Source organism: Ranitomeya variabilis, chromosome 2, assembly GCF_051348905.1.
Source record: "Ranitomeya variabilis isolate aRanVar5 chromosome 2, aRanVar5.hap1, whole genome shotgun sequence".
Taxonomy (NCBI): Eukaryota; Metazoa; Chordata; class Amphibia; order Anura; family Dendrobatidae; genus Ranitomeya; species Ranitomeya variabilis.
This window is the reverse complement of record NC_135233.1, coordinates 403,696,893-403,768,981: the sequence shown is the minus strand read 5'-3', so window position 1 is coordinate 403,768,981 and position 72,089 is coordinate 403,696,893.

The following is a 72,089-nucleotide window of genomic DNA, read 5'->3' as shown; positions in this document are numbered from 1 at the left end:
GCGCAGTGACACACCGACAGGAACTATGGCTCCTGTCAGTGTGTTGCTGCAGCCGTGGAGAGCAGACATATCTCTGGATGTGTCTGTTCTCCATGGAAAATCTTGATACGTGGCACTTAAATATGTGGCAATTAAATACGTGACACGTGGCACTTATACGTGATACGTGTCACTTAAATACGTGGCACTGAAATACGTGATACGTGGCACTTTGATACGTGGCACGTGTCACTTAAATACGTGGCACGTGGCACTGAAATGTGGCACGTGGCACTTTGATACGTGGCACGTGTCTCTTAAATACGTGGCACGTGGCACTGAAAGATGTGGCACGTGGCACTTTGATACGTGGCACGTGGCACTTTGATACGTGGCACGTGGCACTGAAATATGTGGCACGTGGCACTTTGATACGTGGCATGTGGCACTTTGATACGTGGCACGTGGCACTTTGATACGTGGCACTTTGATACGTGGCACTGAAATATGTGGCACGTGGCACTTTGATACGTGGCACGTGTCACTTAAATACGTGGCACGTGGCACTGAAATATGTGGCACGTGGCACTTTGATACGTGGCACGTGTCTCTTAAATACGTGGCACGTGGCACTGAAAGATGTGGCACGTGGCACTTTGATATGTGGCACGTGGCACTTTGATACGTGGCACGTGGCACTGAAATATGTGGCACGTGGCACTTTGATACGTGGCACGTGGCACTTTGATACGTGGCACGTGGCACTTTGATACGTGGCACGTGGCACTTTGATACGTGGCACTTTGATACGTGGCACTGAAATATGTGGCACGTGGCACTTTGATACGTGGCACGTGTCACTTAAATACGTGGCACGTGGCACTGAAATATGTGGGACACGTCGCACAAAAAAGTTACATGTAGTTTTTTTTGTGTCGACGGTCCGCCGAAGCACGACGCATCCGTCGCACGACGGATGCGACATGTGGCAATCCGTCGCAATGCGTCGCTAATGCAAGCCAATGGAGAAAAAACGCATCCTGCAAGCACTTTTGCACTTTTGCAGGATGCGTTTTTTCTCCAACGACGCATTGCGACGGAAGCCAAAAAACGCTAGTGTGAAAGTAGCCTAACCCTAACCCTAGCCCTAACCCTAACCCTAAATTTAGCCCCAACCCTAACCCTAACTCTAACCCTAACCCTAACTCTAACCCTAACCCTAACCCTAATTTTAGCCCCAACTTGTCTTCTCCTGCCGGCCGGCAGATGGCAGCAGATGGCGGGCGCACTGCGCATGCGCCCGCCATGATGAAAAAGCCGGCTGGCAGGAGAAGACAGAAGAGGACCCAGGGACCCCGGGTGAGTATGATAGGGTCCCCGAATCCCCCTATTTCTCTGTCCTCTGATGTGCGATCACATCAGAGGACAGAGAAATAACTGATCGCTTTTTTTTTTTTTTTTTTTTTTTTTTTTTTGCGGTCGCCGGTAAACTGTTAATTACCGGCGATCGCAAAGCAGGGGTCGGTGCAAATCGACCCCGATCATGTTCTTTGGGGTTTCGGCTACCCCCGGCAGCCGAGACCCCAAAGAACATCCGGGTGCCGGGCGGCGGGCGCACATTTTTTCCCGGAAAAAAGATGGCGGCGCCCATGGGGAGACACGAGGAGCACCGGGGGAGGTAGGTAAGTATTGGGGGGCTATTGAGGGCCATCGGGGACCACATTTCTCTGTCCTCCGATGTGCGATCACATCGGAGGACAGAGAAATTAAACGACAAATCGCGTTTTTTTTTTTTTTGTTGCGACCGCCGGTAAACGGTTAATTACCGGCGATCGCAACTCGGGGGTCGGTAAAAACCCCCCGAATCATGTTCTCTGGGGTCTCGGCTACCCTCGGCAACCGAGACCCCAGAGAAAATCCGACTCTGGGGGGCGCTATTCACTTTTTCCACAGCGCCGTTAATTAACGGCGCTGTGGTTTAAGTACCCTTAGCGGCCGCCGTTAAAAGGCGTATCGGCGGTCGTTAAGGGGTTAAGTCTTCAGTTGGTTTATTATATGGCAGCATAAACCAACTAGATGTGGAAAGTAAACACAGCCCCTCGGGCAAAACAGGAAAGCAACGAAGAAAAGAAAATGCTGTAACACAGTCCAGGCATTACAGGTAACATCCCGGGTTCAGTCTTTCCTCCACAAGACACAAACCACTGGAGATCCTCTCTCCAGCCCTGCTGACCACAGACTGCCTCTAGAGCTCATTTCAACCTCAGACCATGTGACTCTTTAATCACATGACTGACCACATGATCATGACATGATCATGACATCACACAGGTCCTGTCAGCTCTGCAGGTGGAGATCCACCTTCTCTATGGAGGTCCACATGAAACCAGCCCACTACTTCTTTAACTTAACCCCTTAATGACCGCCAATACGTCTTTTAACTGACCCGAGATGTAAGAGAATAGCATCCCCATACAGGGGACAATCCAGCAGCTGTCGGCTGTACACTATAGCTGACAATTTGCTGCATCAGCCACGATCAGTGTTGTCACCGTCCATATCTGTTTAACCCCTTAGGGTACCGTCACACAGTGCCATTTTCATCGCTACGACGGCACGATTCGTGACGTTGCAGCGTCGTATAAGTATCGCTCCAGCGTCGTAGACTGCGATCACACGTTGCAATACACGGCGCTGGAGCGATAATTTCATGACGTATTTGCGATGTAGAAGCCGTTGGTTACTGTGCGCACATCGTATACAACCTGTGTCACACAATGCAATCATGCCGCCACAGCGGGACACTAGACGACGAAAGAAAGTTTCAAACGATCTGCTACGACGTACGATTCTCAGCGGGGATCCGGATCGCAGTAGCGTGTCAGACACAACGATATCGTAAATGCATCGCTGGAACGTCACGAATCGTGCCGTCGTAGCGATCAAAATTGCACTGTGTGACGGTACCCTTAGATGCTGCGGTCAATAATGACTATATCATATAAATGTTTAAAAGAGTGTGGCTTCTCCCTCTTTCTGCCCATCGGCACCCTGAGATCCTGATTGTGTGGTCCTGATGTTTGTCATGGCAATTGACGAGCAAATAGCGGCCTTAGAGTCTGTCGGCTGCACTGACCTGTTAAAAAGTCAGCGACATTTAGGTGGTAAAAATCAACTTTTTCATTCCTATCATGTCACTTTGTATTAATTCCTGAAAAGCACCTGAAGGGTTAATAAACTACCTGACAGCAGTTTTCAATATGTCAGGGGGTGCTGTTTTTAAAATGGTATCACTTTTGAGGGTTTTCTAATATATGGGACCCCTAAAGGCACTTCAAACATGGATAGGACTCTAAAAAAAATAATTTTGTACATTTTCTTGAAAAAATGAAAAATTACTGCTACATTTGTAAACCTCCTAAAATGCTAACAAAATAAAATAACATTTTACAAATGGTGCTGATGTAAAGCCGACATGTGGGAAATGCTATTTATTAATGTTTTGCTGTGGTATGGATTAAAGGGATAATCATTCAAAGTTTGAAAGTTTTGACATTTTTTTTACATTTTTGTCAAATTTCTGATATTTTTTATAAATAAACACAAAACATATCAACCTAAATTTACCATTATCATAAAGTATAATGTGTCACGAAAAAACATTCTCAAAATCACTGCAATTTGTTGAAGCGTTCCAGAGTTATTACCACATAAAGTGACACTGGTCAGATTTTTAAAATTTGGCTCTGTCACTAAGGGGTTAACCCTCACAACACCTAGTGTGCTGGAGGAACCTACTCTGTTTTCATATTACTGACACCATAACGTGCAGTTACACATATCTCCCCTCTATTACCTGACCAGTGACTTTATCACAGTATATACAGTGATATAATGTATACAGGTCCTTCTCAAAAAATTAGCATATAGTGTTAAATTTCATTATTTACCATAATGTAATGATTACAATTAAACTTTCATATATTATAGATTCATTATCCACCAACTGAAATTTGTCAGGTCTTTTATTGTTTTAATACTGATGATTTTGGCATACAACTCCTGATAACCCAAAAAACCTGTCTCAATAAATTAGCATATCAAGAAAAGGTTCTCTAAATGACCTATTACCCTAATCTTCTGAATCAACTAATTAACTCTAAACACATGCAAAAGATACCTGAGGCTTTTAAAAACTCCCTGCCTGGTTCATTACTCAAAACCCCCATCATGGGTAAGACTAGCGACCTGACAGATGTCAAGAAGGCCATCATTGACACCCTCAAGCAAGAGGGTAAGACCCAGAAAGAAATTTCTCAACAAATAGGCTGTTCCCAGAGTGCTGTATCAAGGCACCTCAATGGTAAGTCTGTTGGAAGGAAACAATGTGGCAGAAAACGCTGTACAACGAGAAGAGGTGACCGGACCCTGAGGAAGATTGTGGAGAAGGACCGATTCCAGACCTTGGGGAACCTGAGGAAGCAGTGGACTGAGTCTGGTGTGGAAACATCCAGAGCCACCGTGCACAGGCGTGTGCAGGAAATGGGCTACAGGTGCCGCATTCCCCAGGTAAAGCCACTTTTGAACCATAAACAGCGGCAGAAGCGCCTGACCTGGGCTACAGAGAAGCAGCACTGGACTGTTGCTAAGTGGTCCCAAGTACTTTTTTCTGATGAAAGCAAATTTTGCATGTCATTCGGAAATCAAGGTGCCAGAGTCTGGAGGAAGACTGGGGAGAAGGAAATGCCAAAATGCCTGAAGTCCAGTGTCAAGTACCCACAGTCAGTGATGGTGTGGGGTGCCATGTCAGCTGCTGGTGTTGGTCCACTGTGTTTCATCAAGGGCAGGGTCAATGCAGCTAGCTATCAGGAGATTTTGGAGCACTTCATGCTTCCCTTGGCTGAAATGCTTTATGGAGATGAAGATTTCATTTTTCAGCACGACCTGGCACCTGCTCACAGTGCCAAAACCACTGGTAAATGGTTTACTGACCATGGTATTACTGTGCTCAATTGGCCTGCCAACTCTCCTGACCTGAACCCCATAGAGAATCTGTGGGATATTGTGAAGAGAAAGTTGAGAGACGCAAGACCCAACACTCTGGATGAGCTTAAGGCCGCTATTGAAGCATCCTGGGCCTCCATAACATCTCAGCAGTGTCACAGGATGATTGCCTCCATGCCACGCCGCATTGAAGCAGTCATTTCTGCCAAAGGATTCCCGACCAAGTATTGAGTGCATAACTGAACATTATTATTTGATGGTTTTTTTGTTTGGTATTAAAAAACACTTTTATTTGATTGGTCGGGTGAAATATGCTAATTTATTGAGACAGGTTTTTTGGGTTATCAGGAGTTGTATGCCAAAATCATCAGTATTAAAACAATAAAAGACCTGACAAATTTCAGTTGGTGGATAATGAATCTATAATATATGAAAGTTTAATTGTAATCATTACATTATGGTAAATAATGAAATTTAACACTATATGCTAATTTTTTGAGAAGGACCTGTATATGCAATGACACTTTGTGGACGTGCAGTGATAAACAATGTGCATGTGTGTGATACAGTGTGTATATGCAGTGATACATTGTGTATATGCAGTGATGTGTTGTGATACATTGTGTACACGCAGTGATACATTTTCTACCCTTTGATGCGTTCTGTGTATATTCTGATGCATTGTGGACATACAGTGATAGAATTCATGTGGACGGCCGGGAATAGATCCTTTATAAAATACGGTCAGACAAGTTTGGATTGAATTTAGTGAAAGGGGAAATGAGAAGATTTCTCAGGAGGTGGAAGGTCAGAAGCATCAGGGAGATATGGCGGGGAATAATCCGGGTAAGGGGAGCGAGAATGAGTAACAGACAGAGCCATGAGCCTGCTTAAGTCTTAAAGAGGATATTTGGAAAAGGCCAAAAGAGGTGACTTAGTTTATTGGCGTCGACCATGAAAGTGGAGGAGCTCAGCAGAAATGTCATTATCAAAGTGACAAGTTGGGACAGCGCTCAGCCCTTCCCTTTAGGCGCCTGCCGTTACACAGGGATTAAGTACATTGCATTGCCTCAATATGATCAGATTTCTTTCAATGACATGTCATCGAGACCCAAGGTTTCCATTAACCCCTTCATGTGCCTGGCTCAGGAGACTGATCTGTCGCAGGGCAGTGTGAGCTTACATGACATCCCGCCGTACAGATATACGAGGGTCTACAGGAAACAATGATGATAATAACACTGGATTGTATCTGACGCGTAACAGCGCGATGTGCGGATGTCAGTCGCCGGGACTGTCTACGTCATCATCTATTATCACCGCGCTGATAAGAAGTCATTTCACCTATCAGTGACATTGTAGGAGTCAGAAAACTGGAAGAAGTCAAGAATATATGAACGCCATTCAGATAATGAACTAGTGCAAGGCAATCATAGTGACAGTATGGCAGGCTCGCTCAGCACTGGATACACCGGAGACCAGGTGACCTCTGAACGGTGGTCCGGGCTTCACTATGGGGGGATTTCCAGGTTGTGGGTCTCAGGATATAACTGTACAGATGATATCACAGGGCGTAGGAGGGGATCAGATGGCGAGAACCACTGAAGAAAGCCAGAGACTGGTGGAAGGGAGATCCTGGACCTGAGTAACCATAACTATTCAGAACTAGCCTCAACTAGCCATAACTAGCCATCACTAGCGTTAACTAGCCATAGCTATCGACAACTAGCCATAACTAGCCACAACTAGCCACAACTAGCCTCAAGTAGCCACAACTAGCCACAGAAAGCCATAAATAGCCACAACTAGCTACAGCTAGCCATAACTAGCTACAACTAGCCTCAAGTAGCCACAGCTAGCCACAACTAGCCTCAAGTAGACACAACTAGCTATAACTAGCTACTAGACCCCTTCCATGTACAGATCCCAGACCAGACCTCTTTTGTACACAGACCTAGACCAGACCCCTTCTATAAACAGAACCCAGACCAGACCCCTTCGATATACAGACACCAGACCAGATCCCTTCTATATACAGACCACAAACCATACCCCTTCTATATACAATCCCCAGGCAAGATCTTTTCTATATACAGACCCCAGACCAGATCTTTTCTGTATACAGACCAAGATTAGACTCCTTCTATATACAAACTCTAGACCAGACCCCTTAAATACACAGAACCCAGACCAGACACCTTCTATAAACAGATTCTAGACCAGACTCCTTCTATATACAGAACCCAGACCAGACCTCTTCTATATACAGATTCTAGACCAGACACCTTCTATATTCAGAACCCAGACCAGACCCCTTCTATATACAGATTCTAGACCAGACACCTTCTATATACAGAACCCAGACCAGACCCCTTCTATTTACAGACTCTAGACCAGACCCTTTCTATTATCAGACCCTAGACCAGACCCTTTCTATATACAGACCCTAGACCAGACTCCTTCTATATACAGACCCTAGACCAGACTCCTTCTATATACAGACCCTAGACCAGACCCCTCCTATATACAGACCCCAGACCAGACTCCTATATACAGACCCCAGACCAAACTCCTCCTATATACAGACCCTAGACCAGACTCCTCCTATATACAGACCCTAGACCAGACCCCTGCTACATACAAACCCTAGACCAGACCCTTTTTATATACAGACTACAGGCCAGACCCCTCCTATATGCAGACCCCAGACCAGACCCCTCCTAAATACAGAACCCAGAGCCACCCCACTTTATGTAGAGACTCAGGCCCAGGGCGCAGGAATAACCAGGGGCATAGATTTTGGTGGCCTTTGTGGAGCCCAGACATGTACCACTTCCTACTGCAGCTCCTCTCTATACTCCTGGGTGCCAGCGCAGAGATGAGCGACTTCATTATAGCGGCACAATGCTGCACGGATGGACGTCCTCGTGGACTTCTATGGGAAGGCTGTGACCAAGCAGAGCCATGCAGGTGTCAGCGTGAAGCTCCATCGCTCATCTGCATCATCCGCGCTGAATCTGTAATGATTGTTCCGAATTATTATTCATCAGCAATTAGTTCTGTGAGAAAAGCGCATTACGCCTCAGAATCGCGAATACGGCGGTGTGATTATTAATCCTAAGTCTGCGTTACGGAGCTTTGTGTCGGCGCTGGCAGCCTTTGTTCCCCCACACTTTCTTTGGTTAGTGGTCCTTCTCTACAGATCCACCATGATCACATATGATCCGCTCGTCCCCCCAGAGCGAGGTAAACAGGCGCAGTCGCTGCAAGTTAAATATTCCTCCAAAAGGTCAGTGATTACATTAAAAGACAATAAAACCCTGCGAGTGTGCAGTTTACCGAGTGTATTCATTAATGGGACGCCATCGCCATATGGAGCACGACGCAGCGCCGCCATTAGCATGCATCCGATTATAAAGAGGCGGAATAACGGAAAGGTTTGTTGCCTGGAAGCATAAAATGCAGAAAGGTTAAAGATACTATTTAAAAGCTGGAAAGAAAGAAGATCCATTAACAGCAAACTAAGTGGAAGGATTAACCCCTCCCTTCCCGGACAGCTTTCACGTTTGCCCGTCTTCCATAACTTTGTATTTTTCCGTCCCCGTTTCCGTGTGATTCTTGCGGGATGAGTTGTAGTTCTGAATGACGCCACTCATTTTACCATATGGAAAAAGGATTCCAAGCTGTGTGAAATGGGGAAGGATACAATTGCGCCATTCTTTGGGATTTGTTGTTTAGAAATTTGTAAGTAAAAAATGTTACTTCTAAAAGTCATATATTTTTTTTTATTTCTCTGTTGACGGCGCTGTCTGAGGACATGTGATGTTTTAAACACTTTTTACTGCTCTTTGGGGATAGATGTGGTGACCAATATGGCAATTTTGGAATTTTGATTTTTTTTTTATTTTACAGCATTTTATAAAATTAGTTATATAACTGTATATCTGATCAGAAATTGATACTGGATATGTCTATTTTTTTATTCTTTTAATGCCTTTACTTTTAAATGGGGACAGCCCCCAAAATCGATGATTGTGTAGAGGGGTATGGTGTTTTAAATGGTGGATCCTGTGTTGTCTATATACAGGCGTTATCTTGTGTTGTTGTTAATGGTGGATCATATGTCGTCTATATACAGGCTTTATCCCACATTGTTTTTAATGGTTGGTCTTGTGTCGTCTGTATACAGGCGATATACAGTGTCAGGGGTCATTTCTCAAGTGCTGAGAGCTTGCCTAATTTATGGGTGTCTCCAGAAGCTCAGGATGGGCATAACGTACTGGTGACTGCAGCATACTAGACACTACAGCGTAGTGGTCACTATAACGTACTGGTCACTATAACGTACTGGTCACTATAACGTACTGGTCACTATAACGTACTGGTCACTATAACGTACTGGTCACTATAACGTACTGGTCACAACAATGTACTGGTCACTATAACGTACTGGTCACTATAATGTACTGGTCACAACAACGTTTGCAATTTTCACTCAGCAAAATTCATTGCTGCTTGCTTCTGGAAAATACCCAAGGAGTCAAAATCATCACTACACTGGTAGATAAATTCCCAAAGAGGTATAATTTCCAAAATGGGGTCATTTGAGGGGGGGATTCTGCTCTTCTAGCAATTAAGAAATCTCTATATGGAGGCCGGGAAAGGTTCTAGGAAAATCTGTGCTCCAGGAGGCAAATATCTCTCCGTTCCTCCCGAGTCTCCCCGTATGGCCAAGTAGCACTGTACAGCCACATATGGGGTACTGCAACGTTCAGTAGAAATTGTGGGGCAAATTTTGGTGCCATTTTTACTCAATTATTATGTGAAAATGTAAAATCTCTGGCTCAAACTAAACATTTTTTCCTTCACTGCCCAATGGTATAAAATTCTGTGACACACCTGTGATGTGAATATGATCACTGCACCCCTAGATGAATTCACTGGTTTAGTTTGTAAAATGGTGTCACTTATGGCTTTAAATGTGAGGTGGTCCCTAAATACCGTAACTGATTTTGTAAATTTTGTTGGAAAAATGAAAAATCACTGGTCAAATTTTAACCCTTATAACATCCTAAGAAAAAAAACAATTGGTCCCAAAATTGTGCTGATGTAAAGTAGACATGTGGGAAATGTTATTTATTAACTATTTTGTGTGACATATTTCTGTGATTTAAGGGCATGAAAATTAAAAGTTGGAAAATTGCGAAATTTCCTTTTTTTCTCAAATAAACACAAATCATAAATGTTACCACTATCCTGAAGTGTAATGTATCACGAAAAAACAACTGAGATCCATGGAAGCCTTCCAGTTATAACCACATAAAATGACGGTGATCAGAATTGTAAAAATTGGCCCGGTCATTAACGTGCAATCCACCTTCAGGGGGTAATTATGTAGGAATCATACATTGCTTATGTTTTTTATTGTTACATTCTGTCTCTCACAGATGAAGTGTAGAACCATAAAATGACAGACCTCTTCATTCTTTGTAGGAGGGAAAACTTGCAGAATTGTCAGTGTATCTAATACTTCTTTTCCTACTATTCTCCTATATGCGTTCAGATCAGGAGACCCTCGGCCAGTCCCTGCATCTGGGCCTGTACTCAGACTTCATGTGGCCTTAGGCTGGGCTCGCGTTATAAAGCTAGAAGTGTCCAGTGCAGTACTAGGGGACCTCAGAGTGTTGCACACATCTACGTCTTTTCTGGGTATTTGGAGGCTTTGTCGTACATGGGATTTGCTATGAATAAATTCACTACGAATTAAAACTTGGGGAAAATTAGATGAAGTAAAAGGTTTGCTGATCTGTCGCATTAATAGAAGGCTTTGTCCGGCAGCCGTAGAGGTCAGGCCTGATTACATCACATTGTGTTCTCCTGTTACCGGCGACCTTCCATACACAGAACGTCACCTCAATCATTGCATATAAAATATCTTCCGCCGGAGTCGCAGCCATAATCCGCATATTAAGAGATAGAGCTCTGACCATTCCTTATCTCTGCTCGCTACAATGTAACCACTTGTAAGATCATTTCCATCATGAATCCCGCAGAGGAGAATATTCTTCACATCGTCCCATGAGAACAGACTATTCTGCTAGAAACTGATGTAAAAATGGATAATAACAGGAAGCTGTGCTGGGATGGCGCCCTGGCTCTGCACGCGCCTCATCCATTGTTCTCCTGAGCTGCAGGTGAATATATTCCTGGTGACAGGTCCATAAGTGGCGCCAATAGCAGCGCCCATAAAATAGAAGCGCGGCTCGGTGTAACCGCCGGCGAGGAGGAAATCATGGGAAGGCGACAAGTGCGGCATCTTAAGATCGGCTCAATGTCAATCGATTCCCACACAACATGCAATTTACTTTCCTGGACGCGCCGGTGTTTTATAGTCTGTCAGGCAGGATTTAATTGTATGGATATGGCCGGAGAAGGGAATGTTACCAGCCAGGGAGGGGAGATGGAAGAGCAGCTGCATTTCATTAGCGTTATTTCTAATTGAGCGGCTGAACTCCGGACCTCGCAGGATCCATTTTACCAAGTTTAAGACAGAAAAGTAGAAGGTTTAGTAATTGCTGGCGATCCTTCCTGGAACGTGAGGCTGCTTGTAAATCACCGGAGAGCGGACATGACGGTCCTGCAATGACGCCGGGGACTGACGGGGCCTCTCCTGCCTCCTCACACCGCCACTGTACTATCAGTAGATTTTATGGATTATTATTACATCACTTTCTTGGAAGGTTTCATCTCATGAAAGACTTGAATTCTTTATATTTGTAGCTGAAATTTTAGTTGATTTTAGTTATTAGGTCGCGAAGCCTGTGAACAAATTCTGAAGGGATCGTCTGTCTGAGATTATGTAAAAGTGCAGCAAAGGCGGCAGCGAGGCATAGTAGCGGTATTCTGGTTAATACTCGCATATTGAGGTCCTTGTTGCTCCAGCACTGCCTCCGTGCGGCCTCCACTGGATTACAGAGGCGGTGATGTCATGCTCCACATCATGTGACCATTGCAGCCAATCCTGCACCCCCACGATCTTGTCATCAACACTGAGGATAGTGATTGGCTGGACGTGCCATGTGATATGGACAGTGACATCATCGCAGATGTAGCGCTGTAAACAAAGAGTGCGGGGGGCAGCAGGGAGGCGGCACTATGGCAGCGGCTTTGTTCGATACGTTGTCTTGGGAACTTTATTCTATAAGGAAAACTTATTGTGGTTTCAGCTTGTAGAATCTTGAAAATATTTTGTCTCCATTTTTGGCAGCGAGCTCAGCTGTGTAATTCATGGATGTAGGTGGCTGCTAATATCAGTCTTGGGTTCATCTGCGGCGTAGAGTCGGATCGGTGAGGAGCAAATCTGCTGGAATGTGAATTAGACAGATTGCTCAATTCTTTTCACAGGAAATTCAATTTGGATCACCGGTAATCAAAGCAAATGGAAGTGTTCTTTATTATACTGACTCCAGAGCAAAACAATGTGGGGTGAAAACTAAAATACTCACCTCGTCGCTCTCCTGTTGTTCTCTCACTACAACCCCCTCCGACCAGCCGTACAGCCCCATCCGGCACCGCACAGCCCCATCCGGCACCACACAGCCCCATCCGGCACCGCACAGCCCCATCTGACACCACACAGCCCCATCCAGCACCGCACAGCCCCATCCGGCACCGCACAGCCCCATCTGACACCGCACAGCCCCATCCAGCACCGCACAGCCCCATCCGGCACCGCACAGCCCCATCTGACACCGCACAGCCCCATCCAGCACCGCACAGCCCCATCCAGCACCGCACAGCCCCATCCGGCACCGCACAGCCCCATCCGGCACTGCACATGCAACATCCTATTCAGCTCTTCTGGTGCCTGCGAGGCATTTGGCACATCACAATTGGAGTCACCCGAGGCCTCGTCATCTCCATGTTCAAGTCATGATGTCAGAACTCTACATGGCACCGGAATCTCAGCGCAAAATCCTGGAAGAGCCACAGAGGGATCGTCCAGAGGATCTGATGGGGACTAAGGTGGTGAGATGAGTGGCCTCCATTTTGTTACATTTTCTTAAAGAAAATCTTTAAAAATAGACTCTCTGGGTCTCAGATAAACGGGTCCACCTACGGCCCTTACCATTGTACCCCAGTGCGGATAGTTAATGATTGGTCTGGTAACAATCAGTGTCGGGGCCATGGAATAGAGATTGCAGCAGATCCCCATGCAATCATTAGAAGGGAACTGAAAATTTCTCTCGTGCTTCCCCCCTACTCTGGAACTTTCTGCCACAACATATCAGACTCGCCTACCATCGAAACCTTCAAAAAGAGCCTGAAGACCCACCTCTTCCGGCAAGCCTACAACCTGCCGTAACCACCGATCAACCAAACCGCTGCATGACCAGCTCTACCCTCGCCTACTGTATTCTCACCCATCCCTTGTAGATTGTGAGCCTTCGCGGGCAGGGTCCTCTCTCCTCCTGTACCAGTTGTGACTTGTATTGGATAAGATTATTGTACCTGTTTTTATTATGTATACCCCTCCTCACATGTAAAGCGCCATGGAATAAATGGCGCTATAAAAATAAATAATAATAATCTGCTTCCGTGGATACGACGTAATGTCGAGACTGATAAGAGGAGGTAAATTAGGAGCCTGGACAGATGAGCATCATCCCGGATTTATGGAGAGGAATGCTGTAAACCTGTCACTGGGATGTAGTGATGTGATGGCAGCCGCACCGCTGTGCACACTCCTCGCTCTTTATACAGGAACAGCGCTGATTTGACAGCTCAACTGCCCACAATCTGATCTGTCAGAGCATTTCAGGCCTGGTCCGAGCCATAGTAATAATAATCCTTATTTTTATATAGCGCTAACATATTCCGCAGCGCTTTACAGTTTGCACACATTATCATCACTGTCCCTGATGGGGCTCACAATCTAGAATTCCTATCAGTCTTTGGAGTGTGGGAGGAAACCGGAGAACCCGGAGGAAACCCACACAAACACAGGGAGAACGAGCCATCTTCATCTTCTTCATTATGTCATCACTTTATATAGAGGAAGCCATCCTGCCGAGATCTTACACACAGGAATAAATTGTTCTTGGAGTCATTGTTTGCTTCTATATAGTGAATTGCCACCAATCTGAGAGATATTTTTAGGGATTGCAATAGAAAAAGTCATTCCTAATTTTAGAGGATATGGACACGCTCAGAACAATGTTTATTTTTCCCCTTAGTTACGTGAATTTTGGGAAAAAAAACAATTTTACAATTGGGTTTAATTAGAAATGTTGCGCCTTATACCGCGGCTGAAGCTCATCCTGACGGGAGAGTAGAAGTCTCGCATCGTCCTTCTTCTGAGCTCCTCTCAGCTGATTTATAACCACATGAAAGTACGGATCAACTCTGACCTGGTCCTAACTCTGCAGAGAGGAGCTCAGGAGGAGGAGGACGCAAGTTGTAAACTTTCAAAACAAAAAGGTTGTGCAAAAGGTTCAGATCAATCAACATGAACACCACCAGGTAAAACAGGAGTCATCCTAAATAATCTGCTATGAACAGCGAGACAAAAATTGTAGCACTGTTGTGCTGTGTGCATACCGTTTCAATAATGCATAAAGAAGTAGATGTAAGCCTGCAATGTATGAAAAAGGGGGTTAAAAAGTGCAAGATTTATAGTATTTACAGATGGATGTTGATGAGGTGCGTTCCAAACCCGCGTTTCACCATTGTCTCTTTGTCAGGGGGCATGTAAGGGCACTGTAATGTACTGGGCACTATAATATATGGGCAGAACAATGTACTGGGCACTAAAATGTACTGGGCACTACAATGTATGGGCATTACAATATACTAGGCATTATAATGTATGGGCACTACAATGTATGGGCACTACAATGCAAGGGCATTTCGATGTACTAGGCACTTCAATATATGGGCACTACAATGTATGGGCACTACAATGAATGGGCACTACAATGTATGGGCACTACAATGTATGGGCACTGCAATGTTCTGGGCACTACAATATATGGGCTCTACAATGTATGGGCTCTACAATGTATGGGCACTACAATGTATGGGCACTACAATATACTTGACACTACAATGTATGGGCACTACAATATATGGGCACTACAATGTATGGGCACTACAATGAATGGGCACTACAATGTATGGGCACTACAATGTATGGACACTGCAATGTACTGGGCACTACAATATATGGGCTCTACAATGTATGGGCACTACAATGTAAGGGCACTGCAATGTACTGTGCACTACAATATATGGGCACTACAATGTATGGGCATTACAATGTATTGGGCACTACAATGTATACAATGTATTTTTTTGTTGGCTCACTAATGCTACACACATATGGCTACCAGGTGTGTGTTTCTTTTTCTTGTATTATGTATGTGATGGGGATTATATCCCTTGTGTTTTATTTATAATAAAGATTATTTCATGAATTGTTCAGTATACGCATTCTCTTTTTATATGATTTCAAGTATATAGCGTTGAACATGTATATCTATTTTCCGCTATTGTAGACGCCCTATGTAGTTGCCACTGATGGCTAGTAGATTCAATATACATGCGTCTTATTTGTCAAAGGTAATCATTTGATTGTTCAATGTATACAATGTATGGGCACTACAATATACTTGGCACTACAATGTATGGGCACTACAATGAATGGGCACTACAATGTATGGGAACTACAATGAATGGGCACTACAATGTATGGGCACTACAATGTGTGGGCACTGCAATGTACTGGGCACTACAATGAATGGGCACTGCAACATATGGGCACTACAATGTATGGGCACTGCAATGTACTGGGCACTACAATGAATGGGCACTGCAACGTATGGGCACTACAATGTATGGGCACTGCAATGTACTGGGCACTACAATGAATGGGCACTGCAACGTATGGGCACTACAATGTATGGGCACTGCAATGTACTGGGCACTACAATGAATGGGCACTGCAACGTATGGGCACTGCAACATATTGGCACTACAATGTATGGGCACTGCAATGTACTGGGCACTACAATGAATGGGCACTGCAACGTATGGGCACTACAATGTATGGGCACTGCAATGTACTGGGCACTACAATGAATGGGCACTGCAACCTATGGGCACTGCAACGTATGGGCACTACAATGTATGGGCACTGCAATGTACTGGGCACTACAATGAATGGGCACTGCAACGTATGGGCACTACAATGGCATATTTGCATTTTCACTTAGCAACATCCATTGCTGCTTCTTTCGGAAAAGCACCCATGGAGTCAAAATCACCACTACATCTGTAGATAAATTCCCATAGGGGTATAATAATTTCCAAATTGGGGTCAATTGATGGGGATTCTGCAGTTCTGACACTTAGAGGCTCTTTATATGGAATCCACAAATTATTCTACGAAAATTTGTTCTCCAAGTCGAATAGTACTCCTAAGTCTCATCATGTGGCCAAACAGTATTGTACAGCCACATATGGGGTATTACCTCGTTCACAATAAATTGTGTAACAAATTATGTGGTCATTTTTACCTATTTCTCCTTGTGAGGCCGGCGTCACACTATCGAGTTTTACGGACGTATGAGCGCAGAAAATAGATCCGTAAAATACGCATAACACACGGCCCAATGATTCCCTATGTCCCAGCTCCTATCAGCCGTATTTTACGGATCCGTATTATACGGTCTTCTACGGCCGTAGAAAATCGCAGCATGCTGCGTTTGTCACCGTATTGCGCAAAAAAATCGCCAATGAAAGTCTATGGGGGCGAGAAAAATATGGATTACACACGGACCAGCAGTGTGACTTGCGAGAAATGCGCAGCGGTGTTCTATAGAAAAGCTGGTAATTCAATTGCCGGCTTTTCATTTCTCCTTCACAAACCCGACAGGATATGAGACATGGTTTACATACAGTAAACCATCTCATATCCCTTTTTTTTTGCATATTCCACACTACTAATGTTAGTAGTGTGTATGTGCAAAATTTGGGCGCTGTAGCTTGTAAAATAAAGGGTTAAATCGCGGAAAAAATTGGCGTGGGCTCCCGCGCAATTTTCTCCGCCAGAGTGGTAAAGCCAGTGACTGAGGGCAGATATTAATAGCCAGGAGAGGGTCCATGGTTATTGCCCCCCCCCCCTGGCTACAAACATCTGCCCCCAGCCACCCCAGAAAAGGCAAATCTGGAAGATGCGCCTATTCTGGCACTTGGCCACTCTCTTCCCACTCCCGTGTAGCGGTGGGATATGGGGTAATGAAGGGTTAATGTCACCTTGCTATTGTAAGGTGACATTAAGCCAGATTAATAATGGAGAGGCGTCAATTCTGACACCTATCCATTATTAATCCAATAGTTCGAAATAGTTAATAAAACACACACACATTATTTAAAAGTATAAAAGTATTTTAATGAAATAAAGACACAGGGTGTTGTAATATTTTATTATACTGGTAATCCACCTGAAGACCCTCGTTCTGTAACAAAGGAAAAATAAAAAAACAACAATATCTCATACCTTCCGTCGCTCATATCAAGTCCCATGAAGTAAATCCATCTGAAGGGGTTAAATCATTTTACAGCCAGGAGCTTTGCTAAAGCAGTGCTCGTGCCTGTAAAACCCCCGGGATTGAATGGATTGCAGGCCAATGACCTGTAGTTACCTTGAGTTGCGGTGATGCGCCCTCTGCTGGATGTCCTCATGAACTGGAGCCTTGGAAAAGTTCCCACGCTCGAGTTCATATGAGGACATCCAGCAGAGGGCGCCTCACCGCAACTCAAGGTATCTACAGGTCACCCTGCTTTCCATTCATTCCCCGAGGTTTTTACAGGCACGAGCACTGCTTTAGCAAAGCTCCTGGCTGTAAAACGATTTAACCCCTTCAGATGGATTTACTTCGTGGGACTTGATCTGAGCGACAGAAGGTATGAGATATTGTTGTTTTTTTATTTTTCCTTTGTTACAGAACGAGGGTCTTCAGGTGGATTACCAGTATAATAAAATATTACAACAACCTGTGTCTTTATTTCATTAAAATACTTTTAAATAATGTGTGTGTGTTTTATTAACCATTTCGTACTATTGGATTAATAATGGATAGGTGTCATAATTGACGCCTCTCCATTATTAATCTGGCTTAATGTCACCTTACAATAGCAAGGTGACATTAACCCTTCATTACCCCATATCCCACCGCTACACGGGAGTGGGAAGAGAGTGGCCAAGTGCCAGAATAGGCGCATCTTACAGATGTGCCTTTTCTGGGGTGGCTGGGGGCAGATGTTTGTAGCCAGGGGGGGGGGGCAATAACCATGGACCCTCTCTAGGCTATTAATATCTGCCCTCAGTCACTGGCTTTACCACTCTGGCGGAGAAAATTGCGCGGGAGCCCACGCCAATTTTTTCCGCCATTTAACCCTTTATTTTACAAGCTACAGCGCCCAAATTTTGCACATACACACTACTAACATTAGTAGTGTGGAATATGCAAAAAAAAGGGATATGAGATGGTTTACTGTATGTAAACCATGTCTCATATCATGTCGGGTTTGTGAAGGAGAAATGAAAAGCCGGCAATTGAATTACCGGCTTTTAGGATATCTCGCGCAGAATTAAATATAAATACGGTATATATATATATATGTGTGTGTCTCAATGAAATATATATATATATACATACGGTATATATGTTTTAACGAACATTTGAGCACATAAATCCGTTAGATGTCGGTTTTGCAAGCCTGCGAGAAAATATCGCAGTACGGATGCCATACGGATTACATACGGAGGATGCCATGCGCAAAATACGCTGACACACCCTGCCTACGGATGACATACCTATCACTATTTTGGGAACATTTCTGCGTATTACGGCCGTAATAAACGGACCGTATTTACATACGCTGAGTGTGACGCCGGCCTGAAAATGTAAAATTTAAGGCTAAAACAACTTTGCATTGGTAAAAAACAATGTTTTTGTCCTTCCCCTCTCATTCTCAATGGCATAACATTTTGTGAAAAGCATGTAGTGCCAGTGTAGATGATTTCATTAAGAGGTGTAGTTTATAAAATGGGGTCACTTATTGTGGGTACTGTTGTCTTGACGCATCAGGGCCTCTGCCAGTGAGACATGCCACTCGCAAACCATTCCAGACAAATTTGCACTCTGATATGGTGCTCTTTCCCTTCTGGGCTTTTCACTGTCACTAAAAAGTAGGTTTTGACCACATATGGGGCACTGCTGTACTCAGGAGACATTGCGTAACAAATTTTTGTTCGTTTGTGAAAATTAAAAATTTGGGGCTAAAACAACATTTCTTGGGAACAATTGTTATGGCCCAATGTTTTAACATTCCGCAAAACACCTGTGAGTTCAACATTCTCACCACACCACTAGATAAATTCCTTGAGGGATGCAGTTTCCAAAATGGGGTGACTTGTGGGGGGTTTACATTGTTTAGGCACATCAGGGGCTCGGCAAACGCGGCAACTATCAGACAATTCTGCACTCCAAAAGTCAAATAGCACTCCTTCCCTTCCCAGACTTGCCGTGCGCCTAAACAGCAATTTTCCACCAAATATGGGGTAACAGCATACTCAGTAGAAACTGCTCAACAAATTCTATGGGCTATTTTATCCTGGTACTCTTGTGAAAATTAAAAATTTGAGGCTAAAACAACGCTTTTGTGGAAAAAAATTGATTTTTTTTATTTTCACGGCTCAATGTAATAAAAGTCTGTCAAACATCTGGGAGTTCAAGGTGCTCATCTCTCCTCTAGATAAATTCCTTGAAAAGTGTAGCTTCCAAAATTTGTCCTCTTGTGGGGGAGTTTCAACTGTTTAGGGACATCGGGCTCTGCAAAAACAACATGGTTTCCACTATCTATTCACTGCTCAAAGTCACAAAATTCTGTGAAGCACCTTGGGGCTTAAGATACTCAGCACAAATCTAGATAAGTTCCCTGAGGTCTAGTTTCCAAAATGAGGTAACTTGCAGGGGGATGGGCCACTGTTTAGGCACATCAGAGGCTCTCAAAATGCTACACGGTGCCCATTCTCCATTCCAGCCAATTTTGCATTAGAAAAATCAAATCATGCTCCTTCCTTTCTGAGCTCTGCCATGCTCCCAAATAGTAGTTTTCCCCCATATATGGGGTATAGGCGTAATCGAGAGAAATTGCACAACAAATTTTGATGTCCATTTTCTCCTGTAGCCATTGTGAAATTAGAAAAATTGGGGCTAAAATAAAATTTTTGAGAAAAGTAAAATGTTTTTTTTTCTGTCAAATTCCTTTAATTCTTGTGAAGCACCTGAAGAGTTAATAAACTTGTTAAATATGGTTAAGGGGTGTCCTTTTTTTGTCACTTTTGGATGGTCTTTTCTGTCTACCAAAGTCATTTCAAACGTAATGTGGTCCTAAAAAATTGATTTTGTAAATTTTGCTGGAAAAATGAGCTATCGCTGGTATATAGTTATCTGATTTAAGGACATAAAAATTTGAAAATTGTAAAGCTTTCAATTTTTTTGTCAAATTTATCGATAGTTTCATAAAAAAATGGAAATATATCGACCAAAATTTACCACTATCAATAAAGTACAACATGTCAAGAAAAAATCCGTTAAAGCGTTCCAGAGTTTTTACCACATAACCTGACACTGGTCAGGTTTGGAAAATGAGGTTTTGTAATTAATGTACAAGTGTCTTGGTCCTTAATGGGTTAATACGATGGATACTGACTAGCATGTAAGAAAAAAAAAAAATATAATATATGCATGGATAACTCAAAAAATGAATGCAGTGTGAGAATACACTACACAGACAGATCCACTAGAGGCATGTGAATAAATAAAGTGCACTACACGCATGCGCTGACTCAGCACCAGCTTGCACACATGCAGTCACACGCTGACCGCAGTACATTTAATTTCCGGCTAGCTAAAACAGACGATCTCCACTGCTGCTATGTGCGAATGTGTTGACACACTGATAAGTCCGGACAGCTGATTTCTATCAACATCATGTCCAATTTGTATATAAACCGCATGCTACACACTTATACTCCCAGGCCCCTGAGGAAGCCACATTGGAGTGGCGACGTGCGTCGGGCATTCTGCCCTGTCCTTGGCTCTAACTTTTACCTGATCCAGGTTACCATGGTCTCGGTTTGGCTAACACCGGGATTGCTATCTAGACAGGCTGGAGCGAGCCGCCCGCCCCCCCCCCCCCCCGGGCGGCGTACGTGGAGGCCGCCATGACAGGGGCTTTGGCGCAGGGGACAAGGGGTTGGGGGGCGTGTTGCACGTTCCAGGGGGAGGGGTTAGCGGTGGTGAAGGGGATGATGGGAGCGGGGGTGGAGCGGTTCACTTCCCGCTCTACAGGACCTGAAGCAGTCACGAACGCTGGTACCTGCGGTGACTATGTCCGACATCGACCGGATTCTGGCCCAGCTGCGGGCGGCGGCGGCAGCGCAGCCACCCGGCTGGCTGGAAGGGCAGCTAGCGTCCATCCTGGGAGGCCCAAGTGGAAGCGGAGCGGTTTCCCCTGACCCATCGGCGGCTGGGCCTGGTGAGCGGCGCTCTAGGCGAGTGCGCCCCCCTCAGCGGCTGTCACCGGATGCTGCCCCGGCGCCCCAGCGGCGGCGCAGGAGCCCGTCACCGGACCCTCCGGGCCGCGTGCCTGCTTGCAGGCGCCCCAGCAGGCCGCGGTCCGGGAGGAATCCACCTGCCGCGCTGGGGCATGCGGCGGCAGTTGGCCCCTCTCCCTCATCTGCCAGGGGGGGTGGGCCCATGCGCGCCAGAACAGCAGCTGTGCGCGGTGTGAGCACGGCGGGCCGCGGCGGTTATGCCCGTCCTGGGCGGCCTGGTTCCGGCGGCAACATGAGACGGCGGGGGAGCATTCCAGCAGCAGGCGGCGCCCCAGACTCGGCGGGGCTGCCAGGCTCAGCCGGGGTACCCCATTCCCCTCATGCAACTGCGACCGGGCCTGCACCACTCCAGGGGACGGCGACAGAAGGTAGCGCTGTGGTCGGCGGGTCCGGGTCGGGGCACGACAGATTCCTGGCGGCCTTCCAGAATAACGGAGCCGGCACGGTCCCCTCTGCTGGTGGCGGAGCAGCTGGATCGGTGAGGAGCGAGGTCCACGTCCGGGTGGACGCTCAGACGACTTCGCAGGCAAGAGACGGCGGGACGACGTCGGCGGCTGGGGGGACTGCTGCGCCCCTGCAGCCTGGTGAGAACCACTCTATGTTCTGTTTGTCCCCGGCGTGGTCAACGCCGATTTTGACTTCGGTTGATCGGGTGGGGGGGGGTGTGGAGCGCGGCGAGGGAGTCACGGTACGCGCGGATGCAACGCGGGAAGGGGTGGGCGAATTGTTATCGGGGGTACGAGAGCTGTTGTCACGGTTGAGCAGCGGAAGGTTGGGGCCGTCCCCTTTGTCAGCTTGGGTTGGATCGGCCGAATCAGGTTTAACGTTGTCAGGTAGCGGTTTGGGTGATCAGGGTAGGTCGGCCGAGCCGGTCTCGGTGTCAGTACAAACGGAAAAGGAGAAGGAAGGGGGTGTTCGGTTAGATGATAAGGCACGTGGTGAGGTGTATGTTTGCTTTGAAGGGCCGTTGGGGGCGCACTTGAAGAAGGAAGTGCGTGAGAAGATCTGGAAAGACGAGTACGTGGAGATATTTTCACTGTTACCATTGGAGAAATTTAACTTGGACAAGAATAAGAAAGAGGATAGTAAGAAGGAGGATGAGGAGAAGCGGCGTTGGCGACTTATTCCTCAGACGTTTATGAACTGGCTTCAGGCATTTGCGATTTTGGCAAGTGTTATTGGCGAAAAGGCTCCCGAGAATTGCTCAGCCTTGTTTTGCTACATGGATTCCATAGGGGAGGCGCATAGGGCCTATGGTGGTCAGGCGTGGTTAAGATACGATGAGCAGTTCCGGCAGCGGAAGGCGGTTCGTCCAGTGATCAGATGGGATCAGAAGGACATTGGTTTGTGGTTACGTGTAATGGCGCCGACGAAGTTTGGTCAATCCTTTCAAGGGGGGGCCGGATCTTCCGGCCAAGGCTTTGGACAGGGCTCCTCTGCGGGAGCCGGGGGTCAGGCGGGTCAATCCGGAAGCCAGAAGCATGGCGTCTGTTGGCAGTTCAACGAGGGCCAATGTAAGTTTGGGGCGACTTGCAAGTTCAAGCATCTGTGCTCGCATTGCAATGGCGCCTCCCACGGAGCCTCCAAATGCTTTAAGAAGAAAGGGAGGCCAGAGGGTAATCCCAAAGGGGGCGACTCCGGTGAAGTTGGACGCGATGGCCCCCTATCTAAGTAGGTATCCTGATAGGGAGGGGGCAGAGTTGCTTCGGGCTGGGTTTGATGTGGGTTTTTCTATACCGGCTCCGGGTTTCGTGATACCGCCTACGCTGAAGAACCTGAAATCGGCCGGGTTGCACGCTTCGGTGGTGTCTGAAAAGTTAGGAAAAGAGGTGGCGTTGGGTAGGATGTCTGGTCCGTTTTTTACTCCCCCTTTGGAGGATTTGGTTGTGTCCCCCCTGGGCGTTGTGCCCAAGAAGGAGCCGAATAAGTTCCGGCTCATTCAGCATTTGTCATACCCGAAGGGGAGGTCGGTTAATGATGGGATTGATCCGGAGCTTTGTTCGGTAGCTTATACTTCGTTTGATGAAGCAGCCAGGTGGGTGCGCATTTGCGGTAAGGGAGCGTTGCTGGCTAAGACTGATATTGAGTCGGCCTTTCGTTTGTTGCCCGTTCATCCCGATAGCGTGAGGTTGTTAGGCTGTTACTGGGACGGTGCGTTCTACGTTGATCGTTGTTTGCCGATGGGCTGTTCACTGTCGTGTGCTTATTTTGAGGCTTTCAGTTCCTTTCTGGAGTGGGCGGTGCGGGATGTGTCCGGTTTAGACTCAATAATTCATTATTTGGATGACTTCTTGTGTATAGGCCCGGAGCAGTCTCAATGTTGTGAGATCCTGTTAAGGACGGTTGTTTGGGTAGCGGAGCGCTTCGGGGTCCCGTTGGCACCGGGCAAGACTGAGGGCCCGTGTACGAGCTTGTCTTTTTTGGGCATTGTCATCGACTCTGAGAAGTGGGAGTTTAGGTTGCCAGTGGACAAGGTGCTGGGATTGAGAGACGAAGTAGCGCGAGCTCGGCGTGTGAAAAAATTGCCACTGCGTGAAGTGCAGTCGCTTTTGGGAAAATTGAACTTTGCGTGCCGAATTATTCCCATGGGGAGAATTTTTTCACGTAGATTGGCCAGTGCTACGGCTGGGGTCACCGCCCCGCATCATTTTGTGCGTTTGTCAGCTGAGCACAAGGCTGACTTGGAGGTTTGGGACCGTTTTTTGTCTTGTTACAACGGGCGTTCATTGATGATCGAGGAGGCAGTGGCCAATGCTGATTTGGACTTGTTTACCGACGCTTCAGGCGGTATTGGTTTTGGGGCCTTTTTTGGGGGCCGTTGGTGTGCGGCCAGGTGGCCAGAAGCCTGGGTTGAAACGGGTTTGGTGCGGAACATCACGTTGTTGGAAATTTTTCCGATCTTAGTAGCGGTGCAGATTTGGGGCGGCGAATTTCGGAACAAAAGGGTGCGCTTTCACTGTGATAATATGGCGGTGGTGTGCGCCATTAACAGTTTGATGACGGCGTCTCCCCCGGTGATCAGAGTGCTTCGGCAGTTGGTTTTGTCTTGTTTACACTTGAATGCTTATTTCACAGCTTCGCATGTGCCTGGTGTTAATAATTGCATTGCCGATTCTTTGTCTCGTTTCCAGTGGGAGCGTTTCCGGTCGCTGGCGCCGTATGCCGAGGAGACGGGCCTGGAATGCCCGGCGGAACTCTGGAACGTGGTGTCCGGGCTGCAGAGCCTTTAATCCAAGCGTCCTTAGCCCCGAGTACGTGGTCGGTTTATCAGGCGGTATGGAACAGTTGGGAGAGTTGGTTGGCGGCTTGTGGTGTCGGGTGTTCGGGTTTGGATCAGGTGGGGGCGTTGTTACTGTGGTTGAGATATGGGGCGGATCAGGGATGGTCGGCAGCGAAGGTGGATAGGACGATTGCGGCTTTAGCCTTCGGTTTCAGGATTCGGGGTTTTCAGGACATGACAAAGTCCTTTCTGGTAAAGCAGGCCGTGAAGGGGCTGAGAAGATCAGGCAGCCGAGGAGATTGTAGGCGCCCGGTGTCCTTTGAAATGTTGGAGCGGTTGGGGGCACGTTTGGGTGATGTATGCGTTTCCAATTTTGAGGTTGCGCTGTTTCGTTTAGCTTTTTCGTTGGCTTTTTATGGAGCGTTGAGGATTGGGGAATTGGTGTCTCCCACTACGGTTCGTCAAGGGGGCCTGTGGGCGGTGGACGTTTTTGTTTCCGAGGGGTCTATGCAGTTTTGGATTCGGAAATCTAAGACAGATCAGATGGGGCGGGGTAAAAGAGTTGTGTTGGGCACAGTTCCTGGTTCTGTGATGTGTCCTATTCGTTGCTGGCAGGCTTTTGTTAGGTTGCATCCGCGTGGTGATGGGCCTTTGTTGTGTCACGAGGATGGGTCTTTCCTGTCCAAATATCAGTTTGTAGCGGTTTTTCGGCAGTGTTTAAAGGCCATCGGGGTAGATGCGGCCAGGTTCGCTTCCCATTCTTTTCGGATTGGGGCTGCCACCGAGGCGGCGCGACATGGTTTAGCTCCGGACGTGGTACAGAGGATTGGGCGGTGGGAATCCGGCCGCTATCGGAGTTATGTGAGGCCTTGAGTATCGGGGAATGGTTGATAATTGGTGTGCGTGGGCTTTTGTCTAAGTTGTTTTTGTTTTTCAGGTCCATCCTCGTTGTTGGTGTGGATCGTCGGCCATTCATATGTGTACTGGGGTGCGAGACGGGCCGACGTCAGGCAGGATGGAAGACAGCTTGGGTTTTCCAGGGACGTGGCCGTCCTCAGATGGTTGGGGTTTCGGGGTTTAAGTTGGAACAGAGTCCTGGAGGAGGTACACAAAGCTATTCAGCTGGATAGGCCTCCGGACATTTTGGTTCTGCACGTTGGGGGAAACGACTTGGGAATTCGTCCTTGTCGAGAGTTGATACGCGACATAAAACACGACATGCTCCGGTTATGGGTTTCGTTTCGGGAGATGTCGATTGTGTGGTCCGAGATTGTTCCTCGTACAGTTTGGAGGCATGCCAGGTCGGTAGACAAGATAAATAGGGCCCGTATTAAGGTGAACCGGGCCGTGTCGGGTTTTATTGTGCGAAACGGAGGAATGGCCGTGCGCCATTTTGAGTTGGAGCGTGGTGGTGACCAATTTCTATTGGGAGATGGGGTTCATCTAAACGCGGTAGGCATGGATTTGTGGGCTCTGGGGTTGCAGTCAGGAATCGAACGGGCCATAGCGGTTAAGGTTGGTGGGGTTTCGGCTACTTGAGGGGGTCAAGTATCCTCATGGTGGCGGGGGGAGGGGTCCTTGGAGTTGGTGCTAAATTGGCCTGGGGGGTCCGTCGGGATACGGACTCTCCAGTTGGTTTAAGTTTTGGTTGCGGGTCTGGTGATCTGGGGGAATCTTGGTAATGGTGGGCCAGATTCCTAAGTTGGAGGTGGACAATGGGAACCCTTCGGGGTATTTTGGTGCTCTCGAGCCTGTGGGGTAACGGCTGAGAGTAATCTACGGTTGATCTCTTGTCCACCTGTTCATACTTTGGGTGACACCAGATTTCAGCTTTAAGGACCCCTTCCCAGCTGTTTATGGTTATATGTTTTGTTTGTAATAATAAAGGCCGCTGTGGCCAATTATATCCAACTTGAGACTCATGTCGTTATTCGGAGGTTGGAAGGAAAAGGGGTCGGTGATCCCTTGGGAAGGTACTTAATAAAGGGGGGTAGTCGACAATACCAATGTCAAGACAGGCTGGAGCGAGCCGCCCGCCCCCCCCCCCCCCGGGCGGCGTACGTGGAGGCCGCCATGACAGGGGCTTTGGCGCAGGGGACAAGGGGTTGGGGGGCGTGTTGCACGTTCCAGGGGGAGGGGTTAGCGGTGGTGAAGGGGATGATGGGAGCGGGGGTGGAGCGGTTCACTTCCCGCTCTACAGGACCTGAAGCAGTCCCGCCCGCCCTCCCCTTTTTTGTTGTGTTCATGGGTTTTTGTCCTTATTTTCGGGTCATAGTGGCTGTAGGCGGGGGGAGGGGTCCTTGGAGTTGGTGCTAAATTGGCCTGGGGGGTCCGTCGGGATACGGACTCTCCAGTTGGTTTAAGTTTTGGTTGCGGGTCTGGTGATCTGGGGGAATCTTGGTAATGGTGGGCCAGATTCCTAAGTTGGAGGTGGACAATGGGAACCCTTCGGGGTATTTTGGTGCTCTCGAGCCTGTGGGGTAACGGCTGAGAGTAATCTACGGTTGATCTCTTGTCCACCTGTTCATACTTTGGGTGACACCAGATTTCAGCTTTAAGGACCCCTTCCCAGCTGTTTATGGTTATATGTTTTGTTTGTAATAATAAAGGCCGCTGTGGCCAATTATATCCAACTTGAGACTCATGTCGTTATTCGGAGGTTGGAAGGAAAAGGGGTCGGTGATCCCTTGGGAAGGTACTTAATAAAGGGGGGTAGTCGACAATACCAATGTCATGTCTTTATACTTGCAGGTATTAGTTGCTCCTTTTTGCGGGATTTCTTTCAGCACTATCGAGCGCTTTATTTATTCACATGCCTCTAGTGGACCTGTCTGCTTAGTGTTTTGTCTCACTGTATTCATGTTTTGACTTATCCATGCATATATTATATATATTTTTTCTTTCTATCTGTGACAGGTGCATTATCTTGATGTGCTGTGTCTATCAGCCTTTTGTGCCGCCAAAGACTTGGAATCATTGTTTTACTTTAGCCTTTGCACTTTATGCTGGTGCCCATAATCCGCATTTACCATTATCTTGTTTGAATGTTTATTGATAAAATTTGTTATTACCTTCCTGGATCTGATATATCTGGTATATTGGTTAGAACAATATTGGTATTCTGTATGACAGGGTCGGTCACCTTATTTTAGGTGATGTGTGAACATCTTTTCTTACTTTTTAATTGTTTTTATCCAGAGGCGTAGCTAGGGTTTATGTTCGGGGGGGGGGGGGGGGAGGGGGGCGAAACTACTGAGTGGCCCCTAACCTGGTAACCTTGATTACAACTGGGTGATGCACCCTAATAGTGGAGGAGAACCTCAGCAGATGACAATGATGTTACTGAAGATAATCTTTATTCAAAGACCAACATGGATATTACTGCCATATGGTCAGTGGTAGATACCAGTCCTACAGAGCATATAAGAGATCACAGCACAGTTACAGTTGAGGACTTACCGCTGATGTTGTATTCTCTCAGCTGCAGAGAATACAACAAAGACACATTTCACTTCTCATCTTCCGGCCCCATCACCATCTATTCCCAACCTGCACACTCCTCATCCTGCTGATACCCAATGCTAAGCCGCCGCTGCCATATGTGACCCTATTACAGCACCGGCTGTGTGGTTCTCTGTGCCCTTTAAATTCTACAGCACCCCTCTAGAATACAGTAATGTCGGGTGCAAGAGCCCTAGAAAACTGTGCCCACATTTTGTCCCCTAGAAAGTAATAATGCCCTGTGTGTGCTCCTTTGACAGTCACAGTAACCTGAATTCCCCTATAACAATAAGTGCCCACTTTACATTTATTAATGTCTGCCCCTGTACAGCTCCCCTATACACAATATGATGCTCTCTTATACGCATCATAATGCCCCATCACTGTATACATACTGACCCCTTAGTAGTCCCCAAACTGTTTGATGGCTCCAACACTATATGATGTCCTCGTCACTATAATCTCCACACTGTATAATGGCCCCCTAGATAGGCTCCATATAGTATAATACACTCCCTATAGGCCTCCATATAGTATGATGTATCCCCCCATAGGCAGACTCTATAGTATAATGCACCTCCCATAGACAGACTCTATAACATCTCTGTCTGCACCTCACTCACAGTGCAGCAGTTTGTCTGGTTCACCGTACTATGCCCTCTCTCAGCACAGCAGCCAACTCTCAGTCTCACAGTTGTGGTCACATGAAAGAATGTTTCCTTCTACACATGCCAAAGCTAAGCTTGAACTCCACCATCTCCAATCTGTCCAATTCTGCCTTTCCGCCTGGTAGATCCAGAAGGTCTCCAAAGCTGATGGCCATCGCAGTCCCCCAGTACCAGTTCCCCAGTACCAGTTGCCACTACTTCTCTAAGAAAGCTGTGCCTGCGCTACACCAGCAGGTCCCCAACAACATCACCTATTCCCTGAAAAAATCTGTCAGCCAGGGTGCATTTCACCACTGACACCAGGATGAGCAAACATGGACAGGGGCATTACATCTTGATGACTGTGCACTGGGTGACTCTGGTGGCTTTGGGGGCAGGTGCGGAAGGGGCTGCTCCACAAGTCTTTGAATCCCCAAGGCTTGCGGGACAAACCTCTGTATTCCACACTTCCTCCACTGCTTCTGCCTTTTTCCACCTCCTCTAGGGCCTCCACCTGCAACCTCAGCCTCTCCCTTAATGAGACATGCATTTCAACAGTGCAGATAGAATCTTCCTCACCTCCGTATTGTGCAGCCAGGGCTCACCGCAATCAAGCAGTGCTTAAATTAATATGCCTTGGAGATTGCAGTCATACAGCTGAAGAGTTGTGGACAGCTCTCCAAGCAGAGTTAGAGCAATGGATGTCTATCACTAAACCTGGAGCCTGTGTGTGATAACGTGCAAACCTGGTGGCGGCCCTACGCCTTGGCAGCCTCACACATGTGCCTCGCATGGCCCACGTCCTCAATCTGGTGGTACAGCAATTTTTCCACCACTATCCTGGCCTGGATATGCTACTGCAGAAAGCACGATCGCTGTATGCTCACTTCCAACGATCACACCCTGTAGATCATCAACTTGCATCGCTACAGAGGTCTTTCGGCCTACCGGTTAACCGTTCGATTAACGATGTTCCAACATGGTGGAATTCCACTCTGCACATGTTGCAGCGGCTGTGGCAGCAGGGATGAGCCCTGGTGCAGTATTTCCTTTTGCATAGCCTGGGCCAAGGCAGTATTAACATGGTGCAAATCATACTTGTGGAGTGTGCACAGATGAAGGACCTCTGCTCCCTTCTGCACAGTTTTGAAATGGCTACCAAGATAGCGCTGACGACGCCATCATCAGCATCACTATTACGGTCATCTACATGATGGAGCAAACTTTGAATAGTCTGCACGAGGAGGCGGTGGTCCCAGAGGAAGAGGTGGAAACAGGAGGATGCAAAAGGGATAAAAATAACTCAAATTTCCAGACTGTCATTGCACATGCCGGTGCCACGGGAGGGTGGATTACAGCGATCAAGGAGGGTTCATAGTACCAGACAAACTGTTAGTGAAGATGCAGAAGCCGAGGAACAAATGGAGGAGGACAAGGTGATAGACTCACAACAGTCAGGAGATGAAGAGGGTAATGATACGCTCTCTGCTGTTCATGGTTGGACAGAGAAAGCAACCTTCAGTGTTACCTCACCACCAACACAGCATGGACTTGGACCTCATGGAAGTGCCTGACACATGAGCGCCTTCTTGCTGCACTATCTGTAACATGATGCCAGTATTCTTAGGGTTAGAAATAGTGCTGACTACTGGGTTGCCAATCTGTTAGATCCACGGTACAAGAGTAAATTTAGCCAGATACTCCCCTCTGGAACGGAAGGCTCACATGCTGGAGTATCGAAACACACTTGTAGACAATCTTAAGAGAGGTTTTCCCCAAGACAGCAGTGATGCAAACAATGTGCATCCCAGTTGTAGACGTCCATGCCCCGGAACGTCAAGGCATCATCGCTAGTGATGAGCGAGTATACTCGCTGCTCGGGTTTTCCCGAGCACACTAGGATGGTCTCGGAGTATTTATGATTGCTCGAAGATTAAGTTTTCATAGCCTCAGCTGAGTGATTTACTGCTACTAGCCAGGCTGAGTACATGTGGGGGTTGCCTGGTTGCTAGGGAATCCCCACATGTGATCAAGCTGGCTAATAGCTGTAAATCATTCAGCTGAGGCGATGAAAACGTAGTATCCGAACACTAAACAAATACTTAGAGATCACCCGAGCGTGCTCGGGAAAACTCGAGCAATGAGTATATTCGCTCATCACTAGTCATCGCCAAAACATTAGCAGCAACAGTGTAAGTGGCATAAGCAATTTCTGTACACACATTTTTTAGACCAGCACGTGCACCAGCAGAACAGAGTAAAAGTGTGACTCGTTGTGAATGACTGGACAGGATGGTGCAGAAGTATCTGGAGCTCAATATCAATGCCATCAGGGGAGATTGGACCCTTTTCTGTTTTGGTCAAAACAAAAGAAAGTCAAAACTGCACCCTTTCATATATAAATTGAAGGTCTCAGCGGACACAAGGGCGCACATGCTTGATAAAGGTCTGTTGACCGAAACGTCGCTACAGGAGGCAGAATAAATGTAAGCTCCTCTTTTTTCACCATCCATTGTGGCATTGTCTTTTTGTTCTTTGTGGCCTTTTCTGTTTTGGTCTTCAAAAATGGAAGAGTGGCCTGAACACACATGTCACGCCTTGGAAGTTTTGTCATGCCTGCTGTTACTACTGCTGATGCTACAATTTTTTGAAATGTGGAGACTCAAAGTTGGGTCACTGCCTGTAGTAGAAGGTGTTTCAGAGGCCATTATACTGTTTCTATTCTGTGGAAATTTGTGCCACTTTAGTTTTTTAGAACCGAACCGAACCTTGAAAGTTTCGCTCATCTCTAATCAGCAGGGGCGTAACGACCGCGGTCGCAGCGGTCGCCATTGCGACCGGGCCCCGCAGGTCAGGGGCCCCGGGCCGGCAGGTCAGGGCAGGGCCGGGCTGGACATCGGGCACTTCTGGCAAATGCCAGAAGAGCCGATGCCAGTAGTGGGCCGCTGCACTGTTCCTCCCCCCCCGCCGCCGCCGCCGCCGCCGCCGCCGCCGCATTTAACTATACCGGCGTCTATGACACCGGTATAGTTCAATGCAATGATGGAGGAGAGCGTCACCTGACGCTCCCTCTCCCATCATTCCCCGCTCTGCCTCTGACAGTACACTGCGGGTGCGCGATGACGTCATATCATCGCGCACCTGCAGTGTCCTGGGCAGACTGCAGCCACCAGGAGCAGCGCGGGCAAAAGGAAAGGTGAGGAGAGTTTTTTTTTTCTTTTTCACCGGACTGTGGGGCCATTATCGGGGGGGGGGGGGAGATGAGATGCGGGCTGTGCTCTATATACCCCTGTGCTGGCTGTGCTCTATATACCCCTGTGCTGGCTGTGCTGCATATACCCCTGTGCGGGCTCTGCTGTATATATCCCTGTGCGGGCTGTGCTGTATATATCCCTGTGCGGGCTGTGCTGTATATATCCCTGTGCTGGCTGTGCTCTATATACACCTGTGCTGGCTGTGCTCTATATACCCCTGTGCTGGCTGTGCTCTATATACCCCTGTGCGGGCTCTGCTGTATATATCCCTGTGCGGGCTGTGCTCTATATACCCCTGTGCTGGCTGTGCTGTATATACCCCTGTGCGGGCTCTGCTGTATATACCCCTGTGCGGGCTGTGCTCTATATACCCCTGTGTGGGCTGTGCTCTATATACCCCTGTGCGGGCTCTGCTGTATATACCCCTGTGCGGGCTCTGCTGTATATACCCCTGTGCGGGCTCTGCTGTATATACCCCTGTGCGGGCTGTGCTGTATATACCCCTGTGCGGGCTGTGCTCTATATACCCCTGTGCGGGCTGTGCTCTATATACCCCTGTGCTGGCTGTGCTCTATATACCCCTGTGCCGGCTGTGCTCTATATACCCCTGTGCGGGCTGTGCTCTATATACCCCTGTGCTGGCTGTGCTCTATATACCCCTGTGCTGGCTGTGCTCTATATACCCCTGTGCTGGCTGTGCTGCATATACCCCTGTGCGGGCTCTGCTGTATATACCCCTGTGTGGGCTCTGCTGTATATATCCCTGTGCGGGCTGTGCTCTATATACCCCTGTGCTGGCTGTGCTGTATATACCCCTGTGCGGGCTCTGCTGTATATACCCCTGTGTGGGCTGTGCTCTATATACCCCTGTGTGGGCTGTGCTCTATATACCCCTGTGCGGGCTCTGCTGTATATACCCCTGTGCGGGCTCTGCTGTATATACCCCTGTGCGGGCTCTGCTGTATATACCCCTGTGCGGGCTGTGCTGTATATACCCCTGTGCGGGCTGTGCTCTATATACCCCTGTGCGGGCTGTGCTCTATATACCCCTGTGCTGGCTGTGCTCTATATACCCCTGTGCCGGCTGTGCTCTATATACCCCTGTGCGGGCTGTGCTCTATATACCCCTGTGCTGGCTGTGCTCTATATACCCCTGTGCCGGCTGTGCTGTATATACCCCTGTGCTGGCTGTGCTGTATATACCCCTGTGCGGGCTTTGCTGTATATACCCCTGTGCGGGCTCTGCTGTATATACCCCTGTGCGGGCTGTGCTGTATATACCCCTGTGCGGGCTGTGCTGTATATACCCCTGTGCGGGCTGTGCTGTATATACCCCTGTGCGGGCTGTGCTCTATATACCCCTGTGCTGGCTGTGCTGTATATACCCCTGTGCGGGCTCTGCTGTATATACCCCTGTGCGGGCTGTGCTGTATATACCCCTGTGCGGGCTGTGCTGTATATACCCCTGTGCGGGCTGTGCTCTATATACCCCTGTGCTGGCTCTGCTGTATATACCACTGTGCGGGCTGTGCTGTATATACCCCTGTGCCGGCTGTGCTGTATATACCCCTGTGCTGGCTGTGCTGTATATACCCCTGTGCGGGCTCTGCTGTATATACCCCTGTGCGGGCTGTGCTCTATATACCCCTGTGCGGGCTGTGCTCTATATACCCCTGTGCGGGCTGTGCTGTATATACCCCTGTGCGGGCTGTGCTGTATATACCCCTGTGCGGGCTCTGCTCTATATACCCCTGTGCTGGCTGTGCTCTATATACCCCTGTGCGGGCTGTGCTGTACATACCACTGTGCGGGCTGTGCTGTATATACCACTGTGCGGGCTGTGCTGGATATACCACTGTGCGGGCTGTGCTGGATATACCACTGTGCGGGCTGTGCTGGATATACCACTGTGCGGGCTGTGCTGGATATACCACTGTGCGGGCTGTGCTGGATATACCACTGTGCGGGCTGTGCTGGCACCCAACACCATGTTGCAGTGCAGGAGATTCCTGCAACAGTCCGAGGCGTATCTAGGGGAAGGGGGTGGGGGGGCGTCACGGAGGTAGGGGGGGGGGCCCCATTTGGAAGTTCGCACCGGGGCCCATAACTTTGTAGTTACGCCACTGCTAATCAGGATCCCAATCCTCACCTTCCAATGGCCCTTTAAATAACATCTACTATATAAAAAAGTAATGGATCAATAGATCCCGATATCTACCCTCACATAATCTCTGGTCCTCCCAAGACCTCCTCCTCTCCTCCACACTTATTTGTTCCTCACCCAATCACCTCCAAGACTTCTCCTGAATATCCCGCATCCTCTGGAATTCTGTGCTCCAACACGTCCCCAACACAAATGGTTCCAGGAAGCAGTATCACATAAGATGATATTAGATACACAGCTCAGCAGACAGTATCACACATGGCTAGATTAGATACTCAGATCAGTAGACAGTATAACACACGAAGCCATTGGATACACAGTTCAGCAGACAGTATCACACAAGAGATAATTAGATACACGGCTTAGCAGGCAGTATCACACAGGATAATATTAGATACACAGCTCAGCAGACCTCATCACACATGGTAGAATTAGATAGAGTACATTGGCTGCACTAGTGCTATGCTACAATACTTACTAATATCCATTGTATTTGTTTTATTTTATGTCCAATATTTACATGTAGCAAGAATGAAACAATGTAACAAAATACAGGACACAAATATCTCAGAAAACAATGACAGAAGAGCAGGAGGCTCTGGGACTTGTCCCCTCTCATATAATCCTGGAGGCGGATTTTTGCTTTCTCTTTGATGTATGGTACCAAAACCTAACATAAGAGTCAGGAAATAAAAGGTGGTATGGAAATAAGTTACTTTATTTATGGATCCTTCACAGAAGAGAAAACTTCAAAGAATATGATATCAATGAAGAAAATCCTCTGTCTGCATCATATTGTCTGTGCAGACTGTATACTGTATATAATGTCTATCTATCTATCTATCTATCTATCTATCTATCTATCTATCTATCTATCTATCATCTATTATCTATCTATCTATCTATATCTATCATCTATCTATCATCTATCTATTATCTATCTATCTATCTTTCTATCTATCATCTATCTATTATCTATCTATCGATCTATCATCTATCTATTATCTATTATTCTATCTATCATCTATCTATTATCTTTCTATTATATATCTATTATCTATCTGTCTATTACCGTATATACTCGAGTATAAGCCGAGATTTTCAGCCCAAATTTTTGGGCTGAAAGTGCCCCTCTCGGCTTATACTCGAGTCATGATCGGTGGTGGGGTTGGCGGGTGAGCACTGTCATATACTCACCTAGTTCCGGCGTTCCTGTCTCTCCCCCTGCCCGTCCCACGGTCTCCGGGTGCCGCAGCCTCTTCCCCTGAGTGGTCACGTGGGACCGCTCATTAGAGAAATGAATAGGCGGCTCCACCTCCCATAGGGGCGGAGCCGCATAATTCATTTCTCTAATCAGCGGTGCCGGTGACCGCTGACAGAGGAAGAGGCTGCGGCACCGAAGACCAGCTGTCCGGGGGAAGGAGCGGAACGCCGGGAGCAGGTAAGTATTACATATTCACCTGTCCGCGTTCCACACGCCGGGCGCCGCGCCATCTTCCCGGCGTCTCTCCGCACTGACTGTGCAGGTCAGAGGGCGCGATGACACATATAGTGTGCGTGCCGCCCTCTGCCTGATCAGTCAGTGCGGAGAGACGCCGGGACGGGACGTGAGGAGCTGCAAGCAAGAAAGGTGAGTATGTGTTTTTTTTTTTTTTATTGCAGCCGCAGCAATGGCACAGCTTTATGTGGAGTATCTATGGGGCAACGGTGCAGAGCACTATATGGCACAGCTATGGGGCAACGGTGCAGAGCACTATATGGCACAGCTATGGGGCAACGGTGCAGAGCATTATATGGCACAGCTATGGGGCAACGGTGCAGAGCACTATATGGCACAGCTATGGGGCAACGGTGCAGAGCATTATATGGCACAGCTATTGGGCAACAGTGCAGAGCATTATATGGCACAGCTATGGGGCAATGGTGCAGAGCACTATATGGCACAGCTATGGGGCAACGGTGCAGAGCACTATATATATATGGCACAGCTATGGGGCAATGGTGCAGAGCATTATATATATATGGCACAGCTATCTATGGGGCAACGGTGCAGAGCATTATATGGCACAGCTATTGGGCAACAGTGCAGAGCATTATATGGCACAGCTATGGGGCAATGGTGCAGAGCACTATATGGCACAGCTATGGGGCAACGGTGCAGAGCACTATATATATATGGCACAGCTATGGGGCAATGGTGCAGAGCATTATATATATATGGCACAGCTATCTATGGGGCAACGGTGCAGAGCATTGTATATATGGCACAGCTTTATGTGGAGTATCTATGGGGCAATGGTGCAGAGCATTATATATATGGCAAAGCTTTATGTGGAGCATCTATGGGGCCATAATGAACGGTATGGAGCATCTATTTTTATTTTTGAAATTCACCGGTACCTGCTGCATTTTCCACCCTAGGCTTATACTCGAGTCAATAAGTTTTCCCAGTTTTTTGTGGCAAAATTAGGGGGGTCGGCTTATACTCGGGTCGGCTTATACTCGAGTATATACGGTATCTATTATCTATCTATTTATTATCTATTATCTTTCTGTTATCTATCTATCTATCTATCTATCTATCTATCTATCTACTATATGGTGAAAAGTATGCGCTCCCTTCCCTCTAGAAGTTAATGTGACCTCCCATCCTTCATCTATGGACTTTAATATGGAGTTGGTCCTCTGCAGATATAACGGCTCTCGCTCTTCTGGGAAGGATTTTTGCAAGAATTTGGAGGAGTCTGTGAGATTTTCTCCCCTTTATCCAGAAGATTTGTGGGGTGAGACCCTGATAATAGGGGCAAGTTAGGCTCACAATCTCTGTGGTATTGGAAGGGGCTAGGGTCCAGACTCTGTGTAACCAGTCATGTTCTCCCCCTCCATGTCTGTGTGGATCTTGTGCACTGGGCGCAGTCATGGGAGGCAGATAAGGGTTTTCCCCAAACTGTTCCCATAAACCTGGAGCTACAATTGTCCACAATGTCTTGTGCTGAAGTTTAAGATTTCCCTGGAATTGAGGGTCCGAGGCTGCCCCCTGATAACAGCACATAGCATCATCCCCCTCCACCATCTGTACAGGGGGCACAATGCAGTCAGGGGGTAACGTCTTCCTGGAATCACCAAACCCAGACTCCTCCATCAGATGCAGATAGAGAATTGTGATCAGTCAGTGCACAAAACACGTTCCATCCAGAGCAGGGGTGTTTCTGGGGGGGCAGCAGGAGAGGTATTTGCTCCAGGCACATTTAGCAGAGGGACGTCATCAGGCCATCTGATGAGGTATCCGATATGTCTCCCTGGCAGCTACATTTTGCCGTCCCCCGGAGTGGGAGTTTGTGACCAGGTAATTTGATTATGCTGCTGACCTCACTCTCCAGTGCAGCAGAGGCATGGTGAACGTCGGACAGATATGCGCTGCACTTAAGCTGAAGTGTCCAAAGATTTGTTGAAATTGGGGAGGGAAGAAATTTAGAGCAAAATGAACACAGTATTGGTGCGGACACAGTAAATGAAATGGGGGTATAAAGATTGGCACTATAAGTAGCAGAGTGTTCAGATAAACTGAGGAGAGGGTGAGGGGGATTTGGGCAAGACAGAATGAGGAGGGGGATTAGTGCGGACACAGTATGAGGAGCGGTGGGGTTGTGCAGACATTGTAAAGAGAGGAGGGAATGGTGCAGATACACTATGAGGATAGGGGAGCTTAGTGTGGACACAGTATGAAGAGTGAGGGGTTATGCAGATATAGTATAAAGAGCAGTGTATTGGGGCGGACACAGTATGAGGAGAGAGAGGGAGGAATTGGTGTGGGCACAGAATGATTAGCCGGAGGGAGATTAGTGTGGACATAGTATAAAGAGAAGTGTGGGGAGTTTGGTGTGGATGCAGTAAGAGGTGCAAGAGGGTGAATTGGTGCGGACACAGTATGAGGGGGAAAGTAGTGCAAAGACAGTCTGAGAAGTTGGGGGATTGGTGCACAGACACAGTGTGAGGAAGGGGGTGGGGGGATTGGTATGGTCACAGTATGGGGAGCAAAGGATACCTGTAAGGAGACAGAATGATAGTTTAGGGAGCAAGGGGAACCTGTAATGAGACAATATGTCAGTATAGGGAGCAAGTGCGATCTGTGTGAAGACAGTATGGACAGTGTGAAATATGTGAGGGAACAGTATAAGGAGCAAAGGCAATGGATGTGGACACATTATGGGGAATGGGGATATATGAAAAGACTCTATGGAGAATGAGGGGGTGAAATGTATGGGGACACAGTATGAAGATGTAGGAGGAAATGTTTGAAGAAACTACTGAGGGGAATAGTGAAAGCGGATATCGGGGAGAAAAGTTTGAGATGGCACTGAATAGAGACTGGGTAGTGTGGGAGACAGCATGGGGGGCAGTGTGATGGCATAGCAAGGACAGGACAGTATGCTAAGGAGAGGGAGTACAATAATGGGACAGTATAGTGACTGAGCACTATAGGGGGGACACAGTGTCAGATAATAGCATGAAGATGGGGCCCAGAATGGACAGGAGGGGGCAATGTGGAGGGCATGAACCATAAGATGACTAGTGTAGCGTCATATTTTGTGCAAGGAACAAAGTGAGGGGCAAATATTTATTCAGGGACACAGCATATGGCAGATATTTTTATGCATGAGCATTATAATCACGCTGTTATTAATAAGGGCACTGTGTTGGGATGTGCTGCAGAAGATCAGACAAGATGGAAGTCTGCAGAGATGGGCTGTGGATGAGTAAAGTCATCATGGCGTCTGAACAAGATGAAGGACAAAAGAAAGAGAACTATTCCAATCAGAGATGAAGTAGTCTATAAAGTACTTGGATGTAAATATTTGTTTGTGAGTCTGTCTGTGTCTCATTAGTACTGTGGTTTCTGCAAAGTCCTAAGTCTGATGATGGCTGATAGCAGCAACTTTCTGTATTAAGTTACAATTTTTAAGGGCATACTGGGAGTTGAAGGTTCATGTGATACATTTGTATATGGGGCTGAACTGACAATGCAATTGATTGCTGTGCTAAGCTTGGTTATGTATTCCTGTACTGATGATGTTTCTGTTGTTGTATTCATGTACTGATGGTGTTTCTGTTGATGTATTCATGTACTGATGTTGTTTCTGTTGATGTATTCATGCACTGATGGTGTTTCTGTTGATGTATTCATGTACTGATGGTGTTTTAGTTGATGTATTCATGTACTGATGTTGTTTCTTTTGATGTTTTCATGTACTGATGATGTTTCTGTTGATGTATTCATGCACTGATGGTGTTTCTGTTGATGTTTTCATGTACTGATGGTGTTTCTGTTGATGTATTCATGTACTGATGTTTCTGTTGATGTTTTCATGTACTGATGGTGTTTCTGTTGATGTATTCATGTACTGATGTTGTTTCTTTTGATGTTTTCATGTACTGATGGTGTTTCTGTTGATGTATTCATGTACTGATGGTAGTTCTGGTGATGTATTTCTCTGCTGATGGTGGTTTGGGTAACATTTCTATATTGCTTGTGGTCCTACTGATGGATTGTGGTGCAATTATTATTTCTGATCCTGTACACATGTAACAATAGATAACCTGTAAGATTATGCGATACATGGCTAAGTTAATACAGTGTTGTGCTGTCTTACAAGTTAAGCTTTACGATGTTTTTATTTGTTAGGAGTATTACAGGGTTTGTCCAAGTTTGTGCTTAAAATCAGCAGTCACTCTATGTGACTGCAGACTTTTGAATCCTTGCAGTAAGCACATTGCACATTGTCAGGATTCTCTTGTGTAGGCGATTTGCATACATGCAGTCACATGCCAATTAGACATACAGGGCCTCACTCAATACAAGTGAATTGAGCGAGGTCAGACAAGTCTAGTTGGAATGTGGCCAGAAGTATGCAAATTGCATACTTGCACTCACATGACTGTCCACTCTTGTCACCGGCACCAGAGGATCCTTGCAGTGAGCAGTGCATACATTGTGAACATTCAGAAATGTGCAGTCACCAAGAGCATCTACAAACTGTCATCACAAACCTGGACAAGCACTTTTAAATAAAACATTAATCTTGCAGCATGCCAATCCTAACATTGTGTAATATCCTCACTGTCAGTACTCCTCTGCTTCCTGGTTCCAGCAGTCATCACATGGCCACTTCACTCATACGTAATTTTCATGCTTACAGTCATGTGACAATGAGCTTTTCTTTCTGCTTCTCTAAGTGAAGCCGGGGCCTGGGGTATGTCACTGAAAAATGAGAGAATCAGGAAAAGCAGCTCGTCGCCATATAAGTGGCCCTATGACAACTGCTCAAATGGATGGAGCAGGGTTATGGGGGGTGCAAAACTGAATTCTTGCCCCAAGAGCTAGAAAACCTAGATACACATCTGCTGCAGCCTCCAATAGTGGTGGCTTTACACTACTCCATCCGACATTCGGCATTGTGCTTGGTGATGTACGGCTGCATGCAGCTGCTCAGCTATGGAACTCCTGGCGGGGGCGCAGTGTTTGTGCTGATATTAAAGGGAACCTGTCAGCAGCATTGTGCACAATAACCTACATTGTCAGGCCGGTGCCATTATAATGATTAAAATGATACTTTTGATGATTAAATCCATCTCATGGTTGTTCTTTAATCAATATTTTCAGTTTTTAGTTATTAATATGCTTGTACCCTGAGGTGGCCTGTGGGGGTCTTCATGTGGTGCTCTGATTAGGTATTCATAATGCAGAATGCTGATAGGTCACTGATCCCTCACTCACCCGCCCCCTAGTTTACATACTGAATATCTGTACATACTGAAGAAAAAAAACCTTCTGCAGGCAGGCGGCAGCTGTGGCCCATGCGCTGCAGCATAACCGCATGTTTCATGTCCCAATAAAACATGTTGTTAAAATTATGCAGCTCGAAAAAAAAATCAATGTGAAAATGGCGCCTGTCGCGTCTGCGCAGTAACAGCTATGGGTGTGTATAGCTGTGATCCGATAGCTGCAACTGCGCATGTGGCACCATCTTACTGGAGAAAAAAAAATCCCTTCTCCAAGATGGCGCCGCCTGCACAGTAGCAGCTCTTGGATATATAACTAATCAGAGCACCACATAAAGACCCCTCACAGGCTGTTCTGGAGCACGAGCAGATCGTGAAAATATAGATTACTCAACAACTGTAATCAGTATAACGGTGCTGACCTGACACTGTGAGTAGTCACTGAGCACAATCCTGCTGACAGGATCCCTTTAATACCAGAGAATGTTTGGAGGTGAGGGGCTAGATGTTATACACCATTGACAATGGAGCCGGGTGTTATACACTGGGGACAATAGGGCCGGATCAGGGATGGACATATCAGCGGTGCAACCTGTGCAGATGCAGATGGGCCCAAGAGGTAAGGGGCCATTGGAATTTTGGATTATGAGGCGCTACTGGACTGCACTGGGCCTTTATATTGTTCTTACACAGGGGCCCTTTCCTATCTGTGTCCACCAGGGGGCCAGATGTTTTACATTGGTGACAACAGGGCTTAAAGAAAAACTGGAATTCAATGAGTAAGACGTGTAGATGCAGCCAAAGTTGTGTGTCCCGTCTTTCTATTTTACATCCAGTGTTTCCTTCTTTTGTATAAAGTCAAACATGAACCAGTCTATCACATTGCTGTTCTTCAGTCTCTTCATTTAATAGAAGAAATTCTCCAATACTGTCATGTATTTTAATGTTTAATTCCTCTCCACTTTCATATTCTTTACATTCATGTGCTGAAACCGTGAACAAGTCCAGTTCTGCCTTCAGATACAATTGTATCCAGTTTAGTAACAAAAAACCTGGAGCCCAGACTGATACATTGTTGCAGAGATCTGTGGATTGTCTAGACGGGACACAATTGTCCCCACTTCTCAGCTGAGCGCAGGATGAGCGATGGTCGGGAGGATTACTGCCTCTGAATGTAGACAAATCTCTTCTCATTTATTGACAGCAAGCGTAGAGCTCCGAAATGGTGAGGAATCAAACAATCAGCAGGGAAGTGATAAAGGGCCACAGTCTACAAATGGACCACTGAAAAAAATCATATTTCTTCACAAGGCATATGTGTGACTTTTGCAACTTTTCCTAAAAGAGTATATGGAGCTTGGTGACAGGGGATGAGGCCATGAAATTACCATCATTTATGAGAGAAATTTGCATAAATTAGTCTCTGCTGAGCACACAGACACACTGAACCAATATATAACACTATGTGCCATAGAGAAAGTACATGGACCTAGCATTTACCAAGACAACAGAGGTGCAAAGACTGAATCCATACTATGGAACTCTAGGGGGCTCCATCCACAATCTCAAGGAACTCAGATCTAGGCCTCTTTAAAGAGGTTGTCCCTTTAAACAAACATTTTCCCATTAGCTTGGAGACTTGTAAATACAAACAGGCCGATCGTTATTTACCCTCCTGAGGTCCAGCGCTATGTCTTTACCACCATTCTAGACCTGTTGATTGGCTGCAGCAGTGACATAACTTTGACAGCGCTTCAGCCAATCGCTGAACTCAGAGGCTTGTGCCATCTACATTGGCAGAGCCGCTCAGATTTGTGATTGTCTGCAGTGCTGTCTTTACCGCTGCATGTATACAACAGAGACTAGGGCACTGATGGAGACACAGCACTGCCCCTGGGGAGGGACAGTAAAGCTAGGCTTATCTTTTTATATGTTATTGAGCCTACGGGCAAAAAAAAGTTGATAGAGAAACAACCCCTTTAAGACTCCATTGCAAAATAAGGGCAAGACTATCCAGATAAAGGGTCGCACTGACCTTCTCTACTAAAAATTGGACAAAGGGTTGAGAAGAACCATGAGATGGGGAAAGACAAGTAAACCAGCTGTGGAAAGTGAGCAGTTGGATCGTCCGCCATTGGATCCTTTATGCAGACCCCGGCTGAACTCAGTCAATGATTTCTGAAAGGAAAGAAAATAGAAGATGGAGTCGATGTCTCTTTCTAAATGAAACTAATGACTTTCTGACGAGCGTTGATCTTTATTCTATTCTTCATCTCCTGATTTTATTATCACTCTGGAATAACAATTAACATTCATTCTGCTCCATTCTACTCAAAAAGAGTGGAAACTCAAAGCCTCGCCGACATTCACCCATTGTGTCGTGATCTTTCTTTCAGGTCAACACAATGCATTTGTATCATTCTTCTGAACTTAATTGTCCTTGTGACAGTCTGCCATAACCAATTACTTCCCAGCGTAAACTTGCCTGTGAAATATGTCTTCTCAGTTCTCTATCTCATAGGAGAAAAGAGAAAACTTGTCGACTTTCTCCAAGTGAGCGGAGTTTAGAATTCAATTACAGAAACATTGCTGCACCCGAGGATGACCACTGGCTACATCGTCCGGGACTTGTGAACCCGCCGAATAACCTTCCAGCCTCCGGGGGATTTCTTCTCTCCTACTTTCCTTTATAACAGAAGATCCAATATTTTCCAAATTTGTCTGAAGTGATTGATTTCTACTCAGTTTACAAGATAAGAAGAGCGCGGCGTGGAATTAAATTCTGCTGCCCGGACTGTACAAGCGCAAACAAGGGAGAAAAAACGCTCGAAAGGGACAGGAGGAAAAGCATGTTCCAAACAAGACAAATTGTATCAATTTAATAGGTTATTTATTTTTCCTGTTGCTGTCATTGAATAGAAAGTTCCATTGTTTGCTTCCAGAGGATGAATATTAGTCTCGGTCATGTGATATTTATCCAGATCCTCGCCAGCATCACATGACCGACATAGAGTTTATCCATTGGAAATCTTTGTATGAGGAACTGCTACATAAAGCATGCTTAGAAAATGGAATATCCCTCCATGATGCAGCATTGTACCCTTGACCGGACTCTCTGGTGGTGAAGACCAGACATTACGTGACCACAGAAGCCCTGCCGACTGGCTGAGAGGTAGAGACAGAATATACATTATTTGTGCGCCCAGATATAAATCTGCTTTATTACCAGGCAGGCTGGACAATTTCTGTGAGCCCACCAGCCACAACAAGGCACTATTCTCCAGAGGAACCCTAACCATCTCCATCAGCCTCACCTCTTCCATCGCATCTATATATAAATACAGCCTTGTGCAAAAAATTATATCAGGTCTGTAAAGATGCTGCAAAAAGTAATGCATTAAAAATAAAAGTGCTAGGCCGGATTCACATCTTGCAGACTCATTCATATTCATTCTGCGCATTAATTCACATGGTTATTCCACAATATTTATGTGGGTTTTCATGCAGTTTAAAATGCGGAACTTTTAAAACTCATAAGTGGAAACTGTGCCTTGTTTTTATGTAAATTTTGGTGCGTTTGTAATCGTTTTTCTATTTAAATTAGAAAGACATAATTTTCTGTGAATTTCTCCAGAAATTCTGCAGATCTTCTCTTCCTCTCTACTCTCCTTGTGTTGGAAACTATTTTTACATTTCTTTACTCAAAAGCAAAAAATGGAAAGATTTACTGTTTCTCCACCCATGAGAATAAACAAACGGTATCTGAGGTTTCTCCTGCAAAGAATCCTCGCTATAATATCATGGCATTGTATTTATCACATGATCTTTTATCCCTTTGGACATGTAAATATTTACAGTTTATTGCCTTCATTTGCTAATTATTACAAAAGGAACGAAAGGCTTTGTGAGATCGGTGGATGTGGGTCCATCCTCATCTTCGGGAACATTTATGAGCCCCACCCCAAGATTCATTATACGTATATATAGATACAAAGAATTATAACATTCTACCAACATTTACATAGATACACTGGTACCTAGATAGATAGACAGACAGACAGACAGACAGACAGACAGACATTATATATACAGTCTGTCTGCACAGACAATATGATATCTACAGTTGTGCTCAAAAGTATTACATACCCCGGGCAGAAATTTTTCCTTTCTTGGCCTTTTGTCAGAGAATATGAATGATAACACCAAAACTTAGATAATAAACAATAGATAGATAATAGATAGATAGATAATAGATAGATAGATCATAGATAGATAACAGAGAAATTAGATAGATAGATAGATAGATAGATGATAGATAGATAGATAGATAGATAGATAGATAGATAGATAGATAGATAGATAATAGATGGATGATAGATAGATGATAGAACGATAGATAATAGATAATAGATAGATAGATAATAGATAGATAGATAAATAGATAGATTGATAATAGATTGTTAGATAATAGATAGATAATAGATAGGTAGATAATAGATAGATCGATAGATAGATAGATGATAGATAGATAGATAGATAGATAGATAGATAGATAATAGATAGATAATAAGATAATAGGTAGATAGATAGATAGATAGATAGATAGATAGATAGATAGATAGATAATAGATAGATAGATAGATAGATGATAGAAAGATACATAGATATATTGATAATAGATTGTTAGATAATAGATAGATAGATTGATATATAATAGATAGATGATAGATATGTAATAGATAGATAATAGACAGATAATAGATAGATGATAGATTCGATATGTAATAGATAGATAATAGACAGATAATAGATAGATGATAGATAGATAATAGATAATAGATAGATAGATAGATAGATAGATAGATAGATAGATAGATAGATAATAGATGGATGATAGATAGATGATAGAACGATAGATAATAGATAATAGATAGATAGATAATAGATAGATAGATAAATAGATAGATTGATAATAGATTGTTAGATAATAGATAGATAATAGATAGGTAGATAATAGATAGATCGATAGATAGATAGATGATAGATAGATAGATAGATAGATAGATAGATAATAGATAGATAATAAGATAATAGGTAGATAGATAGATAGATAGATAGATAGATAATAGATAGATAGATAGATAGATGATAGAAAGATACATAGATATATTGATAATAGATTGTTAGATAATAGATAGATAGATTGATATATAATAGATAGATGATAGATATGTAATAGATAGATAATAGACAGATAATAGATAGATGATAGATTCGATATGTAATAGATAGATAATAGACAGATAATAGATAGATGATAGATAGATAATAAGATAATAGATAATAGATAGATAGATAGATAGATAGATAATAGATACAGTAGATGATAATAGATAATAGATAGATAGATGATAGATAGATAATAAGATAATAGATAATAGATAGATGATAGATAGATAATAAGATAATAGATAATAGATAGATTGCACTTGTTCACATTCACTTTGTTGTGTTAGGACTAGGCCAGTCAGTCTTTTTTCTTTGTCGCTTACATTTGGAGGTGGGGACGCCTCCATATTTGAGACTACTATTATCCTTCCCATTTTATTAGTGCTGGATCCCACTTGCCGTTTGCTTAGTCGACTTTAGTCCAGAAGTGTCATGTGTGATCTGATCTTGTATCGGGTCCCATCAGACAGTGGTCGCCTTGTCTTGGCTGCTGGGCTCACACCACTATGTCTTTCTGGATGCTGTTGGATGTTGGAGCTGCTCCGTCCATCTATAATAATCTGATGTCTACAGAACAAGTGATGAGCGCTGTCGGCGCCGACTCTGCTAATCTTCTATAGCCGTCGCGCTGCCTGGACTTGGGTATACAAGGCGATTCTTACTCCCCACCAAAACGAGGCAAATAGTGAAAAATCAGTAATGAAACCCACCTGCAAAAATTGTTTTTAACCCCTTTACCCCAAAGGGTGGTTTGCACGTTAATGACCGAGCCAATTTTTACAATTCTGACCACTGTCTCTTTATGAGGTTATAACTCTGGAACGCTTCAAAGGATCCCGGTGATTCTGACATTGTTTTCTCGTGACATATTGTACTTCATGATAGTGGTAAAATTTCTTTGATATTACCTGCGTTTATTTGTGAAAAAAGCAGAAATTTGGGGAAAATTTTGACAATTTTGCAATTTTCCAACTTTGAATTTTTATGCAATTAAATCACAGAGATATGTTGCACAAAATACTTAATAAGTAACATTTTCCACATGTCTACTTTACATCAGCACAATTTTGAAATAACATTTTGTTTTGTTAGGGAGTTATAAGGGTTAAAAGTTGACCAGCAATTTCTCATTTTTACAACACCATTTTTTTTAGGGACCACATCTCATTTGAAGTCATTTTGAGGGGTCTATATGACAGAAAATACCCAAGTGTGACACCATTCTAAAAACTGCACCCCTCAAGGTGCTCAAAACCACATTCAACAAGTTTATTAACCCTTCAGGTGTTTCACAGGAATTTTTGGAATGTTTAAATAAAAATGAACATTTAACTTTTTTTCACAAAAAATTTATTTCAGCTCCAATTTGTTTTATTTTACCAAGGGTAACAGGAGAAAATGGACCCGGAAGGGAAGGAGCGCCATTTGACTTTTCAATGCAAAATTGACTGGAATTGAGATCGGACGCCATGTTGCATTTGGAGAGCCCCTGATGTGCCTACACATTGAAACCCCCCACAAGTGACACCATTTTGGAAACTAGACCCCCAAAGGAACTTATCTAGATGTGTTGTGAGAACTTTGAACCCCCAAGTGTTTCACTACAGTTTATAACGCAGAGCAGTGAAAATAACAATTCTTTTTTTTCCCACAAAAATTATTTTTTAGCCCCCAGTTTTGTATTGTCCCAAGGGTAACAGGAGAAATTGGACCCAAAAGTTGTTCTCCAATGTGTCCTGAGTACGCTGATATCCCATATGTTGGAGTAAACCCCTGTTTGGGCGCATGGGAGAGCTCAGAAGGGAAGGAGCACTGTTTTACTTTTTCAACGCAGAATTGGCTGGAATTGAGATCGGACACCGTGTCGCGTTTGGAGAGCCCCTGATGTGCCTAAACAGTGGAAACCCCCCAATTATAACTGAAACCCAAATCCAAACACATCCCTAAACCTAATCTCAATGGTAACCTTAGTTAGATAGTCAGCTGACACCCGGCCGCGATTGCCTTGCGCAGGCGTGTTCTACGAAGGAAAGCGAATCAACTTCAAGACGATATTGCGGCCAGAAAGCGGCCAGCGGGAAAGGAAGGGGTGAAAAAAACACCCGAAAACACCGCCCATCGGACCGAAAAAAGGACCCGCCAAATTCAGGTGACAGTTTCCCTTTAATGGCACAATTATTACAGGTCTGGAAATTATAAAGAAAGATTGGAGGAAAGGTGATTTTATTAAAAAAATGTCCAGAGCCGAGAGCAAATGGATTTTTAACTTGGACTCATTGAAACCAACTGTCCTCAATACTGTAGTGAGGTTGAGTTATTCGCATTCACTTAGCATATATCTTTTTCTTCTTATGCCGCAAATTGCTGATCGTATATAAAAGCAGCCTTTGTCTCCTAAAGGACCATCCCTGACGAAGGAGACCGTGTTCTCCGAAACGCGTAGGAATTGGTCCTCACTACGCCTCTTACCTCGCCGATCACATGACTGTTTACATCACGTAAGGTCCTGTTGGCCTATTCCATTGCTGCGGCTGCAAGCACGAGCACCCATACGCTCGCACGCCGGTGGGTAGCAGGTTCAGGAAGCGTGTGTCACCGGCCTGGGACTGCGCTCCTGAAAGCTTTTTTTCTTTTTTTGGCTGCTATCATCTTCAAAGAAAGACTTCATACTACGGACTCCAGCACCTTCATTTTGAAAGGTAACCCGAATATCACGTATTGCTCACAGCTGTCTCAATCCCATTTTATGTGGGGGACTTTATATATCATTCGCCGTAACTTTATATGCTGGGGAGCTATTCAGCTTACTCCTGGGACTTTTCTTGTATTTATTCTATGTGTTGTTATTATGATTTACAGATTGGTTGTTTTTAGTCGCTTATGAATCCTATAATAAATTTGTTATTTTCCTTTACAAGGTATTTTCGCGCATACTACGCAGTTCTCCATATCCTTTATTAACATCTTTTAAACACATTTGTAAGGCATCACCGGAGCATCGGTCCCCAGAGATCCGTTTGCCTAAATCCAGCCTCCTCCAATCACCGTTAACCCTTTACTGTCCCTATGTCCAATCAAGGCTGTCCATATGCACCATACCTCAGAATCCTGGCAAGTGTGACTTTTCTCCTTGAAGAAGTGTCTTTGAGAATGTTGAGTTTATATTAAAATGCCGTCTATTGACTTACAGATCCGGAGGGACGTATTATCCTTCATTTGGAACCACAAAAGGTTATACAGTAATTAAGATTGATTGACACTATGGGCGAGCGTTAGGCAACTGGTGGATCCATCCTCCTGCAGCAAATCAACTCGACACAGCTACTGGTAAAATCAATCCCGTCCTCCATGTCTTATCTATCAGTGAAATTTACTTTGATGCTTTTACTTTTCTCCCTGATCAGTGCAAGGCTTGGACTTAACTCTTCATAGGCAGAACCATCGCACTTCTTCAGCCATCGAGTTACAGGGATTTTCAACTTTCTTCATTTGCTCTTTCCTCATATGAACCAATGAATAGATATTATGTATCAGCGACAAATGATAGAACCAGGTGCAAATGTACCACAGTGGTCACCCTAATGGCTTCTGTGAAGCTGGTGGGGGGGCTCCGGTCGCCATCTCATTTACCTATGACACTTGTGAAGGCAGTCCTCCATTTATTTAGTGGGGTACAGCCTAAGTGTCAAGTGGTTTCCTTTCCTACAAAGGACAGGAAACCACTTCCTGAGGTACGATAAGATTCTCACCCTGTTGGCATATTATACAGACTGATGAGTAGGTTCCTCTTCCCAAGAGATCAGCGGCACGGGACAAGCCCTTAATAAACTTAGAACCCTGATCTACGTAGTATAACCCCTTAAATGCTGAAATCAATGATGGCCATGGCATTTAAGTAGGCAGACGGTGGGAGGAAACTTCCTCTGTTAGTTCATGACCTCTATCACCCACCTCTTCTTGATCAAAGAGTGTGTTAGGCTCTGCTTGGGCTCATCTGGTGAAGTGGACCCACTAAGCCCCTGGACTGGGTGGCACATGAGCCCAAACATTGGTGCAGCATGAGGATGATACATGGGGAAGGAATCTCAGGAAAAGCAAGATAGATGCAGCAAATCATCAAGGCAGCAGGGACACAAACTAAAGTCTAGGATAATCCAAAGCTACAAATCTGTGTCCTAATAAGCCTTAAAAAACCTTGGAAGATGATGTCACATGTTGGGCAACCTGCAAAACCCAACGTGGAGAACAACAGGGGGCAGCAGACCGAGGTGAAGAAAGCAGAGCCTGGACCCGACACAGGTGTGTCACTGTGTGGAAGGGGGGTTTTAAGTGGTGAGTTTTCAAATGGCTACCAGGGTCCGAACAATGCTGCTATCTTCTCTAGAGGTCATCGTTAAGGCATCATGATAAAATTGCCACCATGAATGAAAATAAATAAAGCAGGAAAACTGTGCACTCTTAAACAATGAATTGTCCACTTATTGCATGGTGGAGCACTTATAGAAAAAAACTTAAAAAAACTAGAATACTCATGAAATAATTCCTTAAAAGGGATGTTGAGGTAGGGAAATGTATTTAATTCTCTGGGGCCAATATAAGAATTGGTAGCGTACGATGGTGGAGTTTATGTGGGGCTGGAATGTGCCTCCTTCCCAGATATAGCACCAATATTGAGCGATTGTAACCTCGCATGTGGACGGAAGCTTGGAGGTGAGATCGTTCCATTTTTTATTATGACCACTACTACTGTGATTTACCCAATAACTGATATATGGGATGTGGGATATGTGGTCTGTGACAGATAATGTGGTATGTCTAGGATTCTCGCTGGGAGAATCGTTTCTCAAGAGACGTATAAACAATTGGATTTTTAAGGATCTCTGGGATATAGTGGTCAATTTACAACATTCCTATGAATGTGACCTTCTGTGAGTCCTAATTGTTCTTTTTTTTTTTGGTTGTTTTGGATATTTGGATTTTAAATTTGATATTAAAAGTTAATTTTTAATCTATAATCACACCCTGCTTTTTGATAACTCATGGTGGAGCACTTATAGAAAAAACTAAAAAAACTAGAATACTGATGAAAAAATTCCTTAAAAGGGATGTTGAGGTAGCCCCTCCCAAGGAGAGCTCATTTGGGTTGAGATCCAAACAATCTCCAATCTGCCATTATTGGTTCAAATTAAAATGAAATAAAATAAATATGATGCATCGGAGGCAAGAAAACACAACCTGTGTCTGTCAGTGTGCAACTCTTGTCTGTCTACAGATCCCAAGCAACAAGTATTTTACAGGGGAACGGCTATGTACATCACCTAGGAGAGAACATCTTTTAATTGGGAATAACAAGCTCATAAATTATGGATTCTCCAGACAGACGTCCACAGAACTTCTGTCCAGCAAAACTTAACACACAGACAGCTCTATATCAGTGACAACGCCCTGTGTTATTGCTTTTATGAATAACACTTATAAAGCTAATATTAAAAATATTAAATTATCAAAGATCTATAAATTGTCTGAATGATAATCAAAGCAAAGTATAAATATTTACCATAACAGGATAAAAGGAATTTGAGATTTTTTTTCCCTAAACCAAACAACCACTTTAGCCTAAAAATAAGCAGTTAGTGACGTGACATGCACCATGGCCACATCTAGTCCTTCTAAAGGAAAATTAAAAGCTTTCCTATGTCCATACTTATAAAAACACAGAAAGTTCTCTAATACAAGGGATTAATAAAGATTTTAGTTTTTTCTTTGAAGTAACAGAAAGAGAAAATAATGCCATGTAACATAAGTGAATTCTTTTTAAGTTTGATATAAATGATAAAACTATATAGTAATAACAAGTATTCAGTGGCGTGTAAAAGTTTGTGCACCCCTGGTCAAAATTTCTGCTATTGTGAGCAGTTAAGCAAGTTGAAGATGAAATGACCTCTACAAGGCCTAAAGTTAAAGATGAAACATTTCCTTTGTATTTTCTGCAAATATATATATTAAAAATTACTAAAAGGAAAATGGTTTGATGCAAATGTTTAGGCACCCTTGGAAATTTGTGTGCTCTGATAACTTTGACCAAGGTGTCAGACGTTAATTAGCCTGTTAAGATTATGACTTATTCGTTATCATCGTTAGGAAAGGTCAGGTGATAAAAAGTTCCTAGCTTTATAAAAACCCGGCCTCCTCTAACCTTGTGCCAAAAAGAGCAGCCATGGGTTCTTCTAAGCAGCTGCATAGCACTCTGAAATGGTGGAGGCCCACAAAGCAGGAGAAGGCTATAAGAAGAGAGCAAAGAGTTTTCAAGTTGCGCTTTCATCATTTCGAAATATAATTAAGAAATGGCCGTTACCAGGAACATTGGAGGTCAAGATGAGGTCTGGAAGACCAAGCAAAATTTCAATGAGAGCTGCTCGCAGGATTTCTAGAGGGGCAAATCAGGGCCTCCACTTGACTGCAAAAGACCTTCAGAAAGACTTAGTAGACTCTGGAGTTGTGGTACATTGTTCTACTGTTCAAAGACACTTGTAGAAATGTGGCCTACATTGAAGAGTCATCAGAAGAAAACCTCTCCTGTGTCCTCACCATAAAATTCAGTGTGAGAAGTATGAAAGAATATCTAAACAAGCCTGATGAATTTTGGAAACAAGTCCTGTGGACCGATGAGGGTAAAACAGAACCATGTGGCCACAATGATCAAAGGTATGCGTGGAAAAAAACGGGAGAAGAATTTCAGGAAAAGAACATCTCGCCAACCATTAATAATTGGGGTGGATCATTCATGCTTTGGGTTGTGTTGCAGCCAATGCCACGGGGAACATTTCATGGGTAGAGGGAAGAATGGATTCAACAAAATTTCAACAAATTCTTGATGCAAACATAAAATCATCAGTAAATAGCTGAAGGTGAAAAGAGGAAAAGGATGTCTTCTACAAATAGAGAATGATCTTCAACACACCTCTCATTCCACAATAGACGATCTCAAAAAGAGCAAGTTGAAGGTTGTACAATGGCCCTCACAGTCCCCCGATCTGAACAGCATTGAAAATCAGTGGTGACTGGCGAGACCTCAATGCAGCAAAAAATGCAAGACGACCCAGGAATCTCACAGAACTGGAGGAATTCTCCAAGGAAGAATGGAGGAAAATCCCTTAAACAAGAAGTGAAAGACTCTTGTCTGGCTACAAAAAGTGTTTACAAGCTGTAATACTTTCAAAAGGGGGTGATACTAGGTACTAACCATGCAGGGTACCCAAACTTTTGCATCGGCCAATTTTCCTTTTTGTAATTTTCAAAATCTAAATGATGACAATATTTTTGTCTAAAATGTGAAGGAAGTGTGTCATCTGTTACTTCAGGCCTTTTAGAAATCATTCCATCTTCAACTTGCTTAACAGTAATTTTGACTAGGGGTGCACAAACTTTTACATGCCACTATATAAAATAACACATTTAATGTTACTACTGACAATAAAGGGTAAGTATTGATCTGCTGGCGGATCGCTGTACTGACACTTTTCCTAATGAGTCCTGGTCTATTTCTAATATCTTTCATGATATAGAAATTAAGCCCATCCGAGGTGTCACCCACTAACACGATGAAGGTTGACCATTAAAGTCATGTTGCCCGGCAGGAAGGCGAGGGTCACTTTCTGAGGTTATTATTCAGAACCGTATGACCTACATACAATGTGAGGGCCAATTACTGGCTGTATTTGAGGCGCGGGATATTATCAGCCTCCAGCGACTGCACCTATATAAAGAAGCATTGTTATAGTACAAAGAAAGCAGCTCTGGGTTCATAAACGCTTCTTCTCAGATCTTCCAGATGCTCCACGAAGCCTTTAAACCCGGCTTTATTATAGGAACACGTCGAGTAACCTGCATCCACCGGCTGGGGAAAAATAACACAGGACGATGAAAGCAGTTTATCAGATCGACGCACCCCTCCCCCACGCTAAACATGGAAGTGAGCACAAACAGGTAATTGGAAAATGAATCAAAACTGTTGAACACAGAAACAATTTATATGATGCCTGGACTGAAATATCGGTGGAGACGGCAGAGAAGAAGTGCAGCATCAAGGGGAGGATCCCCTCATAGGATGAAAATTACCATCCATCACTAGGAGCTATATTCAAAAACTGTAATGACTAATGCAAACTAAGGCTAATGGGGCCCCGACCCATCCACATGTCCTATTGTGACCTCGACCCATCTACATGTCATATAGTGGCCCTGACCAATCCATATGTCCTATTGTGGCCCACATCTGTCTATATGTCATATTGTGGCCCCGACTCATCCATACGTCCTATTGTGACTCCAACCCATCCATATGTCATATTGTGGCCCCGACCCATCCACATGTCCTATTGTGGCCCAGAACCGTCTATATGTCATGTTGTGGCCCTGACCCGTCTATATGTCATATTGTGGCCACGACCCATCCATATGTCATACAGTGGCCTGACCCATCCATATGTAATATTGTGGCCCCCGACCCATCCATATATCCTATTGTGGCCCCGACCCATCCATATGTCATATAGTGACCTCGACCCATCCATATGTCATATTGTGGCCCGGACCCATCCATATGTCCTATTGTGGCCCTGACCCATCCATATGTCATATAGTGGCCTCGACCTATCCACATGTCCTATTGTGGCCTTGACCCATCCACATGTCATATAGTGGCCCCGACCCATACATATGTCCTATTGTGGCCCAGACCCGTCTATATGTCATATTGTGGCCCAGACCCATCCATATGTCCTATTGTGGCCCCGACCAATCCATATGTCCTATTGTGGCCGCAACCCGTCTACACTCAACGGCCACTTTATTAGGTACACCATGCTAGTAACGGGTTGGACCCCCTTTTGCCTTCAGAACTGCCTCAATTCTTCGTGGCATAGATTCAACAAGGTGCTGGAAGCATTCCTCAGAGATTTTGGTCCATATTGACATGATGGCATCACACAGTTGCCGCAGATTTGTCGGCTGCACATCCCAAAGATGCTCCATACAAGGCAGGATGGATCCATGCTTTCATGTTGTTTACGCCAAATTCTGACCCTATCATCCGAATGTCGCGGCAGAAATCGAGACTCATCAGACCAAGCAACGTTTTTCCAATCTTCTACTGTCCAATTTCGATGAGCTTGTACAAATTGTAGCCTCAGTTTCCTGTTCTTAGCTGAAAGGAGTGGTACCCGGTGTGGTCTTCTGCTGCTGTAGCCCATCTGCCTCAAAGTTCGACGCACTGTGCGTTCAGAGATGCTCTTAGGCCTACCTTGGTTGTAACGGGTGGCGATTTGAGTCACTGTTGCCTTTCTATCAGCTCGAACCAGTCTGCCCATTCTCCTCTGACCTCTGGCATCAACAAGGCATTTCCGCCCACAGAACTGCCGCTCACTGGATTTTTTTTGTTTTTCGGACCATTCTCTGTAAACCCTAGAGATGGTTGTGCGTGAAAATCCCAGTAGATCAGCAGTTTCTGAAATACTCAGACCAGCCCTTCTGGCACCAACAACCATGCCACGTTCAAAGGCACTCAAATCACCTTTCTTCCCCATACTGATGCTCGGTTTGAACTGCAGGAGATTGTCTTGACCATGTCTACATGCCTAAATGCACTGAGTTGCCGCCATGTGATTGGCTGATTAGAAATTAAGTGTTAACAAGAAGTTGGACAGGTGTACATAATAAAGTGGCCGGTGAGTGTATATGTCCTATAGTGGACCCGACCCATCCATATGTCATTTAGTGGACCCGACCCATCCATAAGTCCTATTGTGGCCCCGACCCATTCATATGTCATATGGTGGCCACGATCCATCCATATGTCATATAGTGGCCTTGACCAATCCATATTTTATATAGTGGCCCCAACCCATCCATATGTCCCATTGTGGCTTTCACCCATCCATATCTCATATAGTGAACCCAACCCATCCATATGTCCTTTTGTGGCCCAGACCCATCCATATGTCCTATTGTTGTCCTGACCATTCTATATATCATATAGTGGCCAGACTCATTCATATGTCCTATTGTGGCCCCGACCCGTCTATATGTCATATAGTGGCCCCGACCCATCCATATGTCTTATTGTGGCCCCGACCCGTCTATATGTCATATAGTGGCCCGACCCATCCATATGTCCTATTGTGGCCCAGACCCATCCATATGTCCTATTGTGGCCGCGACCCATCCATATGTCATATAGTTGCCCGACCCATCCATATGTCATATAGTGACGCCGACCCATACATATGTTCTATTGTGGCCCCAACCCATCCATATGTCATATAGTGGCCCAGACCCATCCACATGTCCTATTGTGGCCTGGCCCCTGACCCATCCATATGTCATATTGTGACCCTGACTAATCCATATGTTAGATAGTGGCCCCGACCCATCCATATGTCCCATTGTGACTCCGACCCATCCATATGTCATATAGTGACCCAACCCATCCATATGTCCTATTGTGGCCCCGACCCGTCTATATGTCAGATAGTGGACCCAAACCATCCATATGTCCTATTGTGGCCCAGACCCATCCATATGTTCTAATGTGGCCCTGACCCATCTATATGTCATATAGTGGCCCCGACCCATCTATATGTCATATATTGGCCCCGACCCATCCATATGTCCTATTTTGGCCGCGACCCATCCATATGTCATATAGTGGCACCAACCCATCCATATGTCCTATTGTGGCTCACACCTGTCTATATGTCATATTGAGGCCCCGACTCATCCATATATCCTATTGTGACTTCAACCCATCCATATGTCATATTGTGGCCCCGACCCATCCACATGTCCTATTGTGGCCCAGAACCGTCTATATGTCATATTGTGGCCCTGACCCGTCTATATGTCATATTGTGGCCCCGACCCATCCATATGTCATATAGTGGCCCGACCCATCCATGTGTAATATTGTGGCCCCCGACCCATTCATATGTCCTATTGTGGCCCTGACCCATCCATATGTCATAGTGTCCTCGACCCATCCATATGTCATATAGTGGCCTTGACCCATCCATATGTCCCATTGTTGCTTTCACCCATCCATATGTCATGTAGTGAACCCAACCCATCCATATTTCCTATTGTGGTCCAGACCCATCCATATGTCCTATTGTGGTCCTGACCAGTCTATATATCATATAGTGGCCCCGACTCATTCATATGTCCTATTGTGGCCCCGACCCGTCTATATGTCATATAGAGGCCCTGACCCGTCCATATGTCCTATTGTGGCCCCGACCCGTCTATATGTCATGTAGTGGCCCCGACCCATCCATACGTTCTATTGTAGCCCCGACCCATCCATATGTCCTATTGTGGCCACGACCCATCCATATGTCATATAGTGGCCCGACCCATCCATACATCCTATTGTGACTCCAACCCATCCATATGTCATATAGTGACACCGACCCGTACATATGTCCTATTGTGGCCCCAACCCATCCATATGTCATATAGTGGCCCCGACCCATCCATATATCATATTGTGGCCCAGACCCATCCACATGTCCTATTGTGGCCTCGACCCATCCACATGTCATATAGTGGCCCTGACCCATCCATATGTCCTATTGTGGCCCCAACCCATCCATATGTCCTATTGTGGCCGCAACCCGTCTATATGTCCTACAGTGGACCCGACCCATTCTTATGTCATATAGTGGACCCGACACATCCATAAGTCCTATTGTGGCCCCGACCCATTCATATGTCATATTGTGGCCCCGACCCATCCATATGTCCTATTGTGGCCGCAACCCGTCTATATGTCCTATAGTGGACCCGACCCATTCTTATGTCATATAGTGGACCCGACACATCCATATGTCCTATTGTGGCCCCGACCCATTCATATGTCATATTGTGGCCCCGATCCATCCATATGTCATATAGTGGCCCCGACCAATCCATATTATATATAGTGGCCCCAACCCATCCATATGTCTCTTTGTGGCTTTCACCCATCCATATGTCATATAGTGAACCCAACCCATCCATATGTCCTATTGTGGCCCAGACCCATCCATATGTCCTATTGTGTTCCTGACCAGTCTATATATCATTTAGTGGCCCCGACTCATTCATATGTCCTATTGTGGCCCCGACCCGTCTATATGTCATATAGTGGCCCCGACTAGGGTTGAGCGAAACGGGTCGTGCATTTTCATAAGTCGCCGACTTTTGGCAAAGTCGGCGTCTCATGAAACCCGACCCGATCCCTGTGCGTGGTCGGCCATGCGGTACGCGATCTTGGCGCTAAAGTCGCGTTTCGTATGACGTGTTTAGCGCCATTTTTTCAGCCAATGAATGAGCGTGGGCAGAGTGATGACATAGGTCTTAGGGGAGTGAACGCCTATCGTCATGTTATCGCTCGTGCGCAGTAGGGATTTGGAATGTGCAATACGAAATTTTCTGTGCTGGGACGGAGGAGAGAGAGAAAAAGAGAGAGAGAGAGAGAGAGAGAGAGAGAGAGAGATTCATTGGGTTTCGTGTTTCGGCCGAAACCCGACTTTTCACGGTGGTCGGCCGATTTCACTCGACTCGACTTTTAAGACAGTCGGGTTTCACAAAACCTGACTCGACCCTAAAAAACTAAAGGTCGTTCAACCCTAGCCCCGACCCATCCATATGTCCTATTGTGGCCCAGACCCATCCATATGTTCTATTGTGGCCCTGACCCATCCATATGTCCTATTGTGGCCGCGACCCATCCATATGTCATATAGTGGCCCCGACTAGGGTTGAGCGAAACGGATCGGACAAATTCAAAAATCGCCGACTTTCGGCAAAGTCGGGTTTCATGAAATCCGACCCGATCCTAGTGTGGGATCGGCCATGAGGTCGGCGATCTGCGTGGAAAAGCCGCATTTCGTATGACGCTGTCAGCGCCATTTTTCAGCGAATGAAGGAGGACGCAGAGTGTGGGCAGCGTGATGACATAGGTCTCGGTCCCCACCATCTTAGAGAAGGGCATGACAGTGATTGGCTTGCTTTCTGCGGCGTCACAGAGGCTATAAAGGGGCGTGCACGCCGACCGCCATCTTACTTCTGCCGATCTTAGCATAGGGAGAGGTTACTTGCTGCAGCTTCATCAGAAGAAGGAATATAGTTAGGGAGGGAAGATTAACCCCCAAACTGCTTGTGCTGTAGCAATTTCCACTGTCCAACACCACCTTTTTTTTGCAGGGACAGTGGAGGCTATATTTTGTGCATCAGCTCTGTAGCTTATTAGGCTGCCTTATAAGGCTCCCTGATAGCTGCATTGCTGTTTGCACGCTGCTGTGCAAACCAACTGCTTTTTTAAAAGCAAAAATCCTGTTGCTCCTTTCTGCACAGTTATCTTGTTTATTTGTCCACACTTTTGTGTGCAGCAGTCCTTTTTATTGCTGCCATACTTGTCCTGAGTAGGGTTGAGCGAAACGGGTCGATCATTTTCAAAAGTCGCCGACTTTTGGCTAAGTCGGCGTCTCATGAAACCCGATCCGACCCCTGTGCTTGTCGGCCATGCGGTACGCGACTTTCGCGCCAAAGTCGCGTTTCAATGACGCGAAAAGCGCCATTTCTCAGCCAATGAAGGTGAACGCAGAGTGTGGGCAGCGTGATGACATAGATCCTGGTCCCCACCATCTTAGAGAAGGGCATTGCAGTGATTGGCTTGCTGTCTGCGGCGTCACAGGGGCTATAAAGGGGCGTTCCCGCCGACCGCCATCTTACTGCTGCTGATCTGAGCTTAGGGACAGGTTGCTGCCGCTTCGTCAGAAGCAGGGAGAGCGTTAGGCAGGGTCCACTAACCACCAAACCGCTTGTGCTGCAGCGATTTCCACTGTCCAACACCACCTTCGGTGTGCAGGAACAGTGGAAGCTATTTTTTTTTTTTTTTCCCCTCAGCGCTGTAGCTCATTGGGCTGCCCTAGAAGGCTCCGTGATAGCTGTATTGCTGTGTGTACGCCACTGTGGAAACCAACTGCTTTTTTCAAAGCACATATCCTCTTGTTCCTTCCTTTCTGCACAGCTATCTTTTTTGTTTGTCCACACTTTTTATTTAATTTGTGCATCAGTCCACTCCTATTGCTGCCTGCCATACCTGGCTTACATTACTGCAGGGAGATAGTAATTGTAGGACAGTTTTTTTTTTTTTTTGTTTTTTTTTTGTGGGAGATTAAGATTGGCATTTCTGCTACAGTGCCATCCCTGTGTGTGCCATCTCTCACTGAGTGGGCCATAGAAAGCCTATTTATTTTTTCCGTGATTTGTGTTCTAAAATCTACCTCAACACAGAAACACTACATCAATCAGTGGGAGAAAAATATTGGCCTCAGTCAGGGCTTGTGTGCCACTGCTGTGTGTGCGCTATCATTCAGTGGGCTATAGCAAGCCTATATTTTTTTTTTTTTTTTTTTTTTAATATTATTTGGTTTCAAAAGTCTCCCTGAAAAAAAAAAAAAACCTAAAAAAACAGTGGGAGAGTAATATTGCCCTTTCAGCTTGTGTGCCAGTCTTGACTCCTGGGTGTGCCACCTCTCTCCCTCTCATTCAGTGGGCCATAGAAAGCCTATTTATTTTTTTTTTTAAATATTATTGGGTTTCTAAAGTCTCCCTGAAAAAAACAAAAAATACATAAAAAAACAGTGGGAGAGTAATATTGCCCTTTCAGCTTGTGTGCCAGTCTTGACTCCTGGGTGTGCCACCTCTCTCCCTTTCATTCAGTGGGCCATAGAAAGCCTATTTTTTTTTTTTTAATATTATTTGGTTTCTAATTCTCCCTGAAAAAAAAAAAAAAACCTAAAAAAACAGTGGGAGAGTAATATTGCCCTTTCAGCTTGTGTGCCAGTCTTGACTCCTGGGTGTGCCACCTCTCTCCCTCTCATTCAGTGGGCCATAGAAAGCCTATTTATTTTTTTTTTTAAATATTATTGGGTTTCTAAAGTCTCCCTGAAAAAACAAAAAATACATAAAAAAACAGTGGGAGAGTAATATTGCCCTTTCAGCTTGTGTGCCAGTCTTGACTCCTGGGTGTGCCACCTCTCTCCCTTTCATTCAGTGGGCCATAGAAAGCCTATTTATTTTTTCCGTGATTTGTGTTCTAAATTCTACCTCAACACAAAAACACTACATCAATCAGTGGGAGAAAAATATTGGCCTCAGTAAGGGCTTGTGTGCCACTGCTGTGTGTGCTATCTCTCATTCAGTGGGCTATAGCAAGCCTATTTTTTTTTTTTTTTTTTTTTTTTTTAATATTATTTGGTTTCTAAAGTCTCCCTGAAAAAAAAAAAAAACCTAAAAAAACAGTGGGAGAGTAATATTGCCCTTTCAGCTTGTGTGCCAGTCTTGACTCCTGGGTGTGCCACCTCTCTCCCTCTCATTCAGTGGGCCATAGAAAGCCTATTTATTTTTTTTTTTAAATATTATTGGGTTTCTAAAGTCTCCCTGAAAAAAACAAAAAATACATAAAAAAACAGTGGGAGAGTAATATTGCCCTTTCAGCTTGTGTGCCAGTCTTGACTCCTGGGTGTGCCACCTCTCTCCCTCTCATTCAGTGGGCCATAGAAAGCCTATTTATTTTTTTTTTTAAATATTATTGGGTTTCTAAAGTCTCCCTGAAAAAAACAAAAAATACATAAAAAAACAGTGGGAGAGTAATATTGCCCTTTCAGCTTGTGTGCCAGTCTTGACTCCTGGGTGTGCCACCTCTCTCCCTTTCATTCAGTGGGCCATAGAAAGCCTATTTTTTTTTTTTTAATATTATTTGGTTTCTAATTCTCCCTGAAAAAAAAAAAAAAACCTAAAAAAACAGTGGGAGAGTAATATTGCCCTTTCAGCTTGTGTGCCAGTCTTGACTCCTGGGTGTGCCACCTCTCTCCCTTTCATTCAGTGGGCCATAGAAAGCCTTTTTTTTTTTTGGTTTTTTTAATATTATTTGGTTTCTAAAGTCTCCCTGAAAAAAACAAAAAAAACATAAAAAACAGTGGGAGAGTAATATTGCCCTTTCAGCTTGTGCGCCAGTCTTGACTCCTGGTTGTGCCACCTCTCTCTCTCTAATTGTGGGCCATAGAAAGCCTTTTTTTTTTTTTTTTTAATATTATTTGGTTTCTAAAGTCTCCCTGAGAAAAAAAAATAAATAAATTAGGTGGGAGATTAATATTGACATTAGTGCTTGAGTGACAGTCCTGCGTGTGTGTCATCTCTGTGATTTTGTGCCACAGAAAACAGAGTGTGTAACATTGTGCCTGATTTTCCTTGTGGTCTCACCAACCTGTTAAGGGATATTGAAATCATACTGAAGTTATAGCTCACCGTGTAAGTTGTTTGATAGCAACAAATAAAGTTACTTTGGTTAAGATTTTAAAACAATGAGGAAGTCTGGTGCAAGAGGTCGTCGTGGGCGTTCATTGTCAGCTGGTAATGATGGTAGTGGTAGTGGAGCATCAGGTGGTCGTGGGGATAAAAATATTCCACCTAAGTCTGGAGCTGTGGAGCCAGTTTCGTCGTCAGGCTACACAAGGCCTCGAACGCTCTCTTTTCTGGGAGTAGGAAAACCGCTTTTAAAGGCGGAGCAGCAACAGCAAGTTTTGGCTTACATTGCAGACTCAGCCTCTAGCTCTTTTGCCTCCTCTTCCGAAACTGGTAAATGTAAAAGCAGCGCGTCGCTTGTGGATGTTCACGGTCAGGGACAAGTCGCTTCCTTGTCCTCCTCAGCAAAAACTACAACAAGAGAGAAGGATGCAGCAGGCGACACAACGGGTCACTCCATGGAGCTCTTTACACATACCGTCCCTGGCTTAGAAAGTGAAACATTTAACAGGCCATGCCCATTACAAGTATATTCTGACATGGAGTGCACTGATGCACAGCCACAGCCAGAGTACTATGCTGCTCCTTTGACTCAGACCACCACATTGCCCTCTCAGGGTACAGATCCACAATCAGACCCTGATGAGACTATGTTGCCCCGCCACGAACGCTATACCACCGACCGACACAGTGACACAGACGAAGTTGCACACGAGCTCGAAGAGGAGGTAATAGATGACCCAGTTATTGACCCCGATTGGCAGCCATTGGGGGAACAGGGTGCAGGCGGCAGTAGTTCAGAAGCGGAGGTGGAGGAGGGGCCGCAGCAGGCATCAACATCGCAACAGGTTCCATCTGCCGGGCCCGTATCTGGACCAAAACGCGTGTCAAAGCCAAAACCTGTTGGAGCACAGCGTTGCCATCCGGTTAAAGCTCAGTCTGCAATCCCTGAAAAGGGATCAGAGTCTAGGAAGAGTGCAGTCTGGCATTTTTTTAAACAACATCCAACTGATCAGCGCAAAGTCATCTGTCAAAAATGTTCAACTAGCTTAAGCAGAGGTCAGAATCTGAAAAGTCTAAATACTAGTTGCATGCATAGACACTTAACCACCATGCATTCTCAAGCCTGGACTAACTACCAAACGTCCCTCAAGGTTGTAGCACCCTCGGCCAATGAAGCTAGTCAGCAACGCAACATCCCTTCCGTCACTGTAAGGCCACCATTTTCCGCACCACCGGCAGTATCTGTGCAGGTTTCTTTGCCAGCCAAAAGCAGTCAGGGTCAGGGAATCACCAGTTTTGTAGGAGGAAATATTGCATGTAGGGCACCGGCGGAAACAATACCGTCTCCAACCGTCTCTCAGTCTGCCATGTCCACCGGCACACCCGAAAGTTCCACGATCTACAGCTCTCCAGTCCAGCTCACCCTACATGAGACTCTGGTTAGAAAAAGGAAGTACTTATCCTCGCATCCGCGTACACAGGGTTTTAACGCCCACATAGCTAGACTAATCTCGTTAGAGATGATGCCCTACCGGTTAGTTGAAAGCGAAGCTTTCAAAGCCCTGATGGAGTACGCTGAACCACGATACGAGCTACCCAGTCGACACTTTTTTTCCAGAAAAGCCATCCCAGCCCTGCACCAGCATGTTAAACAGCGCATCGTCCATGCACTCAGGCAATCTGTGAGTACAAAGGTGCACCTGACTACAGATGCATGGACCAGTAGGCATGGCCAGGGACGTTATGTGTCCATCACGGCACACTGGGTGAATGTGGTGGATGCAGGGTCCACAGGCGACATCAATTTAGGGACAGTTGTGCCTAGCCCACGGTCTAGGAAACAGTTGGCTGTAGGCGTTCGCACCCCCTCCTCCTCCTCCTCGTCCTCCTGCAGAAGCTACAGCTCTTCCACAGAACGCAGTCGGCCAACCACTCCATCGGCAGATGACACTGTTGCACACCAGTTGTCCCATTATGGGCCAGCTACTGCCAAGCGTCAGCAGGCTGTATTGGCTATGAAGTGTTTGGGCGACAACAGACACACCGCGGAAGTTCTGTCCGAGTTCTTGCAACAAGAAACGCAGTCGTGGCTGGGCACAGTAGATCTTGAGGCAGGCAAGGTAGTGAGTGATAACGGAAGGAATTTCATGGCTGCCATCTCCCTTTCCCAACTGAAACACATTCCTTGCCTGGCTCACACCTTAAACCTGGTGGTGCAGTGCTTATTGAAAACTTATCCTGGGTTCTCCGACCTGCTCCTCAAAGTGCGTGCACTTTGCTCACATATCCGACGTTCGCCTGTACACGCCAGCCGTATGCAGACCTATCAGCGGTCTTTGAACCTTCCCCAGCATCGCCTAATCATAGACGTTGCAACAAGGTGGAACTCAACACTGCACATGCTTCAGAGACTGTGCGAACAGAGGCGTGCTGTTATTTATTTGTGGGAGGATACACGGGCAGGCAGTAGGATGGCAGACATGGAGTTGTCAGGTGTGCAGTGGTCGAAGATACAAGACATGTGTCAAGTCCTTCAGTGTTTTGAGGAATGCACACGGCTGGTTAGTGCAGACAACGCCGTAATAAGCATGAGCATCCCCCTAATGCGTCTGCTGATGCAAAGTTTGACGCACATAAAGGAGCAGGCGTCTGCACCAGAGGAAGAGGGAAGCCTTGATGACAGTCAGCCATTGTCTGGTCAGGGCAGTGTACAGGACGAGGTAGCGGGCGAAGAGGAGGTGGAGGACGAGGAGGATGATGGGGATGAGTATATTTTTAATGCGGAAACTTTCACGGGGGCACAGGAAATTGGTTGCGTGTCACGGCCGGGTTCTGGTTTTTTGAGGGACACAAGTGACGTAGATTTGCCTGCAACTGCCCCTCAACCAATCACAACCGGAGATTTGACAAGTGGAACTTTGGCCCACATGGCGGATTATGCCTTACGTATCCTACAAAGGGACACACGCATTACGAAAATGATGAACGATGACGATTACTGGTTGGCCTGCCTCCTTGATCCACGCTATAAAGGCAAATTGCAAAATGTTATGCCACATGAGAACTTGGAACTAATATTAGCAACCAAACAATCAACTCTTGTTGACCGTTTGCTTCAGGCATTCCCAGCACACAGCGCACGTGATCGTTCTCACACGAGCTCCAGGGGGCAGCAGACTAGGAGTGTTAGGGGTGCACACATCAGAAGTGGCGTTGGACAGAGGGGTTTTCTGACCAGGTTGTGGAGTGATTTTGCTATGACCGCAGACAGGACAGGTACTGCTGCATCAATTGAAAGTGACAGGAGACAACATTTGTCCAGTATGGTTACTAACTATTTTTCATCCCTTATCGATGTTCTCCCTCAACCGTCATTCCCATTTGATTACTGGGCCTCCAAATTAGACACCTGGCCAGAATTGGCAGAATATGCATTGCAGGAGCTTGCTTGCCCGGCAGCAAGTGTCCTATCAGAAAGAGTATTCAGTGCTGCAGGGTCAATATTAACCGAAAAAAGGACTCGTCTGGCTACCCAAAATGTTGACGATCTAACATTCATTAAAATGAACCACAACTGGATTTCAAAATCTTTTGCCCCACCTTGCCCGGCCGACACCTAGCTTTCCTATGAAAAGCTCTTGCCTGTGAATTACTTTTCTAATGTCTAATTTGCTGCTGCAGATTGTACAGCATACGACATGTTTACACCTCCCTAAATGGCCAAACTCCCCACACGGGGCCGTGGTATCGCGACTTGGCGCAAGCACCCGTGAGACTGCTGTTTGTCTGAAGAGGTGGGTGTGCTCGCTTTTGGTTGACGGCATTGCTACTGGGTCCCTCATAGTACAATGTAGTGTCTCTGGCGGTGGTGGTGCGCACCCAACGTCAGACACACCGTTGTAACATGAGTGGCCCTGGGGCGGTCCCGCCGGCCTCAAGAGAGTTCCCCCCTACCCCAGCTCAAACTGGGCTGTACTACGTGCAAAATTATGTCGCACAGCTCCACCAATCTTTAGTCTATTCGCTGACATCATTCAATGTCTGGCACTGACAATACAAATTTGTAGACATCTATGATGCAACTTAAAGTAGTCTGTGTCTGTGTCCTATATTGGCACCATTAAATAGTTACTGCCAAATTACTATGTCAGAAACACAGCAGATGAGCCCACCCCTGTACCTAAGTATGCCATCTTTTTTTTTGTTTTGGTTGTTTTGCGAGACATTAACATCTATTTATATTTTGGGAGTACTGGGACAGACACTCCTTGCACTACTCCTCCACTCAGCACCAAGCTGCCTGCCCGTGTATCCATGTAACCGCTGTAAAACTGCCATGAGCCTATTGTTTGTTATTTTAGGCCTTTGATAGCCTGTCTGCGGTCCCTACTCCTCCACTGACCACCAAGCTGCCTGCCCGTGTATCCATGTAACCGCTGTAAAACTGCCATGAGCCTATTGTTTGTTATTTTAGGCCTTTGAAGCCTTTCTGCGCTCCCTCCTTCCACTAGTCCTCCACTGACCAGACCACTGCTGCCCGTGTACCCCTGGAACCAATTTTAAAGTGCCTACAGCCAGCCCATTTTATTGTGTTAGGCCTTCGAAGCCTGTCTGCGGTCCATACTTCCACTAGGCCTCCACTGACCAGACCACTGCTGCCCGTGTACCCCTGGAACCAATTTTAAAGTGCCTACAGCCAGCCCATTTTATTGTGTTAGGCCTTCGAAGCCTGTCTGCGGTCCCTCCTTCCACTAGGCCTCCACTGACCAGACCACTGCTGCCCGTGTACCCCTGGAACCAATTTTAAAGTGCCTACAGCCAGCCCATTTTATTGTGTTAGGCCTTCGAAGCCTGTCTGCGGTCCCTCCTTCCACTAGGCCTCCACTGACCAGACCACTGCTGCCCGTGTACCCCTGGAACCAATTTTAAAGTGCCTACAGCCAGCCCATTTTATTGTGTTAGGCCTTCGAAGCCTGTCTGCGGTCCATACTTCCACTAGGCCTCCACTGACCAGACCACTGCTGCCCGTGTACCCCTGGAACCAATTTTAAAGTGCCTACAGCCAGCCCATTTTATTGTGTTAGGCCTTCGAAGCCTGTCTGCGGTCCATACTTCCACTAGTCCTCCACTGACCAGACCACTGCTGCCCGTGTACCCCTGGAACCAATTTTAAAGTGCCTACAGCCAGCCCATTTTATTGTGTTAGGCCTTCGAAGCCTGTCTGCGGTCCATACTTTAAATACTCCTCCACTCACCACCAAGCTGCCTGCCCGTGTATCCATGTAACCGCTGTAAAACTGCCATGAGCCTATTGTTTGTTATGTTAGGCCTTTGATAGCCTGTCTGCGGTCCTTACTTTAAATACTCCTCCACTCACCACCTAGCTGCCTGTGTATCCATGTAACCGATGTAAAACTGCCATGACTGCCTACTGTTTGTTATTTTAGGCCTTTGATAGCCTGTCTGCGGCCCCTACTTGCAATACTCCTCCACTGACCACAATGCTGCCTGGAGTGCCTGCCTGTGTATCCATGTAACCGATGTAAAACTGCCATGACTGCCTACTGTTTGTTATTTTAGGCCTTTGATAGCCTGTCTGCGGCCCCTACTTGCAATACTCCTCCACTGAGCACAATGCTGCCTGGAGTGCCTGCCTGTGTATCCATGTAACCGATGTAAAACTGCCATGACTGCCTACTGTTTGTTATTTTAGGCCTTTGATAGCCTGTCTGCAGCCCCTACTTGCAATACTCCTCCACTGACCACACCAATGCTGCCCGTGTACCCCTGGAACCTATTTAAAAGTTCATAGAGCCTAGTTATATATTTTATTTACTATTAATAAGGCCATGATGGACTACGCTGTACCACGCTACAAGCTAACCAGTCGACACTTCTTTTGCGAGAAAAGCCATCCCAACCCTCCACCAGCATGTAGAAGACCGCATTGTCCATGCACTCTGGCAATCTGTGAGTACAAAGGTGCACCTGACAACAGACGCATGGACCTGTAGGCATGGCCACGGAAGATTACGTGTCCATTACGGCGCAATGGGTTAATGTGGTGGATGCATGGTCCACAGGGGACAGCCTACTAAGTCTGTCTGCAGTCCCTAATTCAAATTGTCCTCCACTGTCTAAATCGGAACTTCCACCTTCTGGCTTTCGGCCTATAGTATCAGAAATTAAACTGCATTTGGCCTTCAACTTTGGTTAGGGCCTACTAACGGCTTCTGCCCCTCCCTGGTGTTGTCCTCAACTAAATAAAGCTGAGCTTCAACCTTCCGGCTCTCATTAAGTGGTTTTAAAAAAAAAAAAATTGGTGGTTAGGGCCTACTAACGGCTTCTGCCCCTCCCTGGTGTTGTCCTCAACTAAATAAAGCTGAGCTTCAACCTTCCGGCTCTCATTATGTGGTTTAAAAAAAAAAAATGGTGGTTAGGGCCTACTAACGGCTTCTGCCCCTCCCTGGTGTTGTCCTCAACTAAATAAAGCTGAGCTTCAACCTTCCGGCTCTCATTAAGTGGTTTTAAAAAAAAAATGGTGGTTAGGGCCTACTAACGGCTTCTGCCCCTCCCTGGTGTTGTCCTCAACTAAATAAAGCTGAGCTTCAACCTTCCGGCTCTCATTAAGTGGTTTTTAAAAAAAAATGGTGGTTAGGGCCTACTAACGGCTTCTGCCCCTCCCTGGTGTTGTCCTCAACTAAATAAAGCTGAGCTTCAACCTTCCGGCTCTCATTAAGTGGTTTTAAAAAAAAAAAAAATGGTGGTTAGGGCCTACTAACGGCTTCTGCCCCTCCCTGGTGTTGTCCTCAACTAAATAAAGCTGAGCTTCAACCTTCCGGCTCTCATTATGTGGTTTTAAAAAAAAAAATGGTGGTTAGGGCCTACTAACGGCTTCTGCCCCTCCCTGGTGTTGTCCTCAACTAAATAAAGCTGAGCTTCAACCTTCCGGCTCTCATTAAGTGGTTTTAAAAAAAAAATGGTGGTTAGGGCCTACTAACGGCTTCTGCCCCTCCCTGGTGTTGTCCTCAACTAAATAAAGCTGAGCTTCAACCTTCCGGCTCTCATTATGTGGTTTTAAAAAAAAAAAAAATGGTGGTTAGGGCCTACTAACGGCTTCTGCCCCTCCCTGGTGTTGTCCTCAACTAAATAAAGCTGAGCTTCAACCTTCCGGCTCTCATTAAGTGGTTTTAAAAAAAAAATGGTGGTTAGGGCCTACTAACGGCTTCTGCCCCTCCCTGGTGTTGTCCTCAACTAAATAAAGCTGAGCTTCAACCTTCCGGCTCTCATTATGTGGTTTTAAAAAAAAAATGGTGGTTAGGGCCTACTAACGGCTTCTGCCCCTCCCTGGTGTTGTCCTCAACTAAATAAAGCTGAGCTTCAACCTTCCGGCTCTCATTAAGTGGTTTTAAAAAAAAAAAAAATGGTGGTTAGGGCCTACTAACGGCTTCTGCCCCTCCCTGGTGTTGCCCTCAACTAAATAAAGCTGAGCTTCAACCTTCTGCTCCAAATTACCATTTTAAAAAATGCAATAGGCTTTTCCGGCCTACTAAAGGTGTCTGCCCCTCCCTGGTGTTGTCCTCAACTGAACAAAGCTGAGCTTCCACATTCTGGCTTTCGCCCTATACTATCAGATATTAAACTGCATTTGGCCTACTAGTGTGGTTAGGCCCTTGAAACAGTGTCTGCTGCTCTTGGGTTTGCTACTCCACTGAACAAAGCAATGCCGCCTGTTTAGTCCTGTTACCAATTTTGAACTGCATGTAGCCTACTTTATTCTTTGGCCCTATATCTGTTTCCTCCTCATCCTGCCCATTGCCCAGCCACTGCTAAATGAGTCTGCTGGTACATTGACCTAGACCACTACATTCCCCTTGTACTCTACACAGCCAGAATCTGACCCTGCTGAAAGTAAGGTTCCCCTTCCCGCATGTTATACCACCTTACACAGGGACAAAGAGGAAGGTGCAGATGAAAGTGCAGGTTCCTTCATCAGGTGGGGGGGCATACTCGTTGGCGACGTCACTGGCACAGGGCCCCTCAGAGTACGCAAAAGTGTCGCTGCTGGTGGGAGGCGCCCCCGCCATGCAAACACACCGCCGTACTTTGAGGGGCCCTGTGCCAGTGGCAATGCGAACGAGTGGGCCCCCCCTGCTTGCTCAGGATCACAGCACTTGCAACTTTTAAATACTTACCTTTCCCTGCAACACCGCCGTGACGTAGTCCGCATTTCCTGGGCCCACGAAAAACTTGAGCCAGCCCTACTCCCCCCACAACTTTCCCCCAATTCCTTATGCCCAACTATTATTATACAGTTAATTAAGATTGGCAAGCTTCAGAAACAAGAATGGATGTTTTTGGCATTAAAATGGGCACTGTAGGTGTTTTCCTGGCCTCCACTCACTGCCGACTATGCTTCCCCATTGACTTGCATTGGGTTTCGTGTTTCGGTCGATCCCCGACTTTTAGCGATAATCGGCCGACTGCACTCGACTCGACTCTGGACAAAATCGGGTTTCCCAAAACCCTACTCGATCTTAAAAAAATGAAAGTCGCTCAACCCTAGTCCTGAGATCATTGTAGGGAGATTGAAATTGTACTACAGTCCTTGTATTTTTTCATATATCTTCCAGCCACTTTCTGCCACTTACATTGTGTTGTTTTATGCACAGGGCCTGAGTTTTGGTTCAGTCTCCCAAAAAAAAAGTGAGATTCAAATTCTCACAAAGTGGATATACTTCAGTCCTCTTAGTTTGTCGTATATCAGCCAGCCACTTTCTGCCATTTACATTGTGTTGTTTTATGCACAGGGCCTGAGTTTTGGTTCAGTCTCCCAAAAAAAAGGGAGATTCAAATTCTCTCAAAGTGGATATACTTCAGTCCTGTTAGTTTGTCGTATGTCAGCCAGCCACTTTCTGCCACTTAGATTGCGTTGTTATATACACTGGGCCTGAGTTTTGGTTCAGTCCCCCCCAAAAAACAGTGAGATTTAAATTCTCAACAAGTTTATATACACCTTCTACCTTGTTTTACAGTACCATATAACGGTTGTTATTTTGGTTAGATTTTCCAAAAAATGAGGAAGTCTGGTGGAAGAGCCCATGGGCGGTGGTTGCCAGCTGGTGCATCTGGTGGTAGTGGCAAAAGCTCAATAGCACCTAAGGCTGGAGGTGTTGAGCCAGCGTCATCGTCTGGCTACACAAGGCCTCGAAGGCTCCCTTATCTGGGAGTAGGAAAACAACTTTTAAAGCCGGAGCAGCAGGAAAAAGTTTTG